The following is a 72,089-nucleotide window of genomic DNA, read 5'->3' on the forward strand; positions in this document are numbered from 1 at the left end:
CCCCATTCAAGGTTAACGGGCATTTTGTTAAGCACTATATGGGGAGTATAGAGGAATTGAAGGTTTGTTATGATGTAAGTATTAGCGAAGTCTCATGACACACCCTAAAACCAGGCCATGTCATAGGGGCACCTCAAGCACACCTGAACCAGCGGTCACCCTGATAACCCAACCCAACCATTATCACATCCATCAAAAGGTTCGGGTGAATCCTGACCATATAATAGGATAGCAGAAATAATACTAGAAGCCATAACTTAGACATATGAAAACACTTCATTAGATTTGTCAAACTAGCCATTACACCCAAGTCCACAGTCATCGACAATACCTCAATACAAATTTGAAGTTTAAATATATGAAAATATGTCAGGACATGCCCCCGACAATAGCCAACATCAAGTCTAAAACATAAGGTAAAGATACTATGAAATATGTACCTTCCTAACGATTGAAGCTCACCACTTCAATGTCATACACAATACGACCGAACACTTGGTCACTGTGCAGGAAAAAAAGATGAAGCTCCGGCCCCTATGTCGTGTGGGGATATAGCATTCGGAGATAGTTAGCGATTGGAGCGCTAGCATGTAACCCAAGAATAAGGATAAAATAGTGCATTTATTCAAATCCATATCAAACCATCATATGCTGTCACATTTACATAAGTATAAGCATATATGAAGGTACATGTACATATAGTTACACAACGTTCCAACCATGGAAGAAATCATTACATGCATTCTCGAATCATTCATTCATGAGACATGGAATGAAGGACTTCCTAACCTTTCACCTTAAATTTTGGCCACATAGGGTTTCTACATCACAAAAGGCAAAAGGAAAGGAACCTAGAACTGACACACCACATATGGAAAATGGACACGAACCACAAATAGATACACCTCATATGGTAAGTGGACACGATCCATGAACCGATACACCTTCTATGGTAAGTAAAAATGAACCATAAATCGATACACCTCATATGGTAAGTAGACATGAACCACAAACCAATATACCTCATATGGTAAGTGGACATGGTCCACAAAGAAACACGCCTCATATGGTAAATGGACTTGGACTACAAACCAACACGCCTCATATGGTATATAGACTTAGACCACAAACCAACACGCCTCATACGGTATGTGGATTTAGACCACAAACCAACACACCACATATGGTAAGTGGACTTGGACGACAAACTAATGCTCCTCATACGGTCAGTGGACTTGGACCACAAACCAACCTAATTCGTATGGTAAGTGGACTTGAACCACAAACCAACTCCTACAGAGAGTGGACACGAACCACAAATCGATACACATATTACGTCATCAACAAACAATATTTGAACTCTATCCCCCCTTTACGTATCAACATCCATACAATTCGACATATAAAGGACTCAAACCCATTTAAGTAATTCTAGCCACCAAGGCTACATATCAATACCATAGACAACCACATGGTCTCTGTCGGCTCGAATTAGCCATTTATCATATAGATAGGCCCAAGGTCTTAGTTCAAAACATGATGCAACTCAATTTATGGTCACCAAGAACTCTACGAACCAATCACTCCTCATTACTATTCTTATACACATATTTTATTCAAACACAATTAAAGTTCATGTTTAGGGACTATGACTCATTTAACCAACAAACTATCAAGAAAAACCACTTACTCCTTACAAGATCAACAAGGCCTTTACCAACTATTTACCAAACGTTCACATTCATTCACAACATCTCGTCTCATTTATTTCCACTAGACCAATACCATAGATACACATTTGACCTTTACAAAGCCATTTAACCACAAATCGCTTAGATAGACTAAAAGCACTGATTCAATTCATGATCAATTACATTTATGATCATCAAGACCTATATAACCATTCATGTTTTATTAGCAATATCATACCACATTCTCACCACATTTAGTTCAACACACTATTCAAATCCAATTTCGTGTTTAGGAATTTCAATTCCCTTATTAGTTATTAACCTAACAAGGTTATCAATTATTCAATACATGGCTCTTAGTAAATTCTCAATATCAAATATCAATAGTTCATGGTTATTGGGCCATTTCCCTAATTCCCAACATCATTAACATGTAACTAGATAATTCCCTTAGAAATTTTCACAAACACCTTGTGTGCATACCTTTGACAAGGCTATTTTCATGGTAGAAATTATCAAGATTAGGGTTACTCAAGACCCTCATGTTAAACCACATACAACAAGCAGTCGCATATGAAATTCATCACCAATAATATATATAAACACAAGTCTAGGCAAGAAACAACATTATTCATCATTAGGCAACAAAGCCCTTTATATTTTTTCAAAATCACCATGTACACTTACTAATTCAAGTGTGAAATACATGGGTTTAGAGTTACTTAACAAAGGGAAGAGTTACATGCCTTAAACAACTTGATTCACCCACAAACTTGGCCTCACTTTGCCTCTTGAAGATCATTTTTAAGACCCTAGCCTCCAATTCTTCAAAGATGAGCTTGAGAGAGTATTTAGGGTGTTTGATCCATAAAAATGGATGTTTAGAAGGCTATACACACTTATATAGTGAGAGGGATTAGGGTTCTAATCATGGGAAATAACCATAAGGCCCTTAGTTAAAATCTTAAAATTGAACCCGTCCAGGGGTACAACTCACCATATGACTTACTTAAGGGACTCGTATCCTAGGGTATGAGTGGTACCCTGACTCATACCCTAGGATCCTTATAGGCCGCACACACTGTTAAGAGTACGACCATACATCCTTGAGTCATATCCAAAGGGTATGACTCACCCCTAACTCATATGCTTGACTCATAACAAAAACAGTCCACTCTATACCAAGTGCCATGCACTATAAGACTCATCTAGGTACTGCTTGTACCCTTAGGTACGATTAAGGGAAGGGTCACTCATATAGTGGATAGTATACTATCCTCCTAGGCTGCTCAAGATATGAGAGGGGAGGTAAGAGTGGATACAACTCATATCCAAGGGGTACGAGTGGCTTGTCCAATCGTATCTTGGACAACATACTTAAAACCAAAAGTTTTTGAAAGGCCAAGATCTTGGGTGTTTTATTCTCCCCCACTCAGGATCATTCATCCTCGAATGATAGGTAAGGAAAGCATCAACATAAGCTAATACACTATCATATATCAAAACATCTTTTAAATGAGTTAGAATCAAGCACACAACAAAGACTTAACACAACATATATCATGATCATTCAATTCATCATTCCTTTCACTAGGGGATTCAAACCCATCATTTATCAAGGCCACATGGCCCCTTCAAAGTTTAGGGACTCGAACCCATCAATTTTCAAATGTATAAAGCAACTCAAGCATTGGGAACTTTAATCCCTTGTCTAACCAAGACATGAAACAATTTTAAGAATCGGGTCCTTCAACCCATTGTCTATTAAAGACATAAACAAAGTTAGGAACACCAACACATATCTCAAGCATAAGTTTTGAGAACAAAAAGTAATTGTGGATACTTGGACTTCATGTCCTCTTCAGCCTCCCAAGTAACTTCCTCGAACATTTGGTTCCCCCATGGAACCTTTACCTAAGCTACCTCTTTTGGGATCAACCTTCGGGCTCTTAGGATAAAAGAAACACATACTTTAGCCACTAAAGAAACCTCTTCTCATACAATGATCAACTTATTAGGGAATTTTAAGCATGAACTTATGGGTTCAACAATCTAAGAAAGCATAGCATGAATGCAACCAATCCACCCCCAAATGACATCAAACATAATCAGGTCCACCTCTATCAATCAATAAGACTTTCTTTATTACCAACAGCTACCACACACCTCTCATAGACTCCTTTCAACTATGGAGTCTCTTGTCGGGGTAGAAACAAAAAAGAAGCCCAAATGACTCAAAACCAAATTAAAATACACAATAACAGATGGGATCGAACATACCAAGCAAAGCATACAAACATGGGCAAAGCGTCTATTTCAACATACCCATATCAATATTCAGAGATGCCTCAGACTCCTGGTGAGTAATAAGTGCATACAAGTGACTCCGGCCAATGCCGATACCAAAAATAGAAGCAAAGATAGCACCCTTCAGTGTAGGAGTAGATGAAGTAGCAATAGGGGCTTTGTCATCCAGAGTATCCACTCCATAAGGGCACTCTCATTACACGTGCCCAATCTGACCACAATAAAAGTATCTATTCTTCCCCTTCTTACACTCACTATGGTGATTCTGACCACAGAATCTACAAGAGGGATAGGTCAATTCTGATTGGGCCCCACTAGCTTGAGAATCACTACTCACCTAATTCTTTCTCCTGGATAACCTACCACTAGACAGTTGGCCCCCACTTAGCTCAGAAGGCCAAGACCTCTTACATTTTCTCTTACTAACCTCACTCTATTTCTCTTTCTCTTTCTCCATTTATTGCATATACACAACCAACCTAGAGATGTTCATATCACTGATCAATAAAGTCGCCTTACTCTCAAGGACCAATTTGGGAGATAATCCCAAAATAAATATACGCATCCTAGCTCTTATGCTAGAAACCATCTCAGGAGCATATCTAGACAACTAATAAAATCTCAAGGCATACTCCTTAACAGACATCCTACCTTACCTCAAATTCACAAACTCTTTTCCTTTTTCTACCCTCAACTCTTTAGGAAAGAAGCATTCAATAAAGGCACTAGAGAAATCTTCCCACTCGGTTGGACTAGCACCCACACCTCTAGACATCTTCCACTCTTCGTAACATTAGAATGCTACTTTCCACCTCCGACGCATGCATAATTCAGAAGATTTTCTCTATTTTATCAATGAAACTTTGGGGATCTTCCTCAACTTCTACACTTGTAAACATAGGAGGGCTCAACTTCATGAATTGGCCAACCCTTGTGGCCTTAGAGGATGAAGAAAAAAAGCACCACGCCTAAAATAAGAAGCTACCAATTCGGTCAAGAGTTTGATAAAGCGACAAAACTCAGCATTAGAAGCATCCCCCTAAAGGGACTAAGGAGAAGTGTCACTCTCATAAGTAGGGTTGGTGGGGACAAATGGAACCCCACAAAGATGGTCAAATACCGCAGACCTAGCCCAGGTCTAAACTCCAAAAGTTAGAAGTGCTTCGTCCTAGGGCCCTCAGTCAGAGCAAAAATGTTTACCTAAACCTCAAATCTTCTTGGAGGCATGATCTGAAAGATAGCAAATGGAAATTAGAGGAATCCCAGACCTTAGACACTATATCTTGAGATTGAAACACAAGAAAAGGGAACATGCCCTAACATGTCTCATAGCCCCTCTTTTATAAGTGTGGCGTGCTTCACATCCCTAAAAGAGACTCTACTTGACACGGCATTATGGACACCTAACTGACCAAGAACCTAGGCTTTGATACCAACTTGACATGCCCTGAAACTGGGCCATATCATAGGGTAACCTCAAGCCCACCTAAACTGATGGTTTCCTAGATAACCCAACCCAACCATCATCATATCCATCATGAGGGTAGGGAGAATCCTAACCATATAATAGGATAGCATAAACAATACTAGAAGCCATAGCTTAGATATGTCTAAGCACTTCATTAGATTTGTCAAATTAGCTATTACACCCAAGTCCACAGTCATCCACAATATCTCTATACAAATTTGTAGTCTAAGTATATGAACATATGTCGGGAGATACGCCTGACAATAGCCAAAATCAAGTCTAAAACATAAGGTAAAGAGACTATAAAATATGAGCCTTCTGAAGGATGAAAGCTCACCACTTCAATGTCATACATGATCTACCTAAATAATTGGTCACTGTACAGGAAAAGAAGATGAAGCTTTGACCCCTATTTTACGTAGGGACATAGCATGTAACCCAAGGATAAGGATAAAATAGTATACTTGTTCAAATGCATGTCAAACCATCATATGTGGTCACATTTACATAAGTATAGGAATATATGAAGATACATGGACATATAGTAACACAACGTGCCAACCATAGAATAAATCATTATATGCATTTTTGAATAATTCATTCATGAGACATGGAGTGAAGGAATTCCCAACCTTTTACCCTTATATTTTGTCCACATAGGGTTTCTACATCACAAAAAATAAAAGGACATGAACCTCGAACTGATACACCACATATGGTAAGTAGACACAAACCACAAACCGATAAACCTCATATGGTAGTGGACATGAACCACAAACCGATATACTTCATTCGGTAAATAGACATAAACCACAAACCGATACACCTCATATAGTAAGTGGAAAAGAACCACAAACCGATACACCTCATATAGTAAGTGGAAAAGAACCACAAAAAGATATACCTCATATAGTAAGTGGACTTAAACCACAAACCAATACATCTTATATATTAAGTGGACTTGGACCGCAAACCAACATGCCTCATATGGTAAGTAGACTTGGACCACAAACCAACATGCCTCATATGGTAAGTGAACTTGGACCACAAACCAACACCCTCATACGATAAGTGGACTTAGACCACAAACCAACACACTTCATATGGTAAGTGGACTTAGACCAGAAACCAACATGCTACATATGATAAGTGGACTTGAACCAAAAACTAATGCGCCTCATACGATAAGTGTACTTGATGTACAAACCAACCCAACTCATATGGTAAGTGGACTTGGACCAAAAATAAACTCCCACGGTGAGTGAACTCGAACCATAAACTGACACATGTCTTACATCATCAAAAAACAATATTTTGAATCTCTCCCTCCTTACTCACATATCAATATCCATACAATTCAACACATAAAGGTTTTGAACCCATTTAAGTAATTCTAGCCACCAAGGCTACATATCAACACCATAGACAACCACATGGCCTTTGTTGGATAGAATTAGCCATTAATCATACAGATAGGCCCAAGGTCTTAGTTCACAACAAGATTCAAGTCCATTTATGGTCACCAAGTCCTCTACGAAACAATTATTCCTTGTTACTATTCTTATACACACCTTTTTATTCAAATATAATTCAAGTTCATATTTAGGGACTATGACTCATTTAACCAACCAACTATCAAGGACAACCACTTACTCCTTACATGGCCAATAAGGCCTTTACCAACCATTTACCAAATGTTCACATTCGTTCACAACATCTCGTCTCATTTATTTCTACTAGACCAATACGATAGATACATATTTGACCTTCATAATGCCATTTAACCATAAATCACTTCGATAGACTAAAAGCCCTGATTCAATTCATGATCAATTACATTTATGATCATCAAGACCTATATACTCATTCACGTTTAATTATCAATCTCATGCCATATTTAGTTCACACACTATTCCAATCTAATTTTATATTTCAGAACTTTAATCCCCTTATTAGTTATTAACCCAACAAGGTTATTAATTATACAATACATAGCTCTCAATACATTTATAATATCAAATATCAATCATTCATGCTTATTTGGCCATTTCTCTAATTTACAACAACATCAACATGTAACTAGATAATATACTTAGATATTTTCACAAACACCTTGTGTGCGTACTTTTAACAAGGCTATTTATATAGTAGAAATCATTAAGACTAAGGTTACTCAATACCCTCATGTTAAAACACATACAACAAGCACCCTCATATGCAATTCATCACCAATAACATATATAAACACAAGTCTAAGCAAGAAACAACATTATTCATCATTAGGCAACCAAACCCTTTTCATTTGATTTCAAAATCACCATGTACACTTACTAATTCAATTGTGAAATAAATGGGTTTAGAGTTATTTAACAAGTAGACAACTTGATTCACCCACAAACTTGTCCACACCTTTCCTCTTGAAGATCACCCTTGAAACCCTAGCCTTTAATCCTTCAAAGAAGAGCTTGAAAGATTATTTAGGGTGTTTTATCCATCAAAATAGATGTTTAGGAGGCTACACACACTTAAATAGTGAGAGGTATTAGGGTTATAAGAATGGTAAATAACCATAAGGACCTTAGTTAAAAGTTGGAAATAAATCTTTCCAGGGGTATGACTCACTTAAGGGACCCGTATCCTATGGTATGAGCGGCACCCGAACTCATACCTTAGGCTCCTCCTAGGTCACATACAGAGTTAAGGGTATGACTATACACCCTTGAGTTGTATCCAAAGGGTATGACTCACCCCTAACTCGTATGCTCCACTCATAACAAAAATAGTCCACTCTATACCAAGTGATCTACACCATACGACTCACCTAGGTACGACTCGTACACTTAGGTACAATTGATGGGAGGGTCACTCATATAGTGGATAGTATACTATCCTCCTAGGCTTCTAAAGATATTATAAGAGAGAAAAGAAAGGATATGACTCGTATCCAAGGGGTACAAGTAGCTTGTCCAATCATATCTTGAACAATATACTCAAAACCAAATATTTTTGGAAGGACAAGATAATTGGTGTTTCATCTAAGTTTCCAAGGTAACTGAGTCATGTCGCGACATTAAATCAGGAACTTCATGGAAGGCAACTCATGGGCTTACTGGTTAATCCTAAGTATCCAACATAGCCACGCTGCGCCGCAATGTTAAATCAAGTGCTAATTGAGAGGCAACCTAAGGTTTTTGTGTTCACTCTATTTTTTATTTTGTCAGTTAAAATCATAGAGGAACACCTGAAAACTGATAAAAATTGCAAAATCTCAGACAAGTCTAGGTAAGTAGACCTACGACCCTACTTTCAAGGGTTGTAGGTTCAAAATATGGTAATTAAGTTGATGTCATATGTTTTAGAAGAATTTTTGTGTCTCTAAAGTTGTACTTATTAACCCTCTTACAAGGATTGTAAGTACAACTTACGACCCCATGAGTCGGGGTCATGGAAATCAAAGAAAAATTAGATTGTAGGACCTACTTCTAGGCCCAGTTATAGGGGCAAAAGTAGTAATTAATGAACTATAAGTGACCCCATAAATGATCAAATTTCTTGGGACTAAATTTTTAAAATCTGAGTTGTGTCCATATGACCCAACCCGATCCAACCCTCATGACCCTATTTAACCGTAAACCCGACCCCCTCATTACTCCTTCATTTAAAATTCAAAACTCCCACCTCCTTAAAACTCTCCAACTTCCATTCGTCTCTATAAAATTAAAACTCCTCTCATTACCACAGCACTTGCATGCATATTCATCAAAAGGTAGGGCTAAATTCACTTTGTTCATCTTCTACTATAGATTCTTTTAATCAAGGTAATAATTTTTGGGTCCAACTAAATAAAAACATGTTCTTTATCATTTAACTTGAAATAGTGTTTAATATATCCCTAAAATTGTTTTAAGTCTCATGATTCTTGAAAATTATGAAGCCTAAATTAGATAAAATTGAATTTATGGCATGATTTACATTTGAGAGTCCTGTGATCACATAATAAATTGAAGTAGAATAATGAGAAGAAATCCTAAAAAATATGTGCAACACCTATGGAAATTACCTTGTTGCATGTTGTATTGATCAAACTTGGTCTAAAAATTGAAATTATATCTATGTGGGATGAAATTTTTATTAAAATTTCACTTGCTCTCAGAGGATCACTTATCCAGCTACTTATGAGCCTCATTAGTCGTACCTACAAGCCCATAGATGGCCTTATAGGTATCAGACTTAAGACTTTTTGAAGCTTTAGGGCTTTGTTTGGTACTGATGATGGTACTTATGACCCCAATAAGTACTACCTATAGCTCATAGGTAGGGGTTGTAGGTAGCTCCAGCCTTGGGTAGTTAAATTTTTTCAAATATTTTATTCTAGTATGTGTGTCAGTCATTAACAATTACTTCTTTCGTACTATGGCACCAAAAGCTTCTTAGAAGAAATGAGTTTAGTCCAGTTTATGTGATGAGTCTCCTGAATAAAGTGGTTCCATTGAGGAGTATATTATAAGACTAAATAGCACACTATTAGTTCCATGAAAGACTTGGGGATGATAACGGAGATAGACTACAACTATAGAAATTATTGTTAAGTTGGGCACTCATCCCGCACCACCACAGACCCCATAGGCACCACAGGCTGGGGCACAATCTTTACCAGCATGCTTCATCTGGACTAAGCCTCAGTTGAATTTTGCTACTTGTTCACCACAATAATTTTCCCATTCTAAGAAAGAAGGGATAAGTCAACGTTGGTTCAGGTGAGAAGGATGAGTCAAGGTCATATTTTGATTCTTGAGAGGAAAAGGATACAGTCAGCTCTCAGTCTAAGGAAGGGTAGAGTCTGAATCCCAATCAATCAAGAGTGAGTCTGTATGAGGCTCAATTATACCCCAGTTTGCTAAGGGTGCTGATGAAGCTTAGGTCCCACAAGAGATATCATCATCATTAGCTCAGGGTACCTAGGCAACTATTCAAGGAACTCAGGCTACTACTTCCATACCTGCTATATCAAAATCTGACTCCACATATATCTCTACAGTACTTACAGTTGAGATTTCTCTAAGATGTGTGTGGTAGGGATATAAAATCTTAATAATAGAGACAGCTTCATCACAGAGCAAGGTCATCCACGATGTAGTATTGTAGGAGAGGTCAGGATAGAGTTGACCGGGTTAGCAGGAGCTTTAGACCTATAGGCTTCTTTTGAGAGATACTAGCTGGGGTGGATGGCCCAGCCTTCTGGTTCATACATCCCAGGTCTTATTTAGGAGTTTAATTACACCTACACATCTATGATATATCATGTTACCTTAGTCGAGGGTAGAGTAGTTGAGCATCCCAGCTGACCCACACTTTAGTCAGGGGATAACAGTTGATATTTCTGAGGCGTTTATCCATCGTATGTTATTTAGGCCAAAGTATGTGGGGTCGGCCATAGCAGTTGACTTTGATTACCATATGAGAATTGGTTATAATAGGAACACTATGAGAGATATAGAGCATAGATGACTAAGAGTCAATTAGGCTAGATGGATAGCTACATATATAGTAGAGTTAGGCACTGATGCCCCATGGGTTGAGGGAAAGGGTAAGATATAGAAGGAATCACTGCACTTTGCAGTGAAGTTTTAGTGGGTTGTGGTATGACATAGATTGAGTCCAACATTTATAGACAACATTACCTGGGATAGAGCATCATTGATTGCCAACTTCATTGCTGGGTATGACACTGATTTTGCAAGATAAATCTAGACTGAGATTCATGTGAGAGCATTTAGTGAAACCACCACCTTTCATTTTTCTTATTTGATACAACAATTATGTCATATGGCTATAGTACCACTTATTCCTAATGTGGATCAGCAGATTGAGGTGAGCCGCGTGGAAGATATTAATTTAATTATAGATATGGATAACCTAATCCTTGCACATCAAGCACATCCAGTATTGTCTTCGGGTATAACCTATTTTAAGGGGACTTCTAACCTGGTTAAGCCTATTAAGGAGCTAAGTGTGAGCATGGATATAGACATGAGCAGTTAGAAAATATAGCCCACTACTAACACAGGTGGTGAGAGGGCCATGGGACATCCGCACCAGCCTCAGCTTCAACTTCAGCACCAGCCGAGGCTACCACTTTTACTCTTCACCTGATAGCTACTAGGTTTGTGAGTGTACTGTATAAGTTTTTAATATAGATATTTGATTGTCAGCAAGAGGTGATTCATCGCCTTACTCGAATAGAGAATTAGTTTTGTATGTTACTCGAACAGATCTAGCCATGGTCCAGACCACTTTAGAGGCTTTTGAGTCTAGATTCGAAAGAAGGACAATGGAAGATAAAGAAAAGTATAGAGATTCACATGTTTTCATATACAACATTGATACTAGGATTAGTGTGCAACTGCGTGAGGCCTAGACACTGAATTTGTCGAGCCTACACAAGGAGATGGCTATATTACTCTCACAGGTATGATCATATCTTAGAGAAATATTCTGATCGCCCATTCAATCATTCCATGTTCTATGCATCCATTAGCTCGAGATCATACTATAGTATTTGATATTCTTATAAAGAATGAGATGGCCCTAATTATTGGGTCCACAAGAGGTCATAAGAAGCAGTCACTGTATCCAACTATGGAGTATCGGTAGGACCTAAAAAGGGTTGCTAATGATTCGATTGTGTAATATTTAGTTAATGAGAGGAGGCATGCTAAAATGACAGTGAGCACCTTCTCTAGTCGTGTACCACCACCACCTCATCTAGTTAAGCCATGTGATACCCTAGATAGGGCGAGTTAGATTCAAACGCCTAGAATATCCCAGGTATGTCTTTATCCCTTAATCTTATATTATAATTATACACTGAAGACAATGTATAGTCTTTAGTTGGGGTGGGGTCTTACCACAATTGAGGGTTTTTCTTATCATGTTTCTTTTTCTATTGGTTGTGTCATTCTAGTAGAATCGATATATTTAGGTTGTGTTTATGTCATTATATGTGTTATACTTTGTTTGTGTTTAGTTGGAGGAAAATAAGAAACCTAAGGGCAGTTGACATATTTTATTTGTTCTTAAGTGTTTTGAAAAATGATACTCCTCTAAAAATTTTGTGAAACTGTGTGATGTAAATATCTATGTGACTATTGTGAATCTTGTCATGGCATTTAGATTAGGTACAAAATAATCATAGCTTAGCATTGCATGAATAAGTAGTAGTTAATGATATTGATGTGTCGGGGAAATACGGGACTTTTGATGCTTAAAACCAAGAAATTATGCATGAACTTAGGTCATTTTAGTAGATATGATATGCTTTTGTGGTTATTACAGGTAAAATAGGTCTAGCATAGTGTTGGAAAGAAACTGGAAGAAAAAGACTTGAAAAGACAAAAGTTGCAGAAGGTATGAGTCTCCTCACGAGTCGTCAACACATCATATGACTCATAGGCTGACTTGTAAGCATAGCAGAAACCAAGGCTAGGAAGAAAAACTAAGTATTAAGAAGATACGATTGAGCATCTGAGTCTTAAGCTGAGGGTATAAGCTGTATCATAAAGTCCTACATAGAACAGAACCCAAGGGAGAAAATCGGAGTTGAAGTGTCAGAAGAATATGATTTGGAAATCTAAGTACGACTTGTATGGACAAGTCGTAAGCAAACCAGTGTCCAAGCTTGGAAAGACAGAAGTCCCAAGTAGATACGATTAAAGGCCACGAGTTGTATGATCAAGGTAGGACTCGTGAGAAGGAGTCATAAGTAGAAAAAAAAGTTGAAGCCTAGAAAACTAGACACTGGAGTGGATACGAAAGGCATGGTACGACTCGTAAGAAGACAGTACAATTAGATGAGCACGTAGTACCTTATGCCGATATAACTTTACCTTTTGCACTTTTATTAGGATTTCTAAGTATTAAATACCTTAGGGTTTATCTTTTATTAGGTTGCTTACTTTAACTTACTTTTAAATACTTTACAGTTGCTCTTGAGATTTTGGTTTTTTATTTAATTGAAGACTTGGATTTTATTCATCTTATTCTTGTGCAATTAATTAGTAAATACATGTTTTCTTCATTGATAATCATGGATTCTTGCATGAACATGAGCGGCTAATTTCCCTAACTAAGGTTATGGGAACCCTGGGGATTAGCTATGCAAAGAAGTGGGAGATTCACCTATTCTAGGGTTTATGCATGTATCTTAATCTTCTTTAAAATAATTGAGCTCAGAGCTACTGCAGAAGCTTGGAGATAGCATGTATTTGCAAGGATCCTCACAAGGGAGTTTGTGATTGAGAAAAGAGGATTAATATAGCAATTTGAGGTTCACCTGCATCACACTATTCCATGATCTCATCTAATCATTTGAGACTCAAAATGTGAAAGTGAATTGAACTCATAGACAAAGAGCAATAAGACGAAGCCTTGAGACTCATAAGGTAAAGGGTGAGCTTTACCAACATATTCACAAGACGGTTGATAATACATATCGTGTCGAATTTACATGTAAAGCAGTAGAATAAGTGGATTGAACACAAGAAATTTATGGATTTGAGAAGCCAGTGGGAACACAAGCCTAGTTTCTGTCTCTTATTATTTACAACTCCAAGCATTCAAGATTAGATTACGAGTTACTGATAATTCAAAATCCCCTCATTTATTTCCGCATTGCTCATGAATTACATCAAGTTAAGCAATTTTTCAATGTTTTCCCTATGGGATCAACCCCAACCTAGTTGGGTTACTATATTTTGCATCGACTATAACTACTTCTTTTGGAGGTAAGTTTTGAGCAACATCAAATTTTGGCATCCTTGTCGAGAAAGATGGTTTGAGTAGTTAATTGAATTGGTGAAGTTCATGGGTTTTATTTTCTATTTTTGATTTGGCATACGCTAGTGTATGTCAAATACTATAAAAAGAGGCAATCCCTTACTCCCATTTGATCTAAAGCTAGAGATAATTCTTTAAACACCAAGAAGAATATCAGGACAAATTTGTGATAGAGTTCAAGACCCTCTATCTTTTGATCCTAATCTGGCACTCCCACGGGCTTCAATTGATCCACATAATATTGTAGATTTATAGATTCAACAACTAATAATTGTTGCTAAGGAAATGCGAAGAGCAGATGAAGAGGATCGATTAGCTAAAGAGGCTGGGTTAGCTCAGGAAGGAGGATTAGCCAAGACTAGATAAGTAGCTAGCATCGAGATAGATTTCAAAGAGGTAGAGCTTCATTGATTCCTGCATATCAGCACTTACACCCATTTGATAATGAAGAGGATATGTGTTATGTTCAACCTACTGAGACAGGAGCCATCATTCCTACTTCCTTACCACCCAATGTAAAGTTTGATATTACAAGTGCCATGATGAATTAATAAACTTGAAGGATGTATTTTAGGGATTAGCTACTGATGATCCAAACATGCAACTTGCTAATTTTACGGGGATCTGCACATCATATGCTATTTTAGGGGTGGATCAACAAGCTTTGAGATTGAGTTTGTTCCCATTTTCATTGACAGATGAAGCATCATTATGGTTAGGAAAAATTACAAGAGGCTCAATCAGTACTTGGCATGAGTTGTGTAAATAGTTTCTAAACAGATTTTTCCCTTCTGCAAGGATGTTGCAGTTAAAAGATAAGATTTATAACTTTAGTCAGTTACTTGTAGAACCTTTATATAAGGTGTGGTTTAGATTCAAGAAGAAGCTGAGCATGGTACCTAATTGCAGAATCAGAGGATCAAATTTGTTGGAAATCTTCTATAGATCATTGAATGTCAGTTCAAGAGCAATGGCATATATGATTTTGGTAGGTGCATTCATCCATCTTCGGTGGGATGTTGTGCAAAATATGTTGGATGATATTTTGGTGACTAATAGAGGGTGGCATACTAGAGATGTAGAACATGGTACAGGATGCTATTAGAGCAGCCAATGATTATGGAAAAGGTCATGATTTAGTAGCATAAGAGGTTGCACAACTTCGTACTGCTATTGGGTTACATACAAAATAGTTTACAACTATAAGTGTTGAGAATGTGAATGCAGTTGCGGCACAGGGATCTACTTTTAGAACTTTTGAGATTGAACCTGAAGAAGAAGAAAAGTATCTTTATCATAGGTTGGCGTATTTCCAAGCCCAATGGCAGGGGAATCAAGGTTGAAATTATTATAATGATAGATACAGAAACAAAAGAAACGAGAGAGAGATGGTGATAAGTGGCGGAAAGATAACTACAAGGTGAAGAGTGACAAATATGTTCCACCAAGTAATCTTGATTTAGAATCCAGGATGGAGGCACTATTGTCAAAATTAGTCAATGGTCAAGAAAGTCAAGAGATCTGCCTTAAGGACATCATGGGAAACCTGTCAGGGCAAAACCAAAAAGTTGAGTCACATGCTATAGCAATCAAGCAGTTGGAACAACAGTTTGGTCAAATATCAACCATAGTAAATCAAAAATAGTCTGGCACTCTCCTGAGTAACATGGTGGCTAATCCAAAGAACGATGGTCACTGCTATGCAATTACCACTTGAAGTGGTAAATCCACCATAGACCCGCTTGTACTGGTTGTAGATGAGCAAAAGAATAATGACGATCATATTCATATAGATAGTAATATCACACAATAAAAAAAAAAAGATAAGGCTGAGGATCCTATTTTAAAGCCTATCCCAAGACTTTGTCCTCCTTTTCCTCAAATGATAAAAAAAAAATGGTAAGTATTAGAAGTTTTTGTCTATGCTAAAAGAGTTACCAGTCAACATCCCACCTGTAGAGGCATTGGAGAAAATGCCAGGATATGTAAAATTCATACAAAATCTAATCACCAAGAAGAGGTCAGTTAGTTATGAGCCAGTTGACAATATTCATCATTGCAGTATTGTAGCTACTAGATTATTGGTGGAGAAGAATAAGGATCCTGGTGCTTTCACTACACCTTTCACCATTGGATCTTCCAACTTCGCTCATGCATTATATGATTTGGGTGCTAGAATAAATTCATGTCATTAGCAGTGTTTAAATTATTAGAGTTGGGAGCTCCAAAACTAACCACCATGAGATTAATAATGGCAGACAGGACTATGAAAAAAATAGTTGGTATTTTATGTGATATATTGGTGAAGGTGATTTCTTTTATTTTTCCTATAGATTTTGTAATATTGGACTATGGAGAGGACTTTTAAGTCTCAATTAATTTAGAAAGACCATTCTTGGCTATATGAAGGAAGTTGATTGATTTAGAGCTACGACATCTAATGTTGAGACTCAATGATGAACAGGTAGTATTCAATGTATGCAAATCTATAAAGTAGCCTGATAAGTTAAGTGTGGTATCCATGATTGATCTGTATGATGATGAAATAAATTCATTCTATGATGTTGATTCTATTACTCTCTGAGAGAATGGTTCTGATGTTGCTATTCCTACTAAAGAGAGGTTGGGTGTTGAAGTGCTAGCAGCAATGATCATGAACTTTGACAGTGATGGCATTGAGGAGTATGATGAGATAGTATGTGCACTTTATGGGAGTGTTTCTTACACTTATGCATCAAAGAAGCTAGATTTGTATTTGAAGAATAGAACTACTCTACCTGCTCATCCATCCATTAAAAAGCCACCGATTTTAAAGTTGAAGGACCTCCATTCCCATTTGTGATATGCATTTTTAGGGGCCAACAACGCTTTGCCAGTAATTATTACAACTGATTTGATTGACTCGGAAGTAGAAGCATTGTTATCAATGTTACAAATATTCAAGAGGGCCATTATATGGTCCATCATAGACATTATGGGTATTCTGCCTACTCTTTGTACTCATAAAATTCAACTTGAATCGGAGTGTATTCAAGGTATAGAACAATAACATTGACTCAATCCTCCAATGTAGGAGGTGGTAAAGAAAAAGATAATCAAGTGGTTGGATGCTGGTGTAGTGTATCCTATTGCTGATAGTAAGTAAGTTAGTCTGAAATAATGTATTTTGAAGAAAGGTAGGATTACCGTTGTGCCTAATCAGAAGAATGAGCTAGGGCCAATGAGTCCATTCATATGATGGAGAGTATGTATGGATTATAGAAAATTGAATGCATAGACTAAGAAGGACCATTTTCCCATGCCCTTCATGGACCAAATGTTAGAAAGATTAGCGGGTAGAGAATGATACTATTTTCTTGATGGGTATTCAAGCTATAATTAAATCACTATTTCGCCTGAAGACTAAGAGAAGTTCACCTTCACATGTTCTTATGGTATTTTTGCATTCAGACGCATGCTATTCGGTCTATGCAATGCTCCAACCATATTTTAGAGATGTATGATGTCCATATTCTCTAATATGGTATAAGACACCATAAAATATTTTATGGATGATTTTTTGGTTGTTGGTAATTCTTTTGAAGACTGCCTAGTGCACTTGGCAAATGCTCAAAGAAGGTGTGAAGAATGCAACTTAGTACTTAAATGGGAAAAGTGATATTTTATGGTCAAAGAAGGTATTTTGCTTGGACACAAAATTTCAAAAAGGGGCATAGGGGTTGATAGAGCTAAAATAGAGGTTATTGAGAAATTACCTCTGCCAATTTTTGTGAAAGAAATTTGAAGCTTTTTATGGCATGAAGGTTTTTATAGGCATTTTCTCAAGGATTTCTCGAAGATTGCTAATCCTCTTTGCAAGCTTCTTGAGAAGGATGTGAAATTCATTTTTGATGATGCATGTATGAAGAATTTTTAAAGCCTAAAAGAGAAGTTGGTGTTGGCTCCAATCATTGTGTCCCCCGATTGGTCCTTGCCTTTTGAGGTTATGTGTGACGCAAGTAAAGTGGCATTGGGTGATGTCCTAGGCCAAAGAAATTAAAAGATTCATTATCCCATCTACTATGCTATCAAGGCATTAAACCATGCTCAAAAGAACTACACAGTGACTGAACAAGAGTTGTTGGTAGTGGTTTTTCCCTTTGATAAATTTTGGTCTTACTTGATTGGGATGAAGGTAATTATGCACACAGACATGCAGCATTATGGTACTTTATGGTAAAGAAAGATGCAAAGCCTAGACTGATTAGGTGGGTACTTTTGTTGCAAGAATTTGATTTTAAAGTTGAGGATAGAAAAGGCATAGAGAACCAAGTTGCAGATCACTTGTCTATAATTGAGAAGGAAGCTATGCAAAAAGAGGAAGGTGGGCTTGAAATTGATGACAGTTTTCCATATGAGAAGTTATTGGTTGTTTACCAAGATCTAATTCTATGGTTTGCAGATTATGCAAATTATCTAATCAGTGATCTAGTCCTAGAAGATCTTTCCTTCTAACAAAGAAAGAAGTTTATAAATGAGACAAGGAAATTTTTGTAGGATGAGCCTTATTTATTAGAAATTTGTACGGATGGGATTATTCATAGATGCATACATGAGGTAGAGATGATAAGTATACTTAAGGCTTGTCATTCTTCGCCAGTTGGGGGTCATCATAGAGGAACCCACACAGCCCACAAAATCTTACAATATGGGTATTATTGGCCAAGAATCTGCAAAGATAAACATGATTTTGCTTCTGCTTGTGATCAATATCAATGCCAAGGTAATATCTATAGACGCCATGAACTTCCTATGACTCCTAATTTAGAATTAAAATTGTTTGATGTATGGGGTACATATTTCATGGGACCTTTTGTGAGTTCGTTTGGCATGAAGTATATAATTGTGAGTTGTGGTTGTGGATTGTGTATCCAAATGGGTGAAAGCAGTTGTGCTCCCTAATAATGAAGCACGTAGTGTCACTACATTCCTTAAAAATAGCATTTTTTTTCTCAATTTGGCATAACACATACTATCATTAGTGACGGTGGGTCACATTTTTATAATCGTCTATTCAAAAGTCTGCTTGAGAAATATGGAGTAAAACACAAGGTGGCAACACCTTATTATCTATAGACAATTGGACAAGTGGAGGTGTCCAATAGAGAAATCAAGTCCATCTTGGCGAAGATAGTAAATGCCAATAGGACTGATTGGTCATGAAAGTTAGATGATGTATTATAGGCTAACCGAACAGCATTCAAGACCCCAATTGGTGCTTCACCTTATTAGCTAGTGTATGGCAAGGCTTATCACTTTCCTATTGAGCTTGAACATAAAGCACTGTAGGCCTTAAAGAAGCTGAATTTTGAGTTGCAAGATACAACCAAATCAAGATTGAACAAGATGAATGAGTTGGATAAATTTCGAATCCGGGCTTATGAAAGTTCTACACTTTACAAAGAAAAGATGAAGACACATCATGATCACAAATTTGAGAGAGGGATCTTTAAAAAAGAGGACTAGTTATTGCTCTACAACTCAAGGCTTCACTTGTTTCCAGGTCAGTTGAAGTCTAGTTGGTATGGTCCCTTTACTGTGCTAAGAGTGTTCCCATATGGTGCTTTGGAATTGAAGTGGGATGGTGAAGCCCCGTTTAATATGAATGAGCAAAGAGTAAAGCACTATATGGATAACTCTAAGGAAATAAATATGATTCTTGAGATGGACCTTGGTGAAGTCTGAGTATCAAGGTAATTACATCATACCGCGACATTAAATTAAGCATTGTATGGGAGGTAACCCATGAGGCTAGTTGGTGAAATCTGATTATCCAACATGGCCATATCGTGCTGCAATGTTAAATCAAGTGTTGTGTAGGAGGCATCCCATGTTTTGTACTTAGTTATTTATAGGGAAATATGTTTGTTCAGTGTCCAAAACTAAAGATTGTAGAAAATATCTAGAAAAATTCATGAAGTTTGGTTATGCGGACGTTTCACGAGTCGTATATTAATGGTAAGACTGTGAGTAAAAGTTGTAAGGACCTAGGAGACTATGCAGATTCAAGTAAAAAGTTTTGGAGTCTTTATGACTCTCAAAAAAAGTCGTTCCCTAAAGGTACGACTCGTAAGATTGAGTCGTATCCACTCCAAAACCCAGGTAAGATTCTAGGTCTTTATGAGTATAACCTGGGTACGATTCATACACATGACTCTTACCCAAGCTTATTAGGTCGGGTTCGCGGGTCAACCCGGCCCAAACTTTGATTTAAAAGGCAAAAGGACACCCAATACAGGCACCTAAAATTTGAATCGTTCCCAAAACCAAAATACCTCTATTTTTTGGTTTAATTTCAAGCTTTCAAGGCAGGAAATCACTTTCAATCACAGACCAACTCGCTTGAATTCTCTCACATTGCACGAATTGGGCACAAATTTGGGGTAGAAAAGTTGAAATTGGGAAAAGCTAAGAGCTCAAACAAATAAGTTTTCAAACTCAAACTCTTTACATTTGAAGTTGAAATTGCATATGTGAGTTATTTTCAAATTTCTTTAATTTAAATCTACTTGAGTGTTGAAATATGAACCCTAGATCTTAGGATTTTGGTTGAAAATGGGTATTGGGGAAGAACTTGAAATATTATGCTGTAATTGTGTGGTTTTGGACTGATTTGGAATGGTAATGCTTCAAAATGTTAAGGGTAATTTGGGAAATTTGAATTTCAGTCAACTCTAAAGTTAAACTCTATGTTGTAGTGGATACGAAACTTCTTATGACTCATACCCATAAGTAACGAGGTCGTAATAAGACTCATACCCACTGTAACATAGAAGTCTAACTACACTTTAATTTTGGTATGGGTACGACTTGCCTAAACGAGTGTACCTAACCCATACGACTTGTACAAATAAGTCACAAGGACCTGGAAAGAGGTCGGGTTCTAGGGTTTTGTTTTTGTACTACTTACGAGTGTTGGTAATGATTCGTACCTTCTCTTATGACTCATAAGCAGGACAATGAACACATATGTACACACTGAGTATCATTCGAGTCGATCATACGAGTCGTACCCAGTCGATACAACTAGTACCCCTTACTCGTACCCTGAACTGAACTTGCACACTGCTATTTATTTTTTGATTTTTTCTTTCGTTTATTTATTTACTTATAAATTAATGTATACTTTCAGGTACCATGCCTCTAAAAGGTATTTCTTCTTCCAAATAAGTGGCCAATAAGGGAAACAAAAAAATCGTCTACTAGTTCTAAATCTACTGGGTCATCCAGTAGTAGCAGTGACGTAGTTGAGTTCCCATAAGGAGAAAAAATCTGAGTACCTCCCCTCCTCACTCACCTCAACCTTCGAAGATGGAAGAAGAAGTTGAATCTAGTTCTGAGGCAGAGTTTAAAAAATGATTTGAAAGATGTTGGCATGCCTTCGATTGATGTGCAGCATCCTCCACTGGCCATCACACCTACTTTGGTTCCCACTATTAAATAGTGGGGTTACTTCGATATGCAGGCTACATATAATAATAGCCTGAGAAAACTCAGGAATGGAAAAATCAAAAGGAACCTGTATCATGAGAGATATTTGATTATTACTCGTATGGCAGAGTTGCCCAGGTTTGAGGATTAATTAAGAAAGTATGGGTTTGAGTGTATGACTAGAGCATACGACAGGTATAGTCCCATACTAGTCCGAGAGTTTTATAAAGCTTACAAGGGAGAGCTACAGAGATAGTATCCATAGGGTCAGTTGTGGAGAGGTAGAGACCCCATTACTTTATTGTTCACGCACTATTGCCAGATTTTTGTATGGACCAGATCATCAACCTCTAGTAAACAATGGTGAAATGGATTATCATCTGAAAGAATGATAAAAATTACTCGTAAGTAGATGGGTCGAATGAGAAGTTGGGTTATTTTTGGTGGATTTCTAGTCGGATAGCGTCAAATGATAAGAATGTAGTATGGGTAGTTAGTGGCCTGGGTGTCACCTCACAGAAGATAGAGAAGAATACTCTTAATTTTGAGGTCAAGGCATGGTGGAAGTTGTCCCAACACAAGATTTTTCCCACCACTGGAGACAACATGCTGATTCTAATCCAGGAAACTTTGATAGTTGAGTTCATAGCAGGCTATAAGTTTGATGTAGGAGAGTTTCTAGCTCAGGAGATAAGAGACCAAGCTATAAGGGTAAGAATTCACTGTTGTCATACCCATGTATGATTATGCACCTCTGTTAGACTGTAGGGGTGCGGTAACTCCTAGGTATCAATGAGATGATAGAGGACATAAATACCACGGACTTGGGCCTGATCAGAGGCGCAGCCAACACATTGGCCAGGTATGCAAGGCAAGGAACTGATATGCTTGATGAGATGTACAGGAGTCAGACTAAGGCTGGTGAGACTTCTGAGGCCCCTTCGCCGGTTCAGTCTGTACCACCTTATTTGAGAGGTATGACTTCTGGTTTTATGTTGATTTAACAGGCCATATGGATCGAGGCGATGATAAGATTAGGCATATTGGAGGCCAAGGTTCAAAACATGAAAGGGGGCATAAATCCCTGGGTAAATACTCAGTTGGCACACCAGGATAGATAGGTGCAGCAGTGATTAGATGTATTTGAGGTGAGGATGACCCGATAGTTAAGTAGCGGCCAAACTCAAACATTACAGAGGTGAAAGCCGGAGTGGTTGAGATTAAGAGGATGGTTATAGAGTTGTACTATAGATTGGTTATCCCAGAGCCTGAGGTTATATGTAGCATACTCGATGTCTATTTTGATAATATTTGAGCTATTTTGAAACTAGTAGTTGAGAAGACCCAAGAAGAAAAAATAGAAAGAAAGAAGAGAAAGAGTGAGGAGAAAGATGTTACAAAGAAGGTAAGGCAGATAGCCTACAAGATGAGCAGTACCAGTAGGTGAGGGTCCGTAAGATGGTTTTTAGAGTTGATGGTTTGAGACCACTAATTATTGATATTGAGGGAAGCAATGATGCAGACCCGCTGAGCGATATTCCATTGACTCACTATCCACCATCGGTGCCACTGTTATTGACCCAGTCTTGAAAATTGATGGGACTCATGATGATGATGGTGGGACCCAACCTAAGGGCCCACATGTTGATATTGTATGAGTTAGCTCCTTGAGCACCCAGGTATGTTCCCAGTCGCTTTTCTGTTATTTTAACATACACTGGGGATAGTTCATAAGCTTTAAGTTAGGGATAGGGGTGTACCTGGTCGCCATGGGCTATAGTTACAGAATCAAAAGTGGCCCTAGTTTATGGTCAGATGAATGAACCACCAGGAGATCATATGAGATTTGGTTTGACTACCCTAACTATGGTGGAATATTTATAAGATGTTAATGATCAAGACGTACTTCTATTTATTGATAATATCTTCCATTTCGTCCAAGCATGATTCGAAGTATCAGCCTTATTGAGTAGAATGCCTTTCACTATGGGTTATCAATCGATCCTAAGTACTAAAATGGGTTCTTTATAAGAAAGAATTACCTCTACTAAAGAAGGGTCCATAACCTTTATTCAAGTAGTTTATGTACCCATAGATGATTTGACCGACCCTGCTCCTACTATGACATTTACACATTTAGATGCTACTATCATACCATCAAGAGGATTGGCAGCCAAAGGTATTTATCTAGCAGTAGATCCTTTAGATTAAACGTCAACCATGCTTCAACCTTGGATCGTTGGTGAGGAACATTACAAAATTGCCCAACGAGTAAAGCAAACTTTACAACGTTACAAAGAACTTTAGGACATTATAGCTATCCTTGGATTGGATGAATTATTTGAAGAGGATTGTTTACTCGTAGCAAGAGCGCAGAAAATTGAGCGTTTCTTATCACAACCTTTTTTCATAGTAGAAGTATTTACTAGTTCTCCAGGAAAATAAGTTGGTCTAGCAGAAACAATTCAAGGATTTCAATTAATCCTTTGCAAAGAATTAGATGGTCTTCCTGAACAGGCATAAAGAAAATCAACTCGTATCAACAATCAAATTTGTTGAATAATTAGTATTACTCATCTAGATTCTAATATTGATAAATCAATTTTAATTAGCATGTTTGGTACATAAGGTATGATCTTGTTTGCAAAACATAAGAAATCAAAGTATTTTGGCCTCTCTCATATTCCATAAACCAATCCTGAAAAGGGTTGACTAAAAAATTATGATAACTCATTGATTCATTTGGTATCTAAATATATTATTCATTTCTAAGTTTACTAGATCAAAAATTTATAATATTCAAAAACAGATAGACCCAATGTCATAATCAATAAAGATATACGATACGTGTATAGGATGTACTCAATATGTCTAAGTGTGTCTAAGCCTACCCCACCGATGTATTAGAAATAATACCTTGGTATGGTTGTAAGTCTAAAAAAATTTCTTCTGCTCCATGAATAGAGGACTATGTTGGTTGTAAGAAATATGAATCCGCTTGTCCAACAAATTTCTTGAGTGGCCGAGTTTATTTATGGCATAAAACAACTCATAGTATGGGGACAGTGCCCTGCATTTTATTTTAACATACATTGGGGACAGTGCATAAGCTTTAAGTTTGGGGTGGGGGTGTACTCAGTCACCATGGGCTATAGTTGCCATGTTTCGAAGCCCGTGGCCACATTCTGAAAATTTGAAGAACTAGCATGTCTTTTTTATGTTTTTATGTTATTTTTATTTTTTTTTGTTGTTGTGTGTGTTGGGAATAGCTGAAATAGGAGAAGAATTAGAATCTGTGAAAGTTGAGTGTTTGGAATAATTATGCTTGAAACGGTCTGATTTGAAAAAATTTGTGCCGAAAAATTGATACCCCTCCTAAGGTTTTGTGTTAATTATGTGATAGTGTATATGTGTAAGAAGACAATGAATGGTAATGGTATTAGGATTAGGAATAGAACAACTAGGGTGAAATTTTCTAGATAGATAGTGCTTAGCAATGTAGACCTATGCAAGTGTATGTGAGGCTCTACTGAGTTCCTGGTGTATCGGAATCTAGAACTTGCCCGGTTGCTTTTACCTAGGTCTAGGATAGTCGAGTAGGATATGATCATAGGCCACTTTTGTTGTAATTCCACTTGAGCCTAAATGCCCAACCAAATAAATCATGAATCCCTTTAATCCAAATAATTGAGCCTTAATTTGACCGAATTTTTCAATTTACACCGATTTCACCTACCCGTTTCTATAATAAACCTATCTTGGACCTAGTCCTCCTTGGACACCGTGCACCTCACCTCAGCCAAATCGCCTAAGTTGAGGGTGGCTATTATAGGGGTGTGTAGGAAAAATGAGTGTGGACAAAGACGTGTGAAAGAAAAAATAAATGAAAAATTATTGGTGCGATGAAAAATGATAAAAGAAAACAAAAGAGAAGAACAAAATAAAAAGAAAAATAAAGTGAGAAAAAGAAAATCGCACCTGGTCCAAGATGTATGTGCTTTAAAATAAAAGGAAGACATGAGGGCGGATATAAAAAAATAGAGTGAAAAATAAGTGGACCCCAAAAAATGCATAGTGTCAAGGAGGCTTAATCACTAAATAAATCCCAAAAAGATACCTTACCAACCCCTAGCCTACTTTACAAGCCAAATAAATTCCTTTAGTGATCTTACCTTGACTGTCCAAAAGCTTAGGAAGAGAGCATATGGGCAAGCCTATGGCATTCTGTATACACCGGCGGTACTTCTTTGTGAGAGAGTGTGTATTTTGCTATATCCCTAAAAAAATTAATTGTTATATATAAAGTGAAATAGGAATTTCTTTAATTATGAGCGCACATGAGATATGTTGTTAGGTTTCTAGACTGTTCAACAAATGTGAGTTGTATATGCCCAGTTGTCTATTACTAATATAATGCCATCATCAGATTCCTTTTTGTCACTCCATATACCAAATCGTATACACAGTTTTTTCTTGAAAAGTGAAATTATGAGGGGGAATAAAAGTGTTCAAAATTGAATTGAAACTTCAATGACATAGGTATCTTAGGATCTTCCTCATAAAGCATCATGGCTTTGCGGTAATTTTTAGTTGTTACTTTGCCTGAGGACACGCAAACTTCTAAGCTGAGGGTGTTGATGTGTCATGGAAAGATAGCACTTTTGATGCGTAAAACCATGAAATTATGCTTGAACTTAGGTCATTTTAGTAGATATGATGTGCTTTTATGGTTATTGCAGGTAAAAAGTTCTAGCATAGTGTTAGAAAGAAATTGGAAGAAAAAGACCTAAAAATACCAAAGTTATAGAAGTTACGAGTCTCCTCACGAGTTGTAAACACTTTATATGACTCGTAGGCTAGCTCGTAAGCACAACAGAAACCAAGGCCAGGAAGAAAAGCTAAGTATTGAGAAGATACGACTGAGCATCTGAGTCTTAAGCTGAGGGTTCGAGCCGTATCATAAAGTTATACATAGAACAGAACCTAAGGAAGAAAATTAGAGCTGAAATGTCAGAAGAATATTATTTGGAAGTTTGAGCACGACTTGTATGGCCAAGTCGTAAACAGGCCAGTGTCCAAGCTTAGAAAGACAGAAGTCCAAGGTAGATACGATTGAAGGCCACGAGTTGTATGATCAAGGTAGGACTCGTGAGCAGGAGTCATAAGTAGAACAGAAAGTTGAAGCCTGGAAGACCAGACACTAGAGTGGATACGAAAGGCATGGTACGACTCGTAAGAAAACAATACAAGTGGATGGGCGAGTAGTACCTTGTTCTAACATAACTTTACCTTTTCCATTTTTATTAGGATTTCTAAGTATTTTTGAGATATGCCAAATAACTTAGGGTTATCTTTTATTAGGTTACTTACTTTAACTTACTAGACGTACTTTTACATACTTCACAATTACTCTTGAGATTTTGGGTTTTTATTCAATTGAATACTTGGGATTTTATACATCTTACTCTTGTGTAATTAATTACATATTTTATTCATTGATAATCATGGATTCTTCCATGAACATGAAAGGCTAATTTCCCTAACTAAGGTTGTGGGAACCCTGGCGGATTAGCTACATAAAGGAGTAGGAGATTCATCTATTCTAGGGTTTATGCATGTATCTTAATATTTTTCATAGTAATTAACCTCAAAACTACTACAGAAGCTTGGGGATAGCCCGTATTTGCAAGTGTCCTCACAAGGGAGTTTGTGTTTGGAAAAAGAGAATAAGACAGTAATTTGAGATTCACCTCCATCATACTATTCCATCATCTCATCTAATCACTCGAGACTCAAAAGTTGAAAGTAAACTGAAGTCTAAACAAGAAGCAATAAGGCGATGCCCTGAGACTCATAAGGTAAAGGGCGAGATTTACCAACACTTTCATAAGATGGTTGGCAATACTTATCTTGTCGACTTTACATACAGAGTAGTAGAATAGGTGGATTGAACACGAGAAATTTATGAATTTGAGAAGCCAATGGGAACACAAGCCTAGTGTTTGTCTCCTATTGTTTACTACTCCGACCATTCAAGATTCGATTACTAGTGACTGATAATTCCAAATCCCCCTGTTTACTTTCCACACAGCTCATGAATTACATAAAGTTAAGCAACTGTTCAACATTTTCCCTATGGGACCGATCCCAACCTAGTTGGGTTACTACATTTGGCATCAATCATAGCATACTTTTTTTGGAGCTAGTTGTGGGCGACATTAGATATAACCATGTACCATGTATATGTAAGTTCTCTACCTAGTTCCCTTTAAGCATTTAATCCAAAACTTTCCTGGTTAGTCTTGCTTAGTTTGTAGGATAGTTGGTTAGGATATGATCATATGCCATTTTTAACATAGACCACTCTTGGCCTAAGTAACCATCCAAATGTAAAAAAGTATTTCTTGATCCCTGATTTAAGCCTACATTGACCTATTTTCTTGGTTTTCACTTTGTCACCTTTCCAAATTAATTACAATGAACTTGTTTTAGCCCTGGACCCTCCTTGGACACTGTGTACCTCATCTCAAGCAAATCACCTAAGTTAAGGGTGGCTATTGTGAATGTGAGTGTCTTGACATAGTCCCTTGCGTTGCATAATGATACTGTGAGAGTTACGACTTCTGTTCTGTGAAGGTACATGGGTTGTGTTATTAACTACTTATATGTTCGGGTAGTGTGAATTACCTATTTTCTTGGTTATTTGTTACTAATGTAATGTCAATTTTGATTCCTTTATGTCATACTGTTGTGCTACATACATCCACATATTGATTTGAAAAGTTGAAATTAAAGGGGGCAAGAGTTTTTAAACTGAAATTGAGTTGACTTCCATAGGTGCCTTGGGTTTCTTGTAATTAAGCGTCATATGTTCTTTTTTATGTGTTAGTTACCTGAGGACATGCAAACATTCTAAGTTAAGGGTGTTGATGTGTCATCGTTTCATGGTACTTTCAATGCTTAAAATCAGAAATTATACAAGTACTTAGGTTCTTTTTGTTAGATGTGATGTGTTTTTGTATTTATTTTTTTGCAGAAAAATAGGATTTGGTGCAAAAAAGAAGACCAAGAGAAGAAGTGTAGCTATGAAGGCCACTTATGGACCCAGTTACGGGTCATAGGTGGCATTTATAATGGGCGTAAGTTAGGTCGTAAGTGACAGAAGAAGGTTCTGAGAGTTGGAGTTTTTTTCTGAGAGTTACAAAGGCCACCTACGGGCGTAAGTGGAACCTATGAACCTTGTAGGTACCCCTATAAGTTGGTGATCTGAAGCCTGTTGATTTTTCTTAGACCTAAAAACCCTCCTAGGGTCCGTAGGCAGTACTTATTGCTTGTAAGTGGGGTCGTAGGTAGGTGCCGACTTAATTTTCCTATTTTATTTTGGTTAGGATTTTTATGTTTCTGATGTATCCTATAAATTCCCCATTGATGTTTTGTTATTAGTTTTGCATTTTTCATACTGAAAACATTATATTGATTTTGAGATACGCTTTTGATCTTGGAATTATTGTTCTTGACTTGTATGGTTTGAAATTTTGGTTTTCCTTCTTTATTTATTATGAGATTATTCATATGTTTTCTATTATGAATTATATGGGTGTTTTTGCAAACATGAGAGGATAAATCTCTTAACTAAGGTTGTGGGAACCCTGCTAGAATAGTAAAGTAGAGAAAGTGCAAAGTCTTTCTTGATCGGTGTTTATGCATGTATTGTCATTTTCTTCATATTGATTGCTTTCTTAGAGACTGCAGATACTATGAACCTACCTGTATTCAATACTAACTCGGGATAGAGGTTGAGATTAGGAAAATAAGATCACAACGGTAATTTAAAGCTACCAACCTTCATCTAATTAACTTGAGACCGAGCAGAGATAGTTAATCTGGGGTCCAGGATAAGGGTTAGTAATGCAAAACTCTGAGATCAAGAGGAGATAAGTGAAATTCACCAAAGGGTGTCGAGATATGGTTGGTAATACATAACATGTTAGATTCTATATGAAAGGCACAGAGATAGTTTGACTAGCACTATGAATCTACGGAGTTAGGAAGTCAGGGGGAACACAGTCTTAGTATTCGTCTTATATTGATTTCAATCTAAAGTGTCCAAGATTTGTTACTACTACTATTGTTATTACAAAATCCCCATTTACTTTCTGCACTTTTCAACTACATCAATAAGTTCTTGACAGAGATTCATCCTATTCTCTATAGGTTCAACCCCAACCTTTATTTGGTTCTTTATTTGCAATAACCGCGTTATACTTTTTACGAGGTGTAATTTGGGCGACATCAGAGCCATAGTTGGAGAATTTTGGATTAACACGTGAATCAATGTAGTTTTCTTAGAGGACAACTTTACTGCACGATCTAAAGTATGAAATAAGAGAAATATTTCTTAAATGCCCTATAGCCTCTCGAAGAAAAGTACAAACGACTGTGTACCATTTTGTAAGACTTTGCTAGACATAAATTCATAGACAACTTAGGAAATCTAAACTCTGTGCTCTGATGTCAAGCTTGTAATACCCAAGACTATCCCTTAGACGTCATATGGTGCTTAGAACCACAAGTGATCCCAAGCTTACCCATTATACTAGCATAATTCATGAGCAACTAAATAAAATATATAAAACTAAAATAATGAGTGGAACAAATTTCATTAGTTGAACTTGCTTAATACAATACTATTTAAAAATATTTACAACACTAGTTATACAAAAAGGAAGTGAAACTGAATACATAAAGATTGACTGTCTATGAAGCCTCTACTAATATTGACTATAGGAAGCCGGGACGTGACCCCCATCTATTCTTATCAATACAAATGAATAAAAAAACATTAACTCTACAAATTGAATTGAGTCCTCAGATAAAGAGAACACATCACCTGCTAGTTGAAAGTTGCGAACTGCCTGAGCAAGATATTGTAGGCTACAACTGATACCTACATTATGAAATAATGTAGCCACACAAGCATATATGTGGTCGGTACTTCTAAAATATACTGAGTATGTAGGGGTGAATGTAATAAGTAAAATCGGATATATATCATAAGCTTAAAAACATGCTTACTAAGTGTAGGTAGACAACCTTGATCATGAATAGAACTGTAAATTGAAATAACATAAGCATAAATCTAAAACAACATAAAAATAAAGCTTATGAGTCATTACACTTAGTTTCTAAAATCTTCTTTACTTTTCTTATGGGAGATTCTCATAATCAACATAAACCATGTGAGCTAGCATAGAGTCCAACATCTAACCCATATTGAGGAGGGCTATTTTATCTGTGCCGTCGATATAGGACCTGAACTGAACTAGAGTGATCACTAAACTGAGCCCATTTGACTAAGGGAGACACTTTCTGGCAAAGTCCCTTAAACCTAAAGTGGCATGTCATTTCTGAGAAATAGGATGCGTTGTACCTAGATTCCCCTCTCGATGCTAAATACTACTCCAAAATAATATATATATTCATATGCTCATACTTTTGAAATTCACCTTAAAGTAGAATGTGGGTTTATAAATTGAAAACCAGTTGTGCTTCTCTTGCTAAAATCATACTCATAAAGAAACTTGTGAATTTCTTGTCATATCTGAGATCAGAAGATCAAAACTGAAATCCGAATCATACTGTAATAATCTATAATCTAAAGTAGTAATCTAAAATCATTGTAAACTGAGATAATCATGTTAAATTCACATACTTTTACTAGTAAATTAATTGAATCAAGATGAAAGTCATGTACATTTATCAACTCATGGAACTTTATGTCAAAATACTAAAATTCATCTCATAATAGCAATCATATAAGTAAAAAGATGAGTGAAGGTAAATTCTTATGCTAACTAAATGATAATGTCATAATTTTAAACATAAAAAAATTGGTATGAACCCTAATTAAAAGCTCATAAATTCAATTGTAGAATTAAAGCTTTTGGGCACAGGGATGACAGGTTATCCTTGTTCAAACCACACATACCTCAACTTGATGAATTTTCTTTGAAGGGTGGTTGAATCTAAGCCTTGGAAGCTTGAATTTTGGAGAAGAGTTATTATTTAGTGTTCTTAATAATTTGGGAGGAGAGGAATCATGTATTTGGATTATGGGTGAGGGAAAACGTCTTAGTATTAGTTATAGGGTCATTTAGGACATAAATGACTTTTTTACCCTCAAAAAATTAAAGAAAAATGTGATTTCTAGCATCTCTGCGACTATAGGTATCGTACTCCCTTATGACAGAGCACACAGGGCATGTCATGCTCTTATTGCAGAGCACACGGGATGTACCACGCTCTTACTGCGGACCCTGACTGGTTGGTTTGCAAAAATGCTCATAACTTTTTGCTCAAGTATCGAATTGAGGCAAAATCAGATGTGTTGGAAAGAGGACTAAATTATCTTCCATTTGGTGGGTCTTGATCTCCAAAAATCAATATATTTCAGAATTTATACATATTTAAAGTTGACTCTTGTTCGATCGAATACCAAAACTCAATCGATAATAATAGTTCTTCACTCAACTTTGTTCTAAGTATTTCCTATGAATATTATTCACATAAAAAGCACTTTACACACTAGGTAAATGATCATGATAATTATTATGATTAAAAATAATTATTTTTGAACCTATCAACATATGATGAATGGTTAGAAGCTTAGCTAAAAATTTTAGGGTATTACGAAATCTCCAGCAATATACCAAGGTAAGGAATACTTATCTGAGATTTTTTTATACTATCCCATAATTCTTCCCTTTGGTTAGCATCACATTTGGCATAAATCAAAGAAATAAGAATTGTAACTCTATCCCATTTAATGGAAACTGTAACTTGTTGCTCATCATTTTCAACCACCTAACATTCCAATGTATTATCCCATAATATCCATATTTGGCTATTAATACTGGAGAAATCATTATTATACCCAAGGATCCTCTTATACTTATCAAGTTTATCAACCTTATAGAAAGGTTCATAGAGAGCTACAAAAGAAAAATGATGTAATCTGATAAGTTGATGGAATCTCTCGAACGGACCATTACAATGAGTGCTTCTAATATTCTAAAAAGGAGACTTAATCATTGGATAAGTTAGAAAATGCTTGTCATGTTATTGGTTCACAGGAATTTGTTTGGAGTATCTACCACCCCTTTCTTTTATTTGTTGTCTACCACCCCTATTAGTATCTGTCTTTTCCCCTACCTTTAGGGAATAATTAAAGATTTTTATTATATTCTCAAATTTTGAGATCACATTGACAAAAATCAATTTTAGGAGCTAGAATTTTCCACTAATTTGTTAGCATCAACATCACTATTATCTTCTTTTGTCCCATTCACCTTATCGGATTGATAAGTCTCATTACTCCAATAATTGAGTAAGTTTTTTGGATCATCACTTAGATCTTCAGAGTTAACCAAACTTATGTACAAGTCCTCTAATGATTCTTCCTCCTCTATAATAAAAGAGTCTGATTGATTCTCATCATATTCTGTACCGCTGTTGTTTTCTTCTTCTAAGCTAGTTCCACTAATAAGTTCTAGGTAGTTGGTATGAATCTCACTAGGGTCAATAGCACAGGTAGTGTATCTATTGATGTTAACCTTGGTGGTTTAGTAATCTGGATTTTGTCATCCCTCATTAGATTGTTAGTTAGTTTGTTTTGGTAATTGAGTACAATCATTGATCGTCGTAGTTGTGCTACTACCTTATTCAACGTGTTATTTACTTTTGATAATGGTAAATTATTTTTCAATTTGAGTATCTGTATCGTTCATTTTTTCATAATTTTTGGAACTCTTTTTCCTGATTCTTCTCTTTTTGTTATTGACATCATTCACTTGGGAGTTATTGAATATTATCTTCTCCCACTTTTTGTTTTTCTTTTCCTAGTACTTCTATAAGAGTGGGTATTGGTCTATCAATGGTTGGTTCATTGATAATGATACCTTTGTACCTATTTGTAGTTTTGATGCTAGGATTCACTTAATTGATATTGCTTTGATTGTTCTTTGTGGTTGGTATTTGTTTCTTTGAATTAGTGTAAACATCAATGTAGGCTCCTATGATCTTGTTAATATTTTTATTTTTGGTTGTTTCTTTGACACATCATTCTTGGATTTAGCCCATTTCTTTCTGTTCACGATCTGAAAATCTTCTTTATTTATGATGTCCATAGCTTTCTTATGTTGTAGCTCTTTTTGTTTCTCTCTTTGAGCTTTGATCCTTTCATCTCTAGTCTTGTTTCTACATTGCCCCTTAAGGTGTCCTTGTATTTTGCAATAGATTTAATAACTTGGCACTCGTTCATACTCAATGTCAAGCCATTTGCTATCGTTAGAACCATCTAATCTTTTGAATCCCAGCCAAATTTGATCAATCCGCGGCTTCAAAAGGTCAATTTTCATTTTTATTTTAGCAACATTTTTCATAGATTTTAAGAAGGTAGCTTGATCAGGGACTACAACTATCCCAATCTCTCTTACTATTCTAGCTAATATTTGTCAGTTAAACAAGTGTCGTGATAATTGATGAATAAGAATTTGGACTGGGATAATGGATGTTTTCTCTTCAGATTTGATGTCTGCAGTCCATTTCAGAATTTTCATAGATGCTTCTCCAATGTCAATATATTCTTTGAATAAAATATAATTATAATCAACCTCATCCGCATAATTAATATAGACATGTCGTGGATCAAAATAGGCAATCTTAACAGGGACAGTAAGATGAAATTGCCTCCTATTGTCTTCCACATATGGTTTTCCTCTATAAAATTTTCCAATAACCGTAAGCTTGCATTCTTTAGTTATATTCACAAAGTAAGCTTACACTCTTTAGCCAAATTCTTAAAGTAATCTTCTGTCGATAAGAAGACAATGAGCTTACCAAGATAAAGACCATGTTTCATCTCAGTTGTCAGTTCACTCTCCTTCAACTTGGGGAGTTTATCTTGAACCATAGCCGCAAAAGTTGGTTTCGAGACTAACTGATTTTTATCGTTCTGTAGATCTTGGTTTCTCTCATTTTCAATTGATTGATTTTCATTTTGCATGTTATCGATTTTACGGGGTTATTTCGTTCGGTGGTGGTCTGATTGAATATCAGTGTTATTGTTGGTTTGGGTCTGTTTACTAATGAAAATTGTATCCATTTCAGTGGTTTAGTTTCTTAACCTCGTTGGTTTGTCAAAGTTAGAGGAAACTTTAGATTGGATAATAGGTGTATTATTAGTGGAATTGGTATCGTTGATTTTAGGTGAAGGGTTTTTTATGGTATCTGTGGAGTTGTTTGCATTGTTGGTGGTTAGGTCACTAGTCGATGTGATGGAATTTGTTACCGTTGTATAAAGAGAGAGAATAGTTTTGAGGGTTTGGTCTGGTGGATTCAGTGGTTGAAGGGTGGTGAGGTTGTTTGAGGTCATATGTATAGAGAGAGAAAATTCCTTTTTCAAACTTCAGTTTTTTAGTGTACCTTTCATAACAAGTAAGTTAATTGCTAGAATTTCAAAATAATTGCTGAAATTTACTATTAGTTGTTGAACGTTTCAAAGGAGCTGTTGAATTATGCTACAACAAGTTCGTTAGTTGCTAAACGTGTTACATGAATTGTTGAATTATGCTACAACAAGTTCATTAGTTGTTGAAAATTTCATAGCAATTGTTGAATTATGCTACAACAGGTATGTTAGTTGTTGAATATTCCATAGCAATTGTTGCATTAAAACAACTAAAATTGAGTTAAATGATTGTTAATTGATTGGATCAATTATATTTAATGATAAATATTATGATCATTAATTTCTGCTTTTCACCGCAACTATGCAGTGCATTAGTTGCTGAAAATTTCACAGCAATTGTTGAATTATGCTACAACAGATACATTAGTTGTTGAATGTTTCATCGCAATTGTTGCATTAAAACAACTACAACTGATTTAAATGATCATTAATTGATTGGATCAATTATATTTAATGGTAAATATTATGATCATTAATTTCTACTTTTCACCGCAATTATGCATGTAAGTGATGACAATATTTTTCATCTCATGATTTAATTCACAATAAGTAATGATTTTGTTAGCAAAATCATATTCTAATGATTTTATTGGCAAAATCATCATACACAATATCTTGATGCAGAATCATTACCATCGTGTCGAGCATTTTTTTATTACAGTAATTACTTAAAAATAGTTGTTGAATAATTTATTCAGCAAATGTTTCATCAACTGTAGCAATTGTTGCATATTGTTAGGCAATTGTTACAATTGAGGAAGCATTTATTGAATAAATTATTCAGCAATTGTCGCATATTTTTCAGTAGTTACTGCATTTGTTTCAGCACCTGCTGCAACAGTTGTTTATACATTTCAGCAATGACAAAAATAGCAAGATAAAACTCAAACTTAAATAAATAATACACAATCCAACTACCTAATTCATTCATCGAAATGATCAAAAATCAGCTCTTAAGTAATTTTCAGTGCTACATGAATAAAATTTAATCCAAATTGAGAAAAATTATTTTTTTCTCTCTCAAATTTTTCAAAGAAGAAACTCACAAATATAGGAGCAGCGACAATATCAAGAAGAGAACAACCAAAAAAAGGGGAGAATAAGAAGAAAGCGGGAAAAATTCGTTGAATTATTAATTTTTTCTAGTATTTAGAAATTTGAATTATTTGTCAAATAATAATAAATTGTATGGGCCAAATAATATTTGCTAATTTAAGTTTTACTTGAGAAATCTATGCCCAAACGGATCCTTAAAAAGGATGTGCAATAGTGCAATAAAGAATCTGCTTGATCCTCTGGATCTTGCGTATAGCTCCTAAAGTGCTCTCATGCAATAGTGCTAACTTCAAGCTACGAAATAAATTCAAAACTTGGTGACCAAAAAACATATTTTTACATCAACTGTTATTACTCAATTCTTGTAAGATAATTCACATTTTCACCTTAATTTTATCACTAATTAACCATAGTTAGATAACGTGGTTAACATAACCACGTCCTGGCTGGAGTAATATTTTCCATACAAAATACAAAACATCAAAACAAGCACATAAATTGATGCATTTGGTACTATGTACTAGAGCGCGTCACATGACCAACAATTAGGGGTCATTTGGTTGGGAGCAAGTTATCTCGGGATAATTAATGTAGAAATTAGCAATTTCAAAATTATTCATCCCACCATATATATGGGATAACTTATTCCATCACTAAGGCATAAAATAATCCTACATTTTATCCCGAGACTATTATAACTTATACCTCTCACCAAACGACCCCCTTAAAAAAGCAAATCAACCTCAAGATTCAGAAACATCACACAAGTCGCAGTTCAATGGGTGCATGCACCTCACACTGCTGAGCGTCACAATATTTTTATCAAAATCTTATTATAGCATATACATTAATGAGGTGTGACATCAAAGAATCATAATTTAAGCCTCGGATCCTCCTCCTGTATCGCAATTTTCTTGCTCAAGATACTGCCAGCAGAAAAGAGACCAAGGGGAATACACTCAAGTCCAAGTGTGAGGCTAACGGTCTATGAAATTGGTGAAAATCATAAAATGTCTAATGTTCAAATTTAGCAACAACAACAACATTCCCAATATACTCCCACCAAGTGGGATGTTCAAATTTAGCATAGACTGAAAAAATTTTAGGCATTTCTTCCTCATCTGCTTAAACTCGCATATGCAAAGTTGGGTAAGATGGCAAATTAGCAGGTATACAGTGAAAACTAACTGAGACACATCTGTTAGTTTAAAATAAAGGAGGCAAAATGGAATGGCCAAGACTGCGCAGACTATGCCTCACCTTAGGCCAGTGATATTTTCTGTGAGTTGTATGCACAGATGATACAAAAAGGGGACGTTAATGACCATGTTATAGTTCAAGAATTCTTTAAACATTACCAGAACCCATACATAAATTCCCAATGCATGGATACAACTTCTCCAGAAACATCACCAGAACCCATACACAAACACAATGCATGGGTACTTCTCCAGAGACATCATCTGAAGGGGTGGCACTGAAAATTTGGCACTACTTTAGATGGATGCCATTGCCAACACTAAAGAAGAAATTCAATATAAAACTAACTAAAGAGATGATGGAACATCAAAAGCCACATCTGTTGTTTACTTACTGCAATGAATATTTGAAACTTGTAGGGATATCATTTTCGTTATATTAACTATCCATACATATTTTGTCAAGATACTTGCAGAGAGGTGGTACTAAAGGGAAGAAAAAAGACGGTTAAAGAATGAGTCGGGTGGATCAAGATGAAGAATGAGGCTCAGAATCTCAATCCATTTACACCTATCGGTAGACTAAAGACTGAATAATATTACCACCATAAATATTTTGAACATATTTTCTTTTGCTGTATGTGAGGAGCCAAGGCAACAGTGCAACGCCAATCATATGCACAAAGGCCCAATAACAAGCTATGAGAAGCAGCAAACAATCAAAGTTTAGGGATATCCATAGATGCAAGACATGTAGAGTGGGCATTTTGAAGCTTTGCCGAGATCAATTCATAGAAGAATCCTACACATGTCGTTTCACTTTGGTTCTTAATTACTTCTCATATTCTTGTTGCAAAATAACCTAAAACGATCACATCGGCCACAATGGTTGGAGCTGGGAAAACTAAGATCCTATTTCCCGAACTCCAAGACAATGTAGGAGTTTTACATGTGTTTCCAAGCATACAGGTACAGGCAATAATATTTGTAATGAGCTCTAGCAAAATCTGGAGGACCAACAGACTAAAAACAGATCCCATTCACCAAGCATGCGTACATAACTGTGTTTTCATGAGTTCTCAGTTTGTTTATTTCCACAAACAAGGCATGTATAGAAGATAGTTTGCCCTTCATCAGCAGATCTAATCTGTTCAGAGAAACCAAAAGGTGTTAGAATAGGATAACATAAAAGACTAAGCAGCAATGGCAAAGATCTGGGAAGAATATGAACCAACGCAAAGTGGATTTACCTGTCTGGCTACGTATGACATGCCTAAATGCTGACAAGCCTTACATTTTGCATTATAATCCTGTAAACCATAAGAACAGCCAGTTTAGCAAAAGAACATGCAAACAGAAGGCATGTTATTGGATACTAGAGACTGTACTAACCATTTGCTTTAGTTCCTTCTCTTCTTCAAGATCATCAAATGAAGATATGCCCAATTCCCTTCTAATAGTCTACAAAAACAACTAATATATGCTCAGAAAAGACACATCTGCCCAACAATGACAAAGAACATAGACAAGCTACCTTCCATCCAGAATATTTTCCAAGGTATTAGTCAAAAATATTCTCAAGTCTAATATAGTTTTGCTCTATGTATTTTACATTCTTTATCTTCCACCTAATGTTTCTCATTCTCCTTTTTCACCATTGTTTATTTATCTATATCAGATATAAAGTTTATTCTTCATCCATGTAATGATAAAGGAAGTTGGCTTGCATTTCTGGACGCTACTTGGACTATGCACACAATTTTGTTGACTAGAGTAGAACTTTCTTATGTACTAAACCATTAAAGAAGACACAATCGTAGAAAAAAATGAGCTTATTTGAGTGAGAGCGTGCTTGAATTGACATATTTTAGGTGTTTTTAAACCAAAATAGCTTTTAAGCACACTTTTGTAGTGTTTGGGTAAAATTAAAAAGTGCTTTTAAGCCAAATAACAAAAATAAGCCAAAACTCATAAGTTAGCTATAAGTCTATCTGAACAGGCTCTGAGAAAAGAGATCCAGAGATGATGCCTGACGTAAAATATTTCCTAACAAGCTTGTTGCAGTTCTTCTAATTCGTTTTTAGTCAGGTAACCATTCGTGTAGGTGTAGGTTATCGTACTCCCCATACACACCCGGTCACCCCTTCCCCGCTCCCCCAACTGAAAGAGGCTACAAATACCTTCAATATCATTTTTATTATAACAGTGAACATACTGCTTAGAAGTTCAGAATATCCGAACATAACAATAATGACCACACCTAAATTCCAATAGTCAACAACATACCCAGTATATTCCCACCAAGTGGGGTCTAGGAAGGGTAAGTGTACGCAGTCCATACCACTACCTCAAATGAGAGATAGAAAGGTTGTTACCGATAGACCCCCGGCTCAAAATAAAGCAATATAAGATAAGATAAGGAATAGTAATAGAACAAGATACAATAGAAATTAACATATTTAATAATACCAAAAGCAAGATACTTTAAGTACACACCAAAACATACAACATCCTATTTGCCGCCTCAACAAATTTCTATCCAGGGTCATGTCCTCGGTAAGCTGAAGCTGCTCCATATCACATCTAATCACCTCCCTCCAATATTTCTTCAGTCTACCTCTACCTCGCTTGAAACCATCCTTAGCCAACCTCTCACGGGCATCCGTACTCCTCATCACATAGCCGAATCATCTCAACCTCGCTTCCCTCATCTTGGCTTCCACCGAAGCCACTCCCACCTTATCTCGAATAACCTCATTTCTAATCCTATCTTTCCTAGTACACCCACACATCCACCGAAGCTTTCTAATCTCTGCCACCTTCATCTTCTGGATGTGGGTTTTCTTAACAGGCCAACACTCCGCCTCATACAACAAAGCCGGTCTAACCACCACTCTGTAGAACTTGTCTTTAAGCCGGTCTAAATTCCAATAGTCGACGTCAATTATATGATTCCACAACATTAGTTATCCTCCAACATATGACACCTCAATCCATTGATGTGCCAGAAATTATTCAGCAGGTGACCCTGCAACCTCCTTTCTTTAACATCCCTTTTAAAGTTTAACTTCACCTTTATCCAAAAAAAAATACAAAAAATCCCTTTTACAATTTAAGGGCTTCCCATTATTCAATGTCATGCAATGAGTCAAAATGCCAAGAAACTAGACGAGTAACAACACTACTAGCTAACCATTCACTATCAACTGCTAATGCACAACACATGTTACCTGATCCATTCCTCAAAATGGAGTAGCATGTCTTTATTTAGAAGTAGGCGTTTGGACATGTGATTTCATATTAGTGATATGAAATCATGAGATGAAATTAGTGTTTGGTCATGCGATTTCATCTCATGACATGAAAACTCAAATTCTCCAAAAAACATGATTTTGAAATTTTAAATCGTGATTTGGGATTTTTCAAATACAAAAATTAATCCACAAGTTTATATTTGTAAGAAGAACCCCACCATTTAGATTTACCAACCATTTATTTCATATGTAAATAAAATTTATAGTTCATATTATTTTGGCAATAAACTGTAATATACTACCACCAACAAAACCCAGTTAATTCATTGGATAGTTCCTAGCACATCTTTTATCCTGGAGTTTAATTCAAGCCACTGAGTTACTGCTTGCCATAGTGAGTTTGCTATTGGACACCTGACAAATAGATGAGAGGCTAGCTCCCAGCAAAGCATTGTAGCTCATAGAGATGGAGTATTACCTGTACCAGTAAGGGTATAAACCCCCTGTTGATACCAAGCTAGCATGCTTAACTTCATTTTGTGTAACTGCTGCTAGTACCAGTACCAGCTACAATTTGTTGGAGGTGAGTGGTTCCATATGCTTTCTCCTGGCTTCATATAGACATTATGCACCCATTGTGATACGAGCATGGTTAACATGGGGCACAATAGGATGGGCTTCTACATATGGATGATAGCTTGGAGCTCGGAGGAAGCCATGGAGCAATAAATACACAAGGTCATGGGCGATCAAGATGTCATTTGGACAATCAAGAAGGGCCCTTATGTGTTATAACTAAAATAGTCATTTTGGGCTATTTTTGTAATAGGCTATTTGTGAAAAGGCGAGGACTATAAATAGTTGTCTTAGATGATTGAATTATCTTGAATAGATTTTATATTTAGTTACTCTAGGTTAGGGTAGTAATTGAATTCAATTCCAATTATTAGTTTAGATCGAATGATTAGGGTGTTGTGTTATCTTCTTCGCTTGATTGATCGTCGAGTTATCATATTATAGATTTAATTTGGTTTCTCGTGCATTTGATTGAGTACTCTTTCTCCCTTGGTTTAATTGATTCAATTAACCTTCTCCTATTCTCATCTCAATTTCTTCTAATTCTCATCTCTTATTTCTCCACTATCTTTATTTTTTGTTATTGATTTCCGTATTTTCGATATCGATTTTATCACTCGATAGAGATCATTATCATTTGGTATCAGAGTCAGGCTAAAGAGTTGTTCCAACAATTCTTAATCCTAAGTTCATAAATTTGAAAATCGTTTCAAAAAAAAATTGGGTCAAAAATTCTAGAAAAAAAAATGATGTAATTTGTTTTGTTTGAGTTTTCAACACTAGATTTGTGTTTCTCTAGTGTTTAGGGGTCTAGATTTTAAATTTGGTTCGATTTGAAGTTTGAAAATTTCACCATTGTTGAGCTTGAAAACGCTTGAAGGAGGTGAAGTGAGTTTATTGATTGAGGTAAAATTGGAAGTTCAATTGTATTGGGTTTTATTTCCTAGTCAATTGGAGCTCGGATCTAAAATCTGGAGGCAAACAAAGTTAAATTTCACTAGGGTCAATTTTTGTGTTCATGGGGTTCTTCATGGACTGTCCTTTGTCTTAAGCCAGGGGTCTATCGAAAACAGCCTCTCTACCTCTTTAGAGGTAGTGGTATGGACTGCGTACACTCTACCCTCCCCACTCCCCAGACTCCACGATGTGGGAATTTATTGGGTTTGTTATGTTGTTGTTGTTGTTGATGGTGTTCTTCGTGGATTAAAGAAAGGGCAAGAATTTAATTTCCAGAAGCAATTGATTTGAAATTAGAGCAAAATAATTGTTGGAGTTTGTTTGTGATGCGGAAAGGAGCTCATGTTTAAAATTTCGTGTCAATCGAAACTCGTTTGATTGAGGTTGAATTTCACTTGTTCATGGTGTTCATAATGTTCTTCAAATGATGAAGATAGAGAAACTGATTTTATTTTCGACTTGAAATTGAAGGCTAAAAATTATTGGAGATTGTTCGTGGTGTTGAAAGGAGCATATGGTTAAAATTTTGTTGAATTTGGAGTTGAAACGAAGAAGTTAAGAATTTTTGAAGATTTATTTTGTTCTTGATGTTCTTCATAATTTCATACATTGTTGTGGAAGAATCTTCCAAAAATTGAATTTGATCCAAAAAGAAAAGAAAGAGAAAGTGTTAAAGTGTTTGTGGGGCCAAAAGCATACAAAAAAATCCGAAAGTTAGAGCAAAAAAGAAAAAAATTACGTGTGGACCAATCATGCATGTGCCAGTTGTCACGCAGACCGGCGTCATCCAGTTGTCCAACACTAGACGGCTTCCGCGTGACAGCCGATAGATAAACAACTTCCGCATAAAGCCAACAGAAAACCGGCTCTTGCATGAGCAAAATGTGGCTTCTGCCTCAGTCATGGCTTCAAGTTCCAGGCCCTCAAGTGCGGCTCCAGCTCCAATTTTAAAGGGTTTTTCAGCTTTTTCTCCAATTTTGAAGCATTTTTCAAGATTTTCTCTATGGATTCCTAAATATTTTTTTAAATCCAAATCTCGGTAAATTAATTTCTTTTATTAATTTTACTCCTGAATTTTGGGCTTCATAACTTGATTTTAATTAGTAGATTACCCTACTAAATATTATCAAGTTCTCTAAGTTCTATCTTTTTTTGTCGTTTCTTTGAGTGCTTTTTGAACTTTCAAATTTTATATATTAGATCTTCAAGATTTCGGCAACAGTAGAGAACCACCAATCCGCTGCCGGAAAATTACTTGGGCCGGCCACCATAAACACGTTCCGGCGACCCTATCAGTTCCGGCGACCCTATCAGTTCCGGCGACCCCATCAGATTCCGGCGAGATCGTCGTCTTTTTCTCTCTCACTTCCTACGCCGACCACTAAAATGGTAGCGGCTTCTCCGGCGGCCCAGCGACCACATCAATTTCCGGCGAGTGACGCCGGTTTCCGGTGAGCATCAATATCCGGCGAGTGACGCTGGTTTCCAGTGAGCATCAATTTCCGGCGAGTGACGTCAGTTTCCAGCGAACTGATCGTCGTTTTTATTTTCTGTTCTTTATAAACCTTTTCAGGTACTGCAAGTTCAAATCCGGCACCTTCAAGCGACGACATCAAGATTCTGGCGACCAGCTCATTTTTTCAGCGACCAAGTATAGGGATGCGATACCAGCAGTAAGGTAAAGACGGAGGCAACAAATTCCGACGACTAATGTCTACACCAATTTGCCGAAATTCGATAAAACGATCAAGAAAACGTCCTCCACTGCGTCTTCTCCCAGTATCAGGTGCACTCATTTCAGTCTTCTCTAGTTTAGTCTTCCATAGTTTATTTGGTATAGACTTCTTATCTTTTTTTCTATCCTGATTCTGTGTCTGACTGTCTTGATTATTCCCGTGGGATTACTGGTTTCGATTTCTCCGTAACTTAGTAGGTGTTCGTTGCTTGTGAGTAGTACTTGTTGCTTGAGAGTATCAAGCTTGCTTGATGTTTTTTGTTTGCTGATTTAGCTGTTTTAAGTCGTACTCTTTGGCTCGTCGTGTTTTTCGGCTTCTTTTTCTTCATTTTCTTCTATCGTATCATTTTGAGTGGTGGCTGGGGTGATAGATGGTGGACTAGGGTCATGTCATAAGTCAGGGTCGGGGCTGGGGTCGGGTCTAGGTTCAAGTCTGGGGTTGGGGGCGAGGGATAGTAGGGCTAGGTGGGATAAGGATGCTTCTAGGTTGAGATTTAGGTCCTAGAACATAGGGACGCTTCAAGGCAAGTCTAGAGAGCTGGTAAAGATTCTTAGAAAGAGGAGGGTTAGTATAGCGTGCGTCCAGGAAACTAAATGGTTAAGCACTACGGTGAGAGATGTAGATGGAGATAAGTTATGGTACTCGGGAAGCGTGAGACAGAAATAAGGTAGGTAACTTAGTAGATGAAGAACTTAGGGAGCGGGTGGTAGAGGTTAAGAGAGCAGTGATAGACTAAGGGACGACCCGGTTCATACCTACTCCGTAGGTGTCGGGGAGGGGGGGGACCACTCCGGGCCTGACCTACGCGCCCTCACCCCAGCTTCGCTGGAGGGGCGTTTCGAACCCCCGACCCTGGCACACCACGGTAAGCAAGCTTACCGCTGAGCCAACATTGGTAGTTAGTGATGGACTTGGTAATCAATAAGGGCAGAAAGAAAGGAGTGTGGAGGTTCAGTTGGGGTAGCTTGACTTTGACTAGTGCTTTAGAGATGGGGGAGAAGTTGAGAAGCAGAGGGGCTTGGGGGAGTAGAGGGGATGTGGATAGTATGTGGGAGACGACTGTCAGTTGCATTAGGGAGACCGCTAGAGAGGTGTTGGGTGTCTCAAGAGGTCGATCTGGCAAGCATCGAGGGGACTGGCGATGGAACGAAGAGGTTAAAAGGAAGGTGTAGTCTTAAGAAGGTGGCTTATGCTAAGTTGGTTGAGAGCAAGGATAATGAGGAGAGGTGGACGAATAAGGAAGAGTGTAACTACTGTTTGCTAACTTGTTTGCTAGTTCTGTAGGTACAAAAAGTGATATAAGGGGGAATGTCATCCATAGCTTCGAATTACTGTGGAGATGATATTGGTGACTATGCTTGTAGTGACATGAGCTACGAGTATAGTGATAATGAACCATATAAGGGTTCTTTAAGTGCTTGTAGGCAAAGTAATGAAGCTCATGATTATGTGGTGAATCCTATGAAGGATATAATGGTCCAAGAGAACATGATCGACATGGTGATGAAATTACTACACCGAAGACAAATATGAGAAGCATGGATCTTATGGCTCTTTTAATGAACATGAACGAGTAGAAGTATCTTATGATGACTTTGATAGTGAAGATGAAGGGTATGGGGGGTCTCGGTGATGAAGACGATGCAAGGTACGATTCTTTCTCCATATGTCTTATGAACTCTTTGAGGAGAATTGTGATAGAAGGGGAAGTTGCGGGGATGAATTACCTTCCTCGTCTTGTGCTACTTCCTATTCTAGTCGACGGGGTATAGATATATGGGTGGAACCAATTCAAAGACGTCGTGTGGACCATAGGCGAAGAACATTTTCTACTTCTTATAGTGCAAAAACTTGTACATCTTACCCTCATTCCAATGTGACTAGTTCTCCATATGGTAATGATGTTGGAGGAAGGGTGGGAGGATCAATAAGCCATCGAAGTAGAGAGAATTCATTGTTCCAAGATGTGTATGACCAGTGTTCAAGAATGTGCTTGCATCGTCGCATAATGCGATGATGTGAAGCGATGCGAGCCCCTCTCGCTGCGTGTGGCTGATGTGAGTGCATCATGTTGATTTTATTTTTCGGATCAATTTTAAATTTAAAAAAAGTCACTTCATGTTGATTTTATATTTAGGGTCAATTTTAATTTTTTTTGAAAAAAGTCTACTGCATCAATTTTCTAAGGTTAACTTTGAAGTCCACTGCCGTGACTTCTTCTTCCCTGTGACTACTACTACTGCAACTTCTTCTTCTTCACTGCTTCACTATGTGATTGCATCACTTCACGCTTTGTGTAATGCATGATGCGGAGCCTTGTCGCTTTTTTTCGTCTCACGCTTCCCTGAACATTGTGTATGACCTGGAGAAGTGGACTCTTCAAACAAAAGTTACAAATGAACCACTCCCAATCGAGAATCCTAGTACTTTGAGGATGAACAAATTGTTTGCTTGCATGCTAACAACTCTTGACAAGATCTCTCAAATGGTCTCCAAGCTTAATACCAAGAAGTCGAAAGAAAAACAAGCTACTCTTTGTGGAAATGTGCTTAAAGATGATCCAATGAATGAAATAAAGACTACTCCTAGCAACCCAATGTGGAAGTTAGAGGTGAAGGGATCTCCAAACCCTTCCCAAGGAATTCTTGGCACTTGTCTAACTCCAATAACATTGAGAGACAAAAGATTGAAAGGAGTAACAGTGTGATATGTGACAATTCTGGAGTGGAAAAAGCAGAGGTTGTGAGGAGTGATATGAGAGGGTTTTCATAACCTTATACTAACTATTGTAATTTTTCTTCCTTTTCTAGTTGTCTTGATTCTTGCGCAAGTATCCTTGGAGACAAGCCTAGTGAGGCACCTCGAGCAACGAAGAATCATGAGGTGCTTGAAAGCTTTCCAAAGGAGCAAATGTTCTCCAATATTGAAAAGCAAGGTGAATGCAAACCTTCCTATGAGCTGCGAGGTAACAAAGCTAAACCTTACACTTTGTCAAAAGTAGAAGGATCCTAGTATGGCTAATAGCTAATTGAGTGTAAGTGATGGCATGTATATGTGTGAGCTTAAAGATCTTTTGCCTTGTGATGATCTTGATGACACCTTGTCACATAGTGATAATGTATTTGTTGAGAGCTTTCATACACTAGTTGATCCTATTGATAATCGAATTGATTCTTCTAATAAGATCACTTTGTTTCCACCTAGTGTTGACACTTGTGCCTTGAATAATAGTACATTGTCATGTGATTCTTTGTCATGTTTTGATAATGTATGTTGAGAATGTGGATACACTAGTTGATCCTCTTGATAACCGAATTGATTCTTCGAGTAAGATCAATTTGTGTCCACCTAATGCTAATACACGTGCTTTGAATGATAGTTCATTATCAACTGATATTGGTGTTGATCAACTCATGTGTAATGATGACCCACTAAATGAGGAGTTTCGTGATAAACTTAAGGAACCTCAACTTAGTGGTGGCAATGGTATAGTTGGTCATGTAGATAGTCATGAGAAGTCACTGTACCTAAATAATGAATACTTGAATTGTGATCCCATTCTTTGTTCTTCTCACAAGGAATTTGAAGTGGAATGTGTTTTTAAGGATAATCCCTTGTTTGAGATTGACACGAATAATGAAGGTGAAATGCACAATAGTGTCTTGGCATGATAGAAGGGGCACACCTGAAGGCTACCAAGTGATTGAGAATCCACTATGGTATGATGACACGCTTTCCGTAGATGAAACACTCTTCTAGGAAGATGATAATACGTCTATTGGAGGAATTAGTAGTCGAACAAAAAGGGGTGTATGTTCTCCAATGACCCCTTCATTCTAGTGTGACCCATTCTCGATCAGGGCCTTAATGCTTGTGGATCAAAGGTTGATTCTATATGTGGGCACAACATGGATGAAGTTCATTTAAGTAGCACCTTTCTTTGCTACTCGTTTGCATATGATGACCCTTTTCTCAAATGTGGTCTCATGCTTGTGAACCCCCCGGCAAATGTGGCATTGCCTATTCCGGGAGTTTCCTATGTTCTTGCAACCTTGTTTGGCACACTTGGGCTTAAGGTGTGTGGACCACAACTAGTGGGTGCTAAGTTATTTGCTTTTGGGAGAGTCCATGGATATTGAAAGCTCCTTGTCACGGGTTGGACAAGTTGAAGTTTCAAATGGGACTCCTGGAAGCATGCTTAATACTATGATGGGAGGACTCCAACTCATTCGAAGTATAATTTGATATGGAGTGATTTGACTCCTAATAGATTCCTCAACCATTCTAGCATGGCTTCGTTGGTGCACTTTCTTTCTTTGGAAAGTTGCTTGATAGAGAGGGTTGTTGTGTGCTTAACATCTCTTCTTATCCATTGGTGTCTTTATCTTTTGGCACACACTAGATGAGAATAGTGAGCTAAACACCTTTCTCTACTACCTCTTTGCTTATGATAATACCCCTCTTTGCTTATGATGATACCAATGATGATATGCGATTTGTTTTGTACGGAGGTAGAGAGATGTGGGTCTTTTACTTGTTTGACCCGAATGAGCCCTTATGGCTGGTTGCACCATTTTTGGTGAGGTCTTATTGTGAGGCGATGAAGCAATTGTCTTATGGCTCCTAACTCATGTGATATCATCTCTTGGGATTATTGATGCCATTAAGATCTTTGTGGTTTCCTTGTCTTATGATGTTGCTTATAACCAATTCTTTTGTACGTTATATGATGAATGGATCTTATTCAACACGGAGGATAGTTGGTTGTATTTCAAATTGGTGTGACTGATAACCCCTTGTGCTAACCAGAAGGATATGTTTGTTGTTCGTCATTCTCATATTTTTGCAAGGTTCGAATTTGAGGACGAATCCTTTTGGAGAAAGGGAGGATGATATGAGCATGGTTAGCATCTAAGTTGCTCGGACTCGGGTGCGGGTGTCCGATACGGGTACGGATTTAGAGGTAGAATCCTTCACAGTCTCAATTCAAAGATTCGGGGATATGGATCTAGAAATGGATATGGGTGCGGGGATTCGGCGAAAAATAATTTAAATATCTAAAAATAGACTTATAAAACATAAATTTTGAGATATTATGTGGAAAACTTAAGGACAAAATATTTTTCAAGAGAAAAATCTTGAGAGGAGATTAAAAGAAAAGCAATAATATAGAAATTTCTATATACAAGGTATTCCATTTTCTTCAATTTCACCTTAGCTTTTATTGTGATTATACAATTTCATAAATCTATCCGAACTTTCCCAATCGATTTTGGTCAAAGTACCCAAAATCGGTTGACATATCGGGTACGGATCCCACACCCACACCCATGTCGTGTCAACACGGGTGCGGCACCGAAAGTGAAGAGTCCGAGTAACTTAGGTTAGCATAGGGCACATTAGGATGGGCTTCTACATATGGATGATAGCTTGGAGCCCGAAGGAAGCCATGGAGCAATAAATACACAAGGTCATGGGCGATCAAGGTGTCATTTGGACAATCAAGAAGGGCCCTTGTGGGTTATTACTAAAATAGTCACTTTGGGCTATTTTTGTAATAGACTACTTGTGAAAAGGCAAGGACTATAAAAGTTAGCTATTTTCTTAGATTTTGGATGATTAAATTGTCTTGAATAGACTTTATATTTAGTTACTCTAGATTAAGGTAGTAATTGGGTTCAATTTCAATTATTAGCTTAGATTGAGTGATTAAGGTGTATTCCCGAATTGCTTGTGTTTTCTTGGCTTGATTGATCATCAAGTTACCATATTGTGAATTCAATTTGGTTTCCCGTGCATTTCATTGAGATCTCTTTCTCCCTTGGTTTAATTGATTTCATCTGCCCTTCTTTCTTATATTCTCATCTCAATTTCTTCTAATTGTCATCACTTATTTCTCCACTATCTTTATTTTGTGTTGTTGATTTTCATATTCTCATCTCAATTTCTTCTAATTGTCATCACTTATTTCTCCACTATCTTTATTTTGTGTTGTTGATTTTCTGTGTTTTTGATATCGATTTTAGTCACTCGACTGATATCGTTATCACATTGTACCCATAGTTTCTCCTTGCTATATTGCAGCCACCATACGAGTTTTCCCATAGCAGCTAGATTCCACAGCCTACACTTCTTAATACTCAAGCTACCCTGAACCTTAGAGCCACACACAGAGTCTGCCATTTAACAAGTGCCACCTTTTTTGCCTCATCACCTCCCTATAGGATCTTCCTGCATTTTTGTTCCACTTCCTTACAGCTTTAGGCAGTAGGAAAACTAATCCCCAGAATTATGTAGTAAAAACTGAAAACACTATTGTGCTTATAAGAACTGTGTTTATTACTTTATCCAATTTTTAAAGTATTTATATCTCATTTAACCATTACTGGCACCACATATAGCCCCGTTTGGTCATGAGTAATATTCACTTTTTTTTCAAAAAATCTTTTCATTTTATTAAAAAATGATGTTTGCCATAAATACTCCAAATACAACTTGAAATTTCTATTTGAAAAAGTAAAAACAAGTCTCAACTTGTTTGCACTTTTTTCTGATTTCAACTTCACCTTTATAGTTAAAAGAATATCTCCAAAAAAGATATGACCAGACACAACTCCGACTCCAACTCCATTTTTTTTATTTTCATGGCCAAACGAAAACAAAATTTATTATTACTTCAAATTAAACTCCTACTTTATCATTTATTATTCACCAAATTTATCATTTGATCAATAAATGTTGTATTATTTTAGAAAAGTTTTGTGGTAGTGTATTATACTTTTGTTATTCGGTAAGATCGTATAAAGAATTAAGTCCATTTTGATAGTTTTCACAACTTGTGGGATTTTTTTTTTTTATAAGAAAAAAATACAGCTAATTTTTTTGCTTTATAAGAAAAAATTAAAACTAAAATCCCAAATTGCATGTCCAAACAAAATTTCAACTTCATCTCATATGATTTCAAATCATGATTTCATACATGACCAAATGGGCCCTAAGTGTCCAGAACCACTACTATTACTAGGATCCAAAATGAGTTTTCACGAGCTAAAAGTGGCCATCTTAAATCAACACCCTGGAAATGACCATCCTAGGCTCCTAACGAAAGAATTGACTGGTGGCAGTAACAAGCACTTAAACTCATTCCAACTCTCAATAGTCCAATGTACCCTTTCAGAAACCCAGAAGATGGAACACCGAAGTTTAGAACTACAACTGGAATATAGATGGAAATGGAATTTGGAAAGGTAGAAGAAGCAACTTGAATCCTAATGGGCATTCATCATAACTTTGGACCACCTTGCCAACGCATTTCATCAACATCATGTTTGATAACCAGATAACACCAAAAAGCTAACAAAAAATACACCTATGTTTAAGGCAACAAGTTAGTACTACAAAACAACTATAAAATTTCACAAGCTTAAGCAACAATAATTGAACGCAGAATATGGGGAACAACTGAAGAGAAAACATGATGAGATAGGAGGCAAGTTACGTGTACCCAAATTATTTATACATATTGAAGTGTCATGAGTAGAGGGGAAGAACAAGGGACACGAGAACATTGTAGCAAAAACTATGCAATAGGAGGCGGCAAGAAGAGCATATGCCTTCTTAAACAACAAAAGAAATTCAAGCTTAGGTGAGTGAGTTGATCATTTTTTTTCTCTCTTTAAATTTTTGGATTTTTCTGAGGAGTTTGGCTTAAAACTTTGGGTAGGTTTTATAGGCAGGCACGTGATTATGTTACTTTGCTAACATTGACACAAAAGTAATCTGAATCACTTGGCACCCGGCGAGTAGAGATTAAAGACAAACTAAAGAGAGATTCTGATGGGTAAATTATTAGCAAGTAATATTTTAAGGCAGTTTTCATATCTTCAAACAGATAAGCACAGTTCTTGTCAAGACTATAACTTACTTTACTGTTGATGGATGATCAGACAACCAAGTTGCACATCATACTCCTCCACCTCTTAAGATCAAATGGAATACTTGAACTACTACATGACTATGCTGAGTATGACATGGACTTTCCACTATATGCCTTTTTAGTTGCGTAGAATTTATTTTTGAAGAAAAGAAAAAGACAGGATAAACATTTCCTGGACTCTAATTACCAAAATAACATTGGATTAAAAACATTTCAAACAGCTTCTTTCGCAACTTCCGTATTACATTTAGCTTTCTCATTCCCATCTCAATACATGCATTAGTTAAAGCATACCTCAGCAGAAACGGTATACCGTATCTCGTTTCCAGCAATCTCTAGAAAAATCAAACAAGAGAAACAACTGTTGTCAATAATCGAATATTCAATCCCAGTGAAAAGAAACAGAAGACATAAGATGAGTCCATATTTTGGATGAAAAACATATATGAGTCAATCTCACAAATTCTTCATTTAGAATAAATAACCTGATGATTCATTATCACTATGAAAGCATTATTGTGTTTTACCTGAATCGATCCTGGCAAACTGATCTTAATTTTTATAATTAGATTCACTATATTAACAGGTAGCAACTTGTAGGCAGTTCTACCAGCTGAAATAGAAAATAAAAGAACCTCCGACAAACCATTTTTACCCTAAAGGTATCTACTTAGTATAGGCCTCTCCAAAGACACCCTCAAATCACAGAAAAATAACATGCTTTCGACGAGTGCCAAACAGATGCTGTGTGGCTGAGGTCTAAGAGTAACAAAATGAAGCTCCCAGGTTCTGATCTACACTACATCACCCTGTATCTACTCAATCCATGTTAGACAGGTATACTTGGCACCTATTTCTTGTGGGCTGTAACAAGCTATTTAATGGAAATAGACAAGGCATGGCACAACCTGACCTGCACACCACTATCCATTTGGTAGATTTACATGGTAAAAAGGGAGTTTAATGTGAATCCTCTCCGTGGATAATTTTCAGTCTTTACAGAAGTATATGATTAAAAATATGTCTGTGTCTAGGCGTATATATGTTATTTAACACCCTCGATACAATAAACACTGGTAGAGAGATGTTAAAGGATGTCTCTTTAACACTGCTTATTTGCCTCTTTATAAGTCCCCTTCAACAAACTGGGGTATCCCCTGCCACTATCATTTAAAAGATGCTATTAACAATTTCTCAGGTATGACGTACAGTGCTTCTTTCCTCATAGTGAAGGACATAAAGGATTTACTCTAAAACAATGTCTAGTCAAAATTTTGGCAGTTCCGTGCTTCAAACATGGAGTAACTAAGCAAATAAAACAACTACATACCCAGTGTAATCCCACCTGAGGAAGGCAGTGCACACACGGACCTAACCCCTACCTTGAAAGGTAGAGAATTTGTTTACGACAGACCCGACTCAAGGAAAAGCATATCAAAAAAAGGGAGAGAAGAAGCCATGGTAAAATACTAGAAAAAACAAGACAAAGCATTCTTAAAAGGATCAGTAACTATAACAAAATAGCACAATAATCAGGGTACAGAAAACAATAAATAGTAGGAACAGAAACCGAAGAACAAGAAGCTACAAGTGCGCTACTACCACTACTAGTATGAAACTATAAGCTACACGACACCCAACTACCCACTAACATTCTACCTAATCCCTATCCCTCTGTAATCTCTTATGTAAGGTCATATCCTCGGCAAGCTGCAACTGAGCCATGTATTTCCAAGCAAATAAAACATGGGCAAGAAAGTTAAAGCAACGCATATGCTACACTTGTTTAGTCAATCCATTATTTAACATGTTAGAGCAAGAATTTCCAGTAAAACCCCCATAACTGCTTCCTAGTCCTTCAAAAAACAGTAAAGGGTCGTTTTCTATGCGGTATTATCTTTATCTCATCTACCAAACGATCCGTTAGTATATTTCCACAGGTAAAATTACTGACACAAGTAAAGCTTAGGAAAGAGATAAAAGACAAAAAAGAATAATTTAACCTTTGACACGTTTCTTGAATTTGCATAAGGGGCAGTGAGCATACTTAGCTGACTCAAAAGTAAGCATTGTTCCACACATTTCACAGAACATAAAATCCCTTTGTCTACTGTATGCCATCTCTCTCTCTCTTCCTCTACACAAAATTTTGCAGAATACAGAAAATTAAGCTTTTTATGAATGCATATTTCGCTTTCTTTATCGCAATTCAGTTCAGCTGAGGCGTCTCCAGGGTCTAGGGTTTATGTTACCTTTTCCCCCGTCCTTTCTTTCATCTTCAGATTTCATATTCTAGAAATATTAAATTAGTTAAAAAATTAACCAAAATCCTATTGACTCTTCGGCCAAGAAATTACCAGTATTCGTTCTTTTTTTTTAGATATAGAATAAAAGTATACTTTTACTCTTTATATTTTAAATCAATATTTTTAAACTTTTCAGGTTTATTTGTCTCTTAATTTTACTTTTATTTTTTTATTTTTTTAATGTTAGTTTTTTCTTTTTATTTTTTTCTTATTTTGATTTATTTATCTCAAACTTTTATTTTTATTTTTCTTTATAATTTTTATTAGTATACGTATTTGGACATGCCCGGATAAAAATATTATTTCTAATCCTTTGATTGAGATATTCGAGCATGTTAAATCATATTGACTTAAACAGAATCCTATTATTATATTGTTTTGTAATGAAATAAACAAATAAAATTTAATTATGATATTGTTCCTCAATGAAATAAACACCCATCCACGACTCCTTCCCCTCCCCCCACGCGCCCAACCCGCCCACACACGGAGCCCATTTCATAGCCAAAGATATACACATAGTGACAATGAATCATAAAATATTAAAAACTTTTATATTTCATATTTTATTTATTATGTTGATCACTATTTAAATTTATTAACTTTTTAATATTAATTTTTAATGGATTATCACTTGACTTAATGTAGTTATTAAGTGCTCTTTTAATTAATATGAAGTAGATATATTAATTTTGTTTACGTGCGATTTTTTTATTTTTAAATTTTTACTATATTATTCACATCTTTTCAATTTAAAATTTATAGATAGTACTATATGTATTATCTATTTACTACATTATATTCTCAAAATTAGTTCAAAATATTACCCTCACTCCCCCATATTTACATTTTTGCCATTGTATTTAATTATTTTCTCTTGTATTTTGACATTTATGTTCTTGCTTATTTCAAAACGTACAATGCTAATTTAAAATTTAAGTTACTTAAAATTTTATATTTTAATATTTATTTAATTCATTATTTATCAAAATTTTAGTTACATTATATGTATTATTTAAGATTCGGCTTACTATAGTTAAAATTAGTTTTTTATCTAAACAGAAAGTCACAGCCATCAAACTTTTTACACTATAATTGTAACTTATTTCTAATTTTGTCCTGACTTATAGTTATGTGTTATTTATACTTTTAAATAACTTACCATTTTGCTTAATATTTTTATTTATTATTTATTTTTAATGTATAAATAAATGTGTATTTTTCTAACTCTTGAAATTTAATTTATTTCTTAACTTGTATGATTCATAATTTTTCCACTATTTATCATACTTTATTTTAAATTATAGCTTTATGTTACTACAAAATATAAATAGAGATATAATTTGAGTATTTATTTTAACTTATAATTTTATATTATTATTATTATATATAAATAGAAATATTGGTTGACTGTTTATCTATTTAAATTTTTATAATTAATAAGTTTTATATTAAGTGAAATTAGAATTGTAAGGTTTTCTTTTATGCATAACATAAATAATAAAATGAAATATAGAGTAGATTTTACCAAAACTAAATATATAATAGAAGAAGACTCTAATATAATCTAATTTAATTTTTTAGGAGTACTTATTGTTTAAAATTTACACTAAATTCTTAGTTAATGCGGTGACTAGGTAAAGTATTATGGTTAATCCAGCTAAGGTTGCAGCGGTTCGTGATTGAGCTAGACCTACTTTGCCTACCGAAATTTGGAGTTGTGTTGGCTTGACGGGTTATTATCGATATTTTGGTGAGGGTTTTGCATCCATTGCAGCTCTATTGACTAAGTTGACTCAGAAGAAGATTTTCTTTTAGTGGTTCGATGCTTGTGAGGCGAGCTTCCAAAAGCTCAAGGATTTGTTGACTTCAACTCCTATATTAGCTTTGCCCAAAGAAAACGTGGGTTTTTTTTATGTTTTGTGATGCTTTCGGTATTGGTTTAGGTATTGTGTTAATACAAGAGGGCAAGGTGATTGCGTATGTGTCTCGTCAGTTGAAGACTCATGAGAGAAACTATTCTACCCATGATTTGGAGTTGTGCGCAGTTGTGTTTGCTTTGAAGTTGTGGAGGCACTACTTTTATGGAGTCTGTTGTGAGATCTTCTCAGATCATCGTAGCCCTCAGTACCTCTTTACCCAGGAGATCTTCATATGAGGCAGCGTTGTTGGCTTGAGTTGCTTAAGAATTATAACGACTATTCTCTACCATCCGGGCAAGGCTAATATGGTTAAGGATGCCTTGAGCCAAAAGTCAACTAGCATAGGTAGCTTGGCGCGTTTTTTGACCCAAGATAGGCCCTTAGCCTTAGAGATTCAATCTTTATCTCACCAGATGATTAGACTTGATATTTCGACACCTAGCGTGTTTTGTCATTTGTGAAGGCTGGATCTTCTTTTATGGAGAAGCTTCGACCTCATTATTTTGATGATGTTAGATTGAGGTTGATTCGAGATGAGGTATTGAGTGGGGAATCTAAGAAAGCCTCACTTGATTCAGATGGAATTTTGAGGATTGGGGGCCGAGTTTGTGTGCCGAGAATAGGTGATTGGATTAGGTTGATCTTGGAGAAGGCCCATTGTTCCAGATATTCTATCCATCCAGGTATGACTAAGATGTATTGTGATTTAAGGCAGCACTACGGGTGGGGTGGTATGAGGCGAGCTATAGGGGATTTTGTGGCTCGTTGCCTATGTTGTCAGCATGTGAAGGTCGAGCATATGAGAAATGGTGGATTGCTTTAGTGGTTGCCCATTCCCGAGTGGAAGTGGGAGCGCATCACTATGGATTTTGTGACTGGTTCGCCTCATACATCTCATGGTTCTGACAGTTCTTGGATCATCATGGATTGATTGACTAAGTTATCTCATTTTATTCCAGTTCGGGTTTCATTCAGTGCTGAGAGATTAGCCCTTATCTTCATTTGTGAGATTATGCGTCTGTATGGTGCGTCAATGTCCATTATTTTAGATCAAGGTTCTGTGTTCACATCTCACTTTTGAAAGATTTTTCAGGATGAGTTTGGTACTCGAAATAATCTTAACACATCGTTTCACTCCTAGGTTTTGAAGGATATGCTCCACGCATATGTGATGAATTTTGATGGTCAGTGGGAGCAACATTTGGCTTTAGCAGAATTTGCATATAATAATAGCGACCATTCCAGTATTGACTCTTTTTGAGGCGTTGTATGGTAGGCGTGGTCGCTCTCCAATAGGTTGGTTCGATGTTTCAGAGGTGAGACCTCGAGGAACGGACTTGTTTTGTGAGTTTTTGGATAGAGTTCAGGTCATTCAGGGTAGACTTAGATCGGCTCAGAGTGGGCAGAAGTGTTATGCTAATTGTAGACTTTGTACCTTGAGATTTGGTGTTGGTGATCGTGTTTTCCTTTGAGTTTCACCCATGAAGGGTATGATAAAGTTTGGGAAGAGGGCCAAGCTTAGCCCAGGTATATTAGTTCATTTGAGATTCTTCGGATTATTGGTGATGTGGCTTATGTGGCTTATGAGTTGGCTTTGTCCCCTAATCTATCAACTGTTCATCCAGTTTTTCATGTTTCTATGCTTCATCGCTATATTTCTAATGAGTCTTATGTAATTCGTTGGGATTCGGTTTAGTTAGATGAGCGATTGTCCTTTGTTGAGGAGCTGGCTTCTATTTTGGCTAGGGATGTTAGGCGGTTGCGCTTTAGAGTGATCCCTGTGGTTAAGGTCCAGTGGCGACATCGACCTGTAGATAAAGCTACTTGGGAGGTCGAGTTTGATATGTAATTTTGTATGATTTGACTGTCTTACCCCTCCCCGTAGTTGCATTATGGTATTTCTGGGGTGTGGGAGTGATTGACATGATTTTCAATGCATTTTGGTATCATTTGTGCGATATTGTGGTTTTTGATGGCTTCAAGAGCCTTATTTTGAACTTACGTGAATATCTTTTGATTTGTGTGATGTATGGCCAAACGGACTGCGCCAGCAGCTCCGGAATATTGATTTTAGTCTAGGTAGACCTTTGGTTCGAGTCGCGGTGCACCCAAGCTCAGTTCGATCTATTGGTCAAAAAGTTAAAAAATTAGAAATATAGGTGTGGGACTCACATTTGGTCGAAACGACCTTGAATGAAAAATTCGCCTGCAGATCCAGAATGTTGATTTTAGGGTTTTACCATGTTTGGTATAATTTTACGGCTTTTAAATCTCATTTCGACCCTCAGTTTGAAAAATTATAATTTCGAATTTTGGGGGTCAACTTTGTGAAAATGATGATTTTTTGAAAATCTGACTTCGTCAACGCATCCGAAATGTTGAATTTAGTATGGTTGCATAGGTAATTTGCACATATCGGACTCCAAACGAATCCCGGGCACCCCATCAAAGACCAGATTGGACTTAAAATTGAAAAAACAACAGCTTTTTCTATTCTAGTGCAGATTTTCTGCACTATTTATGCAACTTTTTAGGTCTATTTTACTCATTTTTTCATCTTGCCTCTTAAGAGTTAAACCCTAAAATAGTGTGGGAGCTTAAAAATAAAGTTTGTGGAAGCTTGGGAAGCTAGATTGACACCTATTTCTTGATTTTATTACGGATTTAAGGTAAGAATTCACCATTTTCTTAGTAATTTCTTAATTAATTTCTCAAAATCCCAAAAACCTTAGGGCTTGATTTTAAACCCCATTTTCACTTCTTTCCACTTGAATAATGTTTTTTATCTTGTAATTACTAGTTTTTCATTAATTTAACCTCCAAAACAACTCTGATTCTTGATTTTAACCTGGATTTTAAAGATTTTACCCGGTAAAGCTCAAAAATAATTTTTCTTCGTTTTGAACCTCGTTTTTTTACTCGATTTGACTTCAGTTTTCAGCATAGGTTCCTAAAAAAATGGGGAATATATTTTTGAAGTAAATTTCCAATTTTACCCTCTCTTTTTTAAATTCATTCCGGGGGTTCGTTTTGACGCTGAATAAAAATTAGTCAATATGGATGTCATTGATTTTGTTTTGATGCGTAGATTCATATTTGATATTTTTAGTGAAGCTCGGGATTGTTCGTGAAAAGTAAGATCGCAGGTTCAAGTATAGCGGACCGATTTTGTCTTTCGAGGTAGGTTATGACTTAACTCTTTCAAACTGGGTTGGATAGTAAATAATGATACAAAATGCATGTTAAGTGTGAGAACTAATTATGAAAAATGGTTATCTATGTGTTGTGCCCGTGTTGGGGCCTGTATGTGATATAATTATCGAAATTGAGATATTATGTGATATGTATGACCGTGTGGGGTCCTATATGTAGCCTTGAATACATGTGAATAATTATATTGTGTTGTTAAAATGCTTAATATGGTACCATTGGTGTATTGAGATTATATTCACACTCTATTGGCATATGAGACATGTGGAAATTCATGAATGAAACAATGATAATGAGTGGATATTGGCTCATGTGATTGTGAAAATGTATCATTGTGGTTGGTTGTGGAAATATATCATGTGGTTGGTTGTGGAGTACTCATTGTGATTGGTTGTGAGCATTACATCTTCATATCATACTCATTCATGAAATATTGGTACCACCATGGCAACATCTGAGAAACACTAGCAACACCTGATAACACCTTTCCGAGGGATGTACAAAAAAGAAGATATGATACATATGGATTGTATACGGGTTGACGAACCCTCCATGGGTCCTATATTGGGAGGCTTGCCTACGTAGGTGCCCGGAGGTTGTGCGACGACCTCGTGCATCATCATCATCATCATCATCTTCATCATCATATATATTACACTTACTTTATTGTGTTATGTTGTGTTGTATTTCCATATTGACTTGTCATTTATGTATTTATCGTATCTTCTTTTACTTGTATTTGATGATCTTGTATATGCATGTTCCCCCTTGTTCTCCTTCTATGTGATATAATAAGTACTTTTGTTCTATTTTGGTGTGATATTGCAATATATGTGAGATATATTAAAACTGTTAGTGCAAGTGGTGTGGGCTGCCGTTGTGGGACATTTTTTTATTACAGGTGACGTGCGCTTAGTCAATATTTTGTACGCTTTATTTACTACTTTGCTTACTCGGTCTATGATACCTACTGAGTACAAATGGACCATACGCATGCCTACTGTCCCTTTTTGGTGCAGGTCCTAGCTTAAGTGCATCTCAGCTTGATTGACTCGGACGATTGTTGGAGCTTTCAAGGTAGCGGTTGAACATTCATGCATCCGAAGTTCACCTCTATCTTTCTACAGTAGTTATGTCTTTATTAGTATTCAGAGACAGCTATTATTCCTTTGTAGTTATTTTTCTGATGTATTTGACTCTTGAATTATATTAGTAGTTCTTACACTATTGATACCTGATTTTGGGCGTGATTGGTATTTTGGATAAGTTTTTTCCGCATTATTATGATGACTTATATGGTTCACCTTTGTTCTAGAAGTCTTACCTTGAGATATTTCTGTCTTTTTCTCTTTTGGTATCGGTTTGGATGATAGACCGCGACAAGTGCCATCATGATCTTTTTTTTTTTGGTCATGACAAGTTTTTCTGCATTTATCTTCAATTTTGGGGTTTTAAATGGTATCTTTTTTCCAATCACAGAATTAAAAATCAAATTTAAAATGTGCATTTGTATAATTACAAATTTGTTTTATTAATTTTATTATTATTATACTAACAACAGTAACACGTGCGTAATATTGTTATTACTTCTATTATTATTATTATTATTATTATTATTATTATTATTATTATCATTATTATATGGCTTCAACAGGCCTTTCAACTGGACCTCTGTCATAAAGCCTGAATCAAAGCTATTACTGTAAGTCTATGTCTTGCGACCTTAATATCATCGGATGATTTGATTCTTATTTATGTAATTCATGTCTATTATACCAGTAGCTTAGTATGTTATAGTTCAACACTAAATGTTTAGTCTATTATTTAGGCTAATTCAGAGTAAAGAAAATAAAATAAATAACAGAAAATTAAATTACCTTTAGATGTAAGGGCCTGACCAGTCTTTGGAAATTTACAAAAACTTTTATTAAAAGAGTAATATGATTACGAAGAGAGTAGGAGAGTAGGGGGTTTCTCAAGACCTTCCTCCTAACTAAGAAAGTGAGATCCTTTTATAGAGGATACTCAATGCAAAATGACAAAACTAAATTGACCTTACTATTATAAGTTGGCCTTTACTATTACAAAATGGTCTTTACTTAGTAAAAATGACCTTTACTATTCTTGCTTTATAAAATCTAAACTTTATAAAAGTCTTTTGTCCATATGATGTTGTCCCCAATAATGTATTTTGTGGGGTTTTGTAAATTATTTCATATTCTTCCCTTTCTTTTGTCGTTTACTGACTTGAAAGATTCTTCCAATGTGTCCTTGAATTTTCCAGGTATTCATCCAGGTTGAGTTCTTCATTACTCTGGATGCTCCGGGATTCTCTTGCTAGACAGTCCTCTTCATTATTTGTGGTATGACTGACAGATGTCATGAACATGTCCGACGCATTTTTCTTATCAAGGTTTCTCATTAAGTCTTTTTTGAATTCCTCCATATACGAAGCAATTATCTCAAATCTTGCTACGATTCCTTTCTCCATTTGAAGCTTTCTGACAATGCTTTTGAAAGGACTTAATTCATCCTTCTCATATGAGGGTGCCATATATCTTTGTTCTTTGTACTGGATAATGGCTGCTTTAATGGAGTCAACAATTCCCTGGTTGTGGATATGTCCATCAACTATCTTTTGGTTGAGTTGGTTCCAAAATTTTGTATAAAAAATCCTTTTCAAACATTGGAAGGTATCGAGATTAGGTTTTACCTCCACGGACCACTTCATAATTAATGGGATAGAAAACTCAATAAAAAAAATACATTACAGATATTCCTTTAAAATAAATGTTTCTCTTTCGGAAATTTTATAAGAATAGGAAATATTTCTAACCAATCAGTATATAAGCTTCTGAAAGGTTCTGGTAAAATTTTTACCGAAGGACCATAATAGATTCACCATTGTGCAAATCAATTTGGGTTGTTCTGTTTAAAAATATTTTCACAAATTTTAATGAACCATGAATGTTTCCTACTCATTGACCACTCTTTTGTTGTAAAAATCTTTTTTATAATAATTTTGGAAAAGCTATAATTTTTTCTGATATTAGCGGCATTAGCGGCCGCAAAAAATGCTAAATTTCAGCTGACCTGGTTTGAGATAATATAGTCTTAAAATGCATCTTGTATTTGTATGCAGTGATGACATATGATATATTATCCAAATACCTTTGCATTAACTGTCATGGATTATCTTTCCATTTAAGATCATTATTTTCCAGGATGAGTATAACTTCATCCGCTTCATCTTGTTCATATAGTTCAATGCTCTCATTATTATCATCAGTTAGAGCACTGGAGTATGGAGGGACAACATTCTCCTTTTTTTTGGATTTCATAAAATTCAAGAATTCTTGATACATTCGTTGATCTTTATTAAGATTAGATGATCCTGCAATATTCGCGACTATTAGCCTTTGGTTTCCTATTTGGGCAAGAATATTTCCTCTACCTCTGGTTGATCTATCTCTGCCCATGCTTCTATTAGAAGAGGTTGAAGACTGAGGTGCCATCCTGTCTAGCTTAAAAGGCATTAGTTTAGATATTTTCTAGTAAGAAAGTCGGGAAGGCTATTATCATATCCCTTTAAATATTGAATTTCAAAATCAAATGAATCGAATAGAGCTTGCCATCTTGCAAACATTTATTTGAAAACATTATGTTTACAATCTTTATTAAAGATGTATTTTGCTGCATAACAATCAGTTTTTATTAAAAACTTTTATTTGTATAAATCTCCTTGAAAATTTAGAACACATTTTACTATCGCAAGGATTTCCCTTGCAATAGTTGCATAATTCTTTTGACTGGAATTTCATTTTCCTAAATAAAACTGGATAATATAAACATGTTTATCCTGTGGGGGGTATTGTTTTTGAATTCCTCCATAGCCAATATCAGAAGCATCTGTTTCAATTATTTTTTCCAATTGGGAGTGGCTAAAGTAAGGCATGGCAGGTTATTTACCTTTGCTTTAATATTTTTCACAGCTTGGGTATGACCCTTTATCCATGTATTTGGACTTTTCTTTAGTCTACTATATAAGATAGTTGTATCTTTAGCAAGCTCCTTTATAAAAGGAGATATATAATTCAGACTACCCAAAAATCTCTGTAATTGAGTTTTGTCCGTTCTGATATCTGAAAATTTAGAAGAAAATTATATCCTTCTGTTAATAGGGATTATCTTCCCTTGGTCAATATTATGACCCAAAAATCTCACCTTCATCTGGAAAAGGAACATCTTGGGTTTAAATATTACTAACCCATTTTGTATGATGATATTTCTGAAAAGGTCTAAATGTTTAAAGTGTATCTCTATATTTTTTGAGAACATCAAAATGTCATCAATATAAACAATTATGAAATTGCTATAAAGCATAAAAATATCATTCATAATATTTTGAAATTCAGACGGAGCATTTTTCAATCCAAAAGGCATGACATTCTATTTGAATTGACCCATAGAAACATTAAAAGTAGTTTTATATCTATCTGCTTCATCAATTTGGATTTGCCAATAACCTAATTTTAGATCAAACTTGGAAAATATTAATGCATCATATAATCTATCTAGTACGTCCTTTTTATTAGAAGTGGGATACCTTATCCATCGAAGGACTTTGTTGAGAGGTTTGTAATTTATAACCAATCTTAGAACCCTTCTTTTTTGTTCAGCATGCTTTATTAACATAAAAAGCAGTACAAGACCAGGGAGATTTAGAAGATCTTATTAAGCCCTTGTGCAAAAGAGAATCAATTTTATTTTTACATAATTCTAGATATTTAAAATTCATTTGACAAGGTCTTTCCTTAATCGAAATATTATTCTCGTGAAAACTGTCTTCATATGGAAGACTAACCACATGTTTTTTTCTTTACCAAAAAGCATTTGAGTGATCTCCACAAATTTATAAAGAAAATTGATATTTCAAAAATCTATTTTCTTTATTAATTTATGATTTTGTAAAGTTTGTTCTATTGTCAAACTACAAATTTCATTTTTTAAGAAATCAACTTATCTATTTTTGGAAAGTATTTTTTCCTTTATTGGATTTATAAATCTAGTATAGGGTGGTGAACACCATTCAAATTTTATTTCCTTATTATTAAAGGTACTAATCACATCATTTTCATCCCACCTAGTAATGAAATATATATGAACAAACCATGATTTTTTTAGAATAATTTCATCACTGATATCTTTTACCAGTACGAAAATTTCTGACATGCATGATTTATCTTGACAAATATAAGCCCTGGAAATCTTATATTCAACTCCTATTCTATGACCACTAGCATTTCTTAAAACATGAGTGTTTTAACAAAATATTCTGAAGGTATTAATCCTTCTTGAATACAGTTGCATTCTGCCCCATTATTGATGAGGGTTGTAAACTTTTTTTTATAATTATAATCAATTAAAAGAGTTACCTTTGCATAGAATTTCTGCTGGGTTACCTCTATTAAAGCTTAAAGAAATCCTTCTTCGGATAAGGTCAGATTCTGATTTACCTTATCAGTGGTAGGATTCTGATTTTCTAAGACCGAGACCCTTTTATATAGAGTCGTATTATGATCTCTGAGGAGGGATATTTCCTTCTTGATATTATCAATCTCAACTTTCAGATCTTGGGTTGTTGTTAGGACATCAACCACCTTCTGTCTTTCTTTGATAAGTCTCCGAACTTCTGTCATGGTATAAGGACCTTTTTGGGAGAGAATCTTCTATAGTTCCTGAGGAGAAATTGTAGAGGGTTGGTCATCCTTATTGCTCAGTAATTGAGATCTCAATGCAAGATCTTTTATAATTTCTAAGAGGGCTGCAATTTTATCTTTCTTTAAGACATTAATATCTAAATTTTGGAATTAAGAATAGATATTATAGAATACATCATTCGCTTCCTTGTTATTACAAGGTTGTCCTTGTTAACATGGTAAGCATTTTTCATCTGAAGACATATAATCTTTATTATGAAGACTCTGAGGTATTCATCTGTAGATGAATGTTTTTCCTCAACATCACTTTGGTCCGGGCTAGAATTTTCCAAATAAGAATTAAGCAATATTTTGCACAAAGATTCTTTTATCTCCCCATCTATCTTGAGGTTCTTATATTTTTTCCTTTACCTTGCAATCTTTAGCAAAGTGGCCTGCTCTACCACATCTGTAGCAAGCATTTATTTTTTTGGATTTGACAAAATCCTTTTTGGCTTTATAATCCTTTTTCCTTCTATATTTTTTCTCTATTTTCTTAGTCTTCCTATTCTCAGAGACTTTTTTATTCTTATGCCTATAAGGCTCTCTAGAACTCTTGGGGATATCAATAGCAAATTGTTCACAGAATTTTCCTAGTTATTATATTCCATTAAGACGATATCTCTTAATTTACTGATTTAACCTTATTTCGTTACATAAGGATAGACCTTCTTGAGTACAAATATTAATTAATTTTTCATAAGTGTACTCATCATAATTTATACTTAAGGAAGGTGCTCTGGGAGCCTTTCGAACTCTCTCAGCAAATAACATTAGAAAATCATCTATGACTTTGGACTTCCAGTTAGAGTTATTACTCTCTGGTAATTTCATGACTCTTGACAAGAATACATCTTTGTACCACCTAAAAGGTGTAAGAGTCTTACAAAGCAGATTTTGGAGCATAGTCCTGATAGTCTCACTATTATCAGACCATCTTCCTGAAAAATATTTTATAATATTAAGAAATAAGGTATAAATGGAATTGAGAACAGGTTTGCCCTGCTCTATTTTTACTGCTTGCAAAAATGCTGGTCTAAAGTGAGATAATTATCCCATAGCCCTTTAGTTGACCAGTAAATCCTGCAGTAATCATTTCTGCAATAACCTTATCTTTATTCTTTTCAACCTTGCAAATTGTACTATACATCAACATTCGATGTACCATTGTAAAAATTTGTCTTTCAGTAAAACCATCTATGTTCCATTCATAGATTTCTTTTCCACTAAAACTATTAGGAATAATCATATCTTGTTCCTTTAACGGAACATCCTAGGGAGTTGGCTTAGGATAGTAATACGTCCTTTGAATCGATTTTCTTGCATATTTCTCTGAGATTTTATTTATCTCACTAGGACCTATTTCGTTGTACCCGATTCTGTTATCACTGTGAATAGGATTAATTTTTAATCCACTAAAATTTTCTTCTAATAATTTTCTTATATTATCTAAGTCGCTGCCTAGATTAAAGTCCCTAATAGCAGGGAGAGATTGGATACTATTAGTAGCAATAACAACTCGATCTTTTTTCTTAATATTACTAAGCTCTAAATTCTGGAATTGAGATAAAATCTTATCAATTCTATCATATATGGAAATAATTTGTTCACCCAAAAATTCTCATATAAATATTAGCATAATTCTGTTGTTTCAACATAATATTAGCATGTTGAGTAATAATAAGAGCAGTATCATTCTCAAGCAATTTAGCAAATGCAGTAAAATATACTACCTTATTATTTTTTTCAATTTGAAAAGATTGTTGAGGAGGAAAGACTGGTGTGGTGATTTCACCAGTAGTCAATTTGTAGTTTTTTATTAACATGGAGATATAACTATTGACATATTTGGCCATAAACCAAGGAATAAAAGCAATAATTTTACTATGGACAGAAAGATCTTTATAAAATTCTTCCTGAAAGAAATTCTTTTCTTCTTTATTAGAGTTTTGAAAAAATCAATTTCGAAAAAGTTCTCATCTTGGTTTAAAGAACTCATCTAAGATTCTTTTTCCTGTCGATGATCTCGGACTAAAATCAATTTTGCTTTGATTCATTTTAAACCTATGAAAAAATTCATTTCGAATTCAGTTGGATCTATATCAGGAATAACATTAGCAATATTATCCCTATCTAATCTAATATTATTAAATCTAGTACTTTCTCTTATTTGAGAAGTAAAAGCTCTAGATGGAGAATTAACAATATAATCTACACAAGAAATATAAGAAGATGTTGGCGTAGTTAATCTAGATGCAACACTCAGATTATCAGCTCTATTTATTAGAGGCATAGGATCAGAGAATCTGCTCCACCTCTATGATTTCGCTATTAATATTATTCTTATCTCCCCTGGCCCCATTCGTACCCATAACAAACGAGAAGTACTTATAAGTCATATCCAAGATATAATCAAAAGTGATTGGAAACTAGACAACATATAACACCACTATACCACTCATACCCTATCCTCGCGGCTCCTAGTGAGTCATTAGTACTCAGAGCCAAGTCAAGTTACTAAGTTTCAAATTAAGTGAAGGACCAAAACAATGAACCCTCACCAAACCATACGAACTGTACCCACCAAGTCGCAACCATAATAGAAACCCAACCACCGCACACTGGACAACTTATGAGTTTGGTAACCTGACCCTTAACCATATCATACGACAAGTATGATGAGTCGTACAATGATCAAAAGGCTCAAACTCAAGAAAATTGTACGGACAGAAACCCAGGGTGTTTCACATCATCGGCCATCTGAGCTAAGTCATCATATAAAAATGATAAAATGAAAGATAACATAACTAAGTCAAGATGCAGACAAACCTAAAATAACTTCAATATAGTTGTGTGTAAAAAACTAAATAAACAAGAATACTAACATAACGTAACATAAATCATCAACACAAATAAACATAACTACAAAAATTAGTTCGATACGTCAATCAGTGCAGAAAAATAAATAACCCATCATAATCTCCCATAAGCCTGGAAGGTATAAATAAGATAGAATAACCCACCACCATCATTTATCATCTCTCATAATGTAATTGGAATTCATCAAAGTCATGCCACACTATAACCATTGATTGTTTATGTTCATCATTTGTAAATAAGTCAACACTTATCAACTATCCGACATGTATCAACCAATCCTCATGTATCAAAAAATCATCTTTTATCAACTAAAAATCACTTTTTTTTGTCAAATAAAATTTTTTTAAAATCACTTATTAAGTAATCTTCATATAGCAGCTAATTATCACTTATTAACTAGTCGTTATTTACCAACTAACCAACATTTGTCAACTAGCCAATATTTATCAACTAATCCATTATATTACTATAGTCTATTCATATCACATTACATTATAACTATTTCCTCCTTTTCAACTTAGATAGATTATCAATCTCACACCCCAATTTCATCATATCATAATAAGTATATTAACATAATATAATATGTATATTCGGACTCGAACCGGTATGGATATTTAACAATATTCTTATAATATCATCATGATCATCTTTTGATTTTGTTGGGCATGTATATATCATCATAATCATTCTCCGACCTTACCGGGCATATAAATATCATCATAATCACCCTCCAGCCTTGCCAGGAATTTATATATATCATCAAAATCATCCTCCAGCCTTGCCAGGTATATATATCATATATCATCATCAATATGGCCAGTAGAATAATCAATAGAGTATCTAATAGCATAACCACGAACAGAATATATTAACATGATAAATAATCATAATCAAAATTGTGAGTTCTACATAACCAATATCATGATTTCCAATCTAGTAAATAAGCACAATATTTGGCATAATCAATAGCATAATCGCTAATATAATTAATAAACATGCTTTTTAGCACAATAAATAATGTATTTTCCAATATAGTCATTAAATATGACCTCTAACATAATCAACATGCACTATCAAGCGTAAGTAATAACTTATCAACAGCTTAATTAATGGCTTATCATTAGCATAATAGATCGGTTATCATTAGCTTGATAAATATCTAATCCACAACATAATCTATAGTTCATTCATAGCATGATCAATGGCTTAATCAACAATGTAGTCAATAATCATGGCTTTTAGCATGAACAAAAGCGTAAATGCTAATTTATTGATGAGCATGATCACTAGCGTTGTTAATATCCCATTCGTTAACTCAATCAACAGATAATTTATATCTTAGCCAATATGATAATCAAGGGCTTATTCAATATTATATTCGGTAGCCTAATCAATAGCAAAAATAATAGCATATTCAAAAGCTCATTAATAATATAAGTTTTAAGCAGTAACTCATTCATGGAATACTCGTTAAGCATGACTTTCAATCATCCATCATAACCAACAATACCAAGGCATTTAAATATCACTGAAATAACAATCTCCCTAGATGTACACAAGTGTATCCAGGGATCTTCAATAACTGCCACAAGTCTTGGCCTAAGGTCGGTCGAAGAGCCTACTTCTAAATTTTTGAAATTATTTACCAAACAATGTCTACTCCTGACTAGGCGAAGGTATCTAAATCCACTGTTAGATGTTGAACAAGCCACAGCTAGCCCTAGGATAACAATTCCTCCTAATATTGTGAAACTAAGCCAATTTCACCTAAGGTAAGGCAATTCGAGTAGGTTTTATCCTAAACTCAAGTAACTAAGGAAATCTCCTCAAGAATGGAGAAACTAAGGTATTTTTACCCTAACAAGATCCTACAAGGTCAATTTCACCTAAAATAGGAATAACTAGGCTAATTATGCCCAAAACCGTATCCAAAATTGCCTAAATGATCTAACTAACCCTAAGTATTACAATATAGCACACCAACACCTAAAACCCATCGTAAATCTAACACAATATTATAAACATACTATGAATTAGCTCAATCTAACAAGGGGTAAAACCTAGCCTACCTGGACACCAAAGAAAGCTCACAAGATCCACTAAATCACTGTTTTTCCTTTTCGAGAAGCTTCCACAAGATGTCAAGCTATCAAAATCACATTCTACTCTTTAATATGATAATAATGATACCCATATTTCACCATTGTGCTTCGGGTTCAAAAATCATACCAAAATTTCATGTGGGTCTCATTTACGAAAAAATTATATTTCTGATACCAACCCAATGTTCCCCTATGCTCAAGGATTCATTACCCTCTAAAATGGTGAAATGAGAGCTAATTTGGGGCTAAAATCAAGCCTCCAAGATTTTGAGATTTTTGAACAAAAAATGGTAATTTCTATCATGAAAAGAGTGAAATCTTACCTTAAATTGATAGGTAATCGCGTAAGTGAGTGTAGACAAGCTCCTAATCAATCCACAATCACCAATTTCAAGATATCTTCTTTTTAGGGTTTTAATCTCAAGAGAAAAGGTAAAATGAGAAAAAGTGAGCAAAATCAAGCTAAAATAGAATATTTATACCCTTATAAGGTCCTCGGGTCTTGTTATCGTGACCTGATGGTCGCTATCTCGATATAGGGCATCAAACAAAAATATCGTGATTATGATATCTCCCCTTTGTGATTGTGATCCTGGTTGATAGGTAAAGTAGTCGTATGTGCAACTTAAATTATCGCAATTACGATACTTCGCTACCCTGCTTAAGGAGTCACGACCACGACCAAATCCATCGTAATCACGTTGTCCAAGTCTCCGCCAATCCCTCGATATTTATTTGGAATCTTGTATACATAAACGAACTATGTAACCATACTAAATTGGATGTTAGGACTCAATGGCATAGTCAAAATTTCTATTCGAGGTTGTTTTGATAAATATGGGTCCCACATCTAATTTCTATTTTCTTAACCTTTTTACCAATGTTGAAATAAGCTCGGGTGCCTTGGGACTCAAACCAAGAGTCCACCTAGCCTAAAATTAATATTTTGGAGCTACTGGAATAGTCAAAATTTGCATTTGATATTGTTTGACTGAATTTTTACCCGATGGCTATTTAGAACCAGTGAAGACTTCAAAATAGAAAATTGGCTCTAAAAATCAAATGAACTGTCCAGTAACCAAGCTGTTAGTTTCAGCAAGTCATAAATGACTTGGGGCAGCTATAGAGAAGCTCTAATGGTAAAAATAAGTAGAAATATGGAAAATAACCCGAAAGGTCAGTACACTTTGTCTATGATTCAGGGAAATAGAAAGTTTGACAAAGATTTCACTCACAGTGTTATTGTACAGTGGATGAATGAAGGCTCATTTCTATAGTCTTATATGATACGAAGGTGCCTCCTATACTTAAAGATAAGTTATATAGAGTAGAAATCCGAGCAACTATGTTGTATGGAGCGGAGTATTAGTTGGTTAAGAAATCCCACATCTAATAGTTTAAGGAGGCAGAGATGAGGATATTGTGATAGATGTGTGGACCTACTAGGAGAGATAATATTAGTAATAAGATCATTAAAGAGAAGGTAGGAGTGAATTCTGTGGAAGATAAAATGCGAGAAGTAAGGTTGAGATAATTCAGGTATGTGATGAGGAGGTGCTTAAATGCCCCAGTTTGGAAGTATGCGAGATTGGCTATGGATAGGTTAGAGGGTGAGCGCTAGCATGAGCTCAGGATAAGAAAAGAATAATGTCAACCAGTAAAACCAAGTAAACCAACCATATGCATACAAACCATACATGTATATAACCATGCCGAGAAAGAAAATTGGGTTTAGCATACATTTAAAACCATTAACTTGGGTATGTGTAGCTTAACCGTCCTTAACCACCCACAGGTTATATGGGTCCAGTACACCCCCCTGAATGGGCCCCGATGCGTATAGCCACACGAACTAGAGATACCATTAGAGTAGGGAATTCCCAAGTACCCTTAT

General features: G+C 35.8%; 1 protein-coding gene and 1 pseudogene across 1 annotated transcript; one reads left to right on the forward strand and one right to left on the reverse strand.

Annotated features, from left to right (window-relative positions):
- Positions 1-22,568: 22,568 nt before the first annotated feature.
- On the forward strand, positions 22,569-24,294 carry LOC124889617 (annotated as a pseudogene).
- A 14,014-nt stretch (positions 24,295-38,308) lies between these two features.
- Positions 38,309-54,324, reverse strand: LOC107850518 (DNA-directed RNA polymerase I subunit RPA12). The gene is made up of 5 exons (XM_016695097.2): positions 54,017-54,324; positions 52,308-52,348; positions 38,947-39,015; positions 38,805-38,864; positions 38,309-38,701 (listed from the first exon to the last, which is right to left on the reverse strand). The coding sequence occupies exons 1-5, from the start codon at positions 54,132-54,134 to the stop codon at positions 38,624-38,626; spliced, it is 366 nt and encodes a 121-aa protein (XP_016550583.1). The 5' UTR covers positions 54,135-54,324; the 3' UTR covers positions 38,309-38,623.
- Positions 54,325-72,089: the final 17,765 nt, after the last annotated feature.

This window comes from Capsicum annuum, chromosome 12, assembly GCF_002878395.1.
Source record: "Capsicum annuum cultivar UCD-10X-F1 chromosome 12, UCD10Xv1.1, whole genome shotgun sequence".
NCBI classification, from domain to species: domain Eukaryota; kingdom Viridiplantae; phylum Streptophyta; class Magnoliopsida; order Solanales; family Solanaceae; genus Capsicum; species Capsicum annuum.

Bases quoted from the DNA above. Each gene is read 5' to 3' on its own strand.
- LOC107850518 (XM_016695097.2), bottom strand. From the start codon at position 54,134: ATGGCATACAGTAGACAAAGGGATTTTATGTTCTGTGAAATGTGTGGA. The intron at 52,349-54,016 runs GTTAAATTATTC...TGATTTTTCTAG, and splicing joins ATTCAAGAAACGTGTCAAAG to AGATTGCTGGAAACGAGATA. The intron at 38,865-38,946 runs GTTAGTACAGTC...TATGGTTTACAG, and splicing joins AGAAGGAACTAAAGCAAATG to GATTATAATGCAAAATGTAA.